Raw genomic sequence first — 72089 nt, 5'->3', positions numbered from 1 at the left:
CTACGGCCAGGGCTTGGCGCCCGGCCGGAGCCAGCCGCCCCTCGGCAGGCTCAGAATCCGCGGCAACACCCTTGCCGGTGGCCCCTGGGGGCTCGGCGGGAAAGTACTTGCCGGGGCCTGACTTCCTTTGCTTGTTCTGCTCTGCTGATGGTTCGACGGATGGTTGAGTTAACCGATGCAAAAAGGTACCTGGTTTCACAGGTAGCTTGAATGCAGCGCGCTTTGACAGGTATTCAGCTATGTCGTTCTCCGCTCGGAGAACGTGCTCCGCTTGTATACTGTCGAAGCGCTCCTCCAGCTTCCTCACCTCATCTATGTAGGCCTCCATCAACAGACTCTGATAATCTTTGTTGACTTGTCTGACGACAAGCTGCGAATCACCCCTGACGATGAGCTTCTTCACCCCGAGGTCAGCCGCGATCCTGAGACCGGCAAGCATCCCCTCGTACTCAGCAGTGTTGTTTGTGGACATCTCCCTAGGAAAGTGCATCTGGATCACATACTTGAGGTGCTCTCCGGTGGGTGCGACAAGTAGTACACCGGCACCGGCGCCTTGCAGCGAGAAAGCCCCATCAAAGTACATGACCCAGTCGCGGCTTGCTTCCTTGCCGGGGAGAGCGGTCTCCTAGATTTCTTCGTCGGGCGTTGAGCTCCATTCTGCAATGAACTCTGCCAAGACTCTGCTCTGGATTGTCGAGGTACTTTCAAACTCCAACCCAAAGCTTGACAACTCTAAGGCCCATTCCACAATCCTTCCAGTCACATCTGGGTTGTGCAGTATCCGTTGCAACGGGAGGCGGGTGACGACAGTGATCTCGTGGGCTTGGAAGTAATGACGCAGCTTCCTCGAGGCCATAAGGAGGCCGAAGAGCAATTTCTGCACACCGGAGTACCTTGACCTAGCCCCCTGCAAGAGGGAGCTGACAAAGTACACCGGCTGCCGCATCATCTTCTTCTTCTGCACCACTTCATATGGCTGCACGGGCCCTGCCCCGATGGCGTCAGACTCTGCCGGGGGCCTTGCCTCGTCGGCACCAGGCCCTGCCAGGGGAATTTATGACGTGCCATCTGCCAGTCATGCCGTTGCCACTGCCTCTTTGTCGACTTCCCTCTGCGCCACCAGCACGGCGCTAACCACTTGATTCGTCGCCGCCAGGTACAGCAGCAACGGCTCTTGCGGTTTAGGCGCCACCAGTACTGGTGTAGAAGAGAGGTACTTCTTCATATCCTCCAGTGCTGCTTTGGCCTCTTGGGTCCACTCCATGGGGCCCGCCTTTCTCAAAATCTTGAAAAAGGGAAGGGAGCGCTCGACAGACTTGGAGATGAATCGGCTCATGGCGGCAAAGCAGCCAGTGAGCCGACGCACATCCTTGATCCGCTTGGGCGCCTCAATCTGCTCAATAGCCTTGATCTTGTCTGGGTTTGCCTCGATCCCGCGCTGCGACACAAAGAACCCGAGAAGTTTGCCGGACGGAACGCCGAAGACACACTTCTCAGGGTTCAGCTTGAGGTTGATCTTGCGCAGGTTGGCAAACGTCTCTTCCAGGTCTTGCACAAGAGTTGCCTTGTCCTTGGTTTTGACCACTATGTCATCCATGTATGCTTCCATATTTCTATGTAGCTGGGGTTCAAAACCAATTTGGACTGCTCTTGCAAATGTTGAGCCAGCACTCTTCAACCCGAAAGGCATCCGTAAAAAGCAATACGTGCCACATGGGGTGATGAATGCTGTCTTCTCTTCGTCTTCTCTCGTCATGAAGATCTGGTGGTAGCCCGAGTAGGCGTCGAGGAATGACAACAGATCACACCCGGCCATGGAATCAACAATCTGGTCGATGCGCGGCAACAGGAAGGGGTCCTTAGGACAAGCCTTATTGATATCTGTGTAGTCAATACACAGTCTCCATTTCCCGTTCGCCTTGCGCACCACCACCCGATTGGCCAACCACGTTGGATGGAGTATTCCCCTCACCAAGCCTGCTGCTTCCAACTTCCTGATCTCTTCCGTGATAAACTCTTGCCTTTCCAGAGCCTGCTTCCTGACCTTCTGCTTGACGGGCCGCACATGAGGACAGACAGCTAGGTGGTGCTCAATCACCTCCCTGGGAACACCGGGGATGTCGGATGCTTGCCATGCAAACACGTCGACATTCGCCCGCAGGAAGGTGACGAGCGCGCCTTCCTATTTGCTATCGAGGGTGGAGCTTATGGTGAAAGCCCCTCCAGTGCCATCCTCCCTAACGGACACCTTCTTGGTCTGCGGTGTCGCAGCTCTGGATTTCTTGCTCTTGCCGGTGGAGCTCTCTGGCACGTCCTCGACGATAGCACAACACTCCGAGGAGGTACGCTTGCCGGAGTGGGTGCGAGAGGTCTTGCCGGGCTTCTTCTTCCCTCCCGGGGCTTCAGCGGCAGGAGCAAGTGCCTTGGCGGCAACTGCTGCAACTGCTTCCCGATAGAGTAGGTCGGCGCAGATCAGCGCATCCTTCTTATCGGAGGGGACGGTGATCATGGTCAACGTCCCAAGCATCTTCAGCGTGTTGTAGGCGTAGTGCGACGCCGCCATGAACTTGGCCAGTGTCGGGCGGCCGAGGATCCCGTTGTAAGGCAAGGGGATCTCGGCCACATCGAAGACGATCCTCTCCGTCGTGTAGTTCAACTCACCTCCAAACGTCACGGGTAATGTGAGCTTCCCTTTCGGCTAGCTCCTTCCCGGATTGACCGCTTGAAACGTACCCGTTTCCTCGAGGTCTCCATCCGGAATTTGCAGCCTTTTGATCACGACGGGCGAGATCAAGTTCAGGCCGGCCCCGCCGTCAACCAACATCTTGTTCACCGTGAGGTTGCGTATTGTTGGCGAGACCAACAACGGCAAACACCCGACCACTGTTGTGCGGTCAGGGTGGTCCTCGGCGTCGAAGATGAGGGGCGTGCTGGACCACTTCAGTGGCTTCTGAGCGTCGAACGACGGCTCTGCTGCTGTAATCTCACGCGCCCACTGCTTGAGCTGGCGGTGAGAAGTATGTAGCGAGGCGCCACCATCGACGCACATGGCCTCCGTAGCCTTCTGGAACTCTTGCTCGCCGGACTCGTCGTCCTCGTCATGATCATTGTCTTCTTATTTCTTGTCACGGCCCCGGGCGGGCCTCTCTTGCTGGTTCTCCTTGCCACGGTGGCCTCCTTGGCCGCCACGCTTCTTGCCGGATCCTTCGGCACCGTCTTGACCCTTCTCCTTGTCCCGCCTCTCATACTCGGCCCTTTGCTTTTCGGCCAGCAGCTCGACCTGTCGGTAGTTCTGGAGGTCGTGGCCCTTGGTGCGATGGATCTTGCAATACTGCTTGTCAGAGCCCCCCGACTTGTCGGCAGCCGCCAAGGCCTGGCAAGCGGCGCACCCAGCAATTTCCTTGCCAGGGTCGTCTGCCTTGGCCTTCTTGGCGGCGCCGGTGCTGTCGGATCCCTCAACGGCAAGCACGGTCTTGCCCTTGCGTTTCTTGTTGCGACACCGGCCCTTCTTCGTCGGGGCGGCGGTGTCTTCATCAGTAGAGTCGGTTTCCACGCCGGCGTCCTTGCTGGGGTACTTCCTTCCCTCTTCAGCCCGGGCGCACCTATCGGCCAGAACATAAAGTTCGACCACATCCTTAACCTTGTTCATCGCCAGCTCTTCGCGCATCTTGTGGTTGCACACGTTCTGATGGAACACGCTAATCACGGCGGCGGGATGAACATCGGGGATGTTGTACTACACCTGGCTGAATCTCTGGATGTACTTGCGCAAGGTTTCCCCTTCCTTCTGGGGAATGATATGCAAATCACTGGCCTGGCCATGAGCTTGGTGGCCTCCGGTAAAGGCACCAACGAACTCATGGCACAGATCTGACCAAGAAGAAATGGAATCCGCCGACAAGTGCATCAACCAAGACAAGACATTGGGCTTCAGTGCCAGCGGGAAGTAATTGGCAAGCACCTTATCGTCGCGAGCTCCGACAGCTTGCATCGCGATGGTGTAGATGCTGAGGAACTCGGACGGATGGGTCTTTCCGTTGTACTTCTCGCTGACGTCGGGCTTGAACGTGCGGTGGGACGGCCACTGGAACTGCCGCAGCTCACGGGTAAAGGCTGGGCAACCCACCTCGTAAGGTAGGCCGCCGGAGCCCCCCGGTGTCGGGTGGTCCATAGCGGGCCCCGCCTGCTTATCTGACTGGTGGCGCCTATCACGCCGGCGCTCGATAGTGGTTTGAGCATCTTCGTGGGCTCGTTCTCGAAGAACTTGGCGCTGGTCACGGTAGGTCCGTTGGTCGGACGACGCTATGGAAATGTTATCACATGCGTCGTCATGACGGATCGACACCGGTGGCGGCTGGTGCGGGGGAGGAGAGTGTACTGTGGCTGCAGCTCCCCCGGTCCTCCCACCGCTGGCATGTGGTGGCTCGACGCAGTGCCGGCCCGAGGGCCCCGCCGGTCATGGATCATCTTTATTGGCGATGGCGACGAGGCTCCGGATGGTGGCTCTCCACTTGTCGAGCTTCTTCGCAGCAGGAGGAAAGTCGAGGAGCAGCTGCGTGCGCGCCAAGGCCTCTGCTGGCGTGGGTGGTGGCGACAGCTGCGTGAACCGTGGCGCGCTTCGACTTCTAACCATGTTAGAAGGAGCTCTATCATGGCCTAGTGGCTGTGTGCCATTTTCGCCAGCACTTCGGCGGGCATGCTGGACTCCTTCGTCCCGTGGATGATGCACAGGGCTCTTCCCATGGTGGTGTCCAGGGTCACCGGCGTGGTGATGCTGCTCGTCTCGCACACCATGGGAAGAGCGCACCGTGGGTGCCGGGGTGGGCGTCTTGGAGGTTGCTGTGCCGCCCGTAGGGGGTACAGCGACGCCCCTGGAGGGCCCCACGCTGCCTGCGGGGGCCCCAGCCCCGTCTTTGGACCTGGTGGCGCGCGGCTCGTCGTCCGGCGCACGAACGACACCGCTCGCCAGGCTCTGACTGCCGGGGCGATGCTGGTGCTCGCGGGCCGCGGCTCGGGTTCTGTCCGCGACCGGCCCGCTGTTCGCCCGCACTCGCGTGGGCCGCTCGGCTCTTGACGAGTCGATCGCTGTGATCGTCTTCTCTTGGGAGCCATGGCGACGAAGAACTGCTAGGCTAACCGCTAGACCAGATTCTCACAACTGCGTCCCCTACCTGGTGCGCCAAAGATGTCGGTGGGAACGACACCTATGGGATCACTAGAATACCTACTACGGTCGACGGGCGCGGGGTTGTGAGAAGAGCAGGTCCAGCAGCCAGCACAAGGATCGTTTACCCAGGTTCGGGCCGCGAGGATGTGTAAAACCCTAGTCCTGCTTTGGTGGATATATTGAGTGTTCTTGAGCTTCTGAACTAGCTACGGTGGCTGCGTAGTTCCAAAAAGTTGAATCCCTCTCCTGGTCGCCTTGGGCCTCCTTTTATAGGCAAAAGGGGTTGCCACAGTGGCACACAGGAGGTGGAAAGGTCTATAGTGCGCGAGCTTGTCGCACGTATTACAAGACAAGACGCATTTAATGTGTTGCTCAGGTGTCCCTTTGCTTTATTGGGGACGGGAGTGAGGCCCGTCCCGACCGTTGCCGCCTCACCTTGCTTCGACACGCGCCCAGGCCAGCGATGCATGCAGCACCATGTAAACAGGCAGGCAGCTGAGGTGGCGCGGTGGTAGGGTCTTCACGAAGATCTGCATGCCACCACGCAGGTGCTTGCCGAGTTGGCGTAGAGGCCGCCTGTCGCCACGCAGGTGCCTGCCCAGCTAGTTGAGCTTGCAGCTGCTTGGGGACGGCGATGGAGTCTTGGTCGACGTGGGCCTGGCTGTGGCCCCATTGACGCCCTTGGCAAGGGCCTTGCCAGGGGGCCCGGCAAGGGTCTTGCCGTGGCGTTGCAGCGTCCCCGGCAAGGCGCTTGCTGGGGTTTTGTGGATCTCCTCGGCAAGGATCCCGCCGAGGGTCGCCGTCTTCTGGTTCTCACCTGATCTCATATATCTATGGTCTTGACAAAGATCTGCATGCCACCACGGAGGTGCCTCCCGAGCCCTGGTCCCAACGTAGTTGTTTACGGCGTTCGAAACTTTTGGGCTCAAAGGTGGATCGCTCTGCGGGTGTTCGGCAAGTTGCCCCGGCAAGGCTCTTGCCGGGGCCGCGGAGGCCGTTGTCGGTGTCAAACTGTGCCTCTAGGATCGATGGTAACAGGAGACGGGAGACACAATGTTTACCCATGTTCGGGCCCTCTCTATGGAGGTAATACCCTACTTCCTGCTTGATTGATCTTGATGAATATGAGTGTTACAAGAGTTGATCTACCATGAGATCGTAATGGCTAAAACCTAGAAGTCTAGCCTATGAGTATGTGGTAATGAATCTGTCCTATCCGGACTATGCTCTCCGGTTTATATAGACACTGGAGAGATCTAGGGTTACATGAGGTCGGTTACATAGGAGGGAATCTTCACAATAGGTCGCCTAGCTTGCCTTCCACGCCAAGTAGAGTCCAATCCGGACACGGGTATAGTCTTCGGCCTTCATGTCTTCATAGCCCATCAGTCCGGCCCAACAGAAAACAGACCGGGCGCCCGAGGACCCCTTAGTCCAGGACTCCCTCAGCCGCCCCGGCAAGGGTCTTGCCGGGGGAGTCCACCTTGCCCCCTTTGCTCTTTGTGTTTCTGGTCTTGGCATTGCCTTGGGCTTCGGCTTCTCTCCGGCTCCCCTCCTCTGCCCTGCTTAGTGTGGCCGCATCGCGTGGCTCCGACTGCCCGTGCATAAGGAAAGGGGTACAAAGGAGTGCCCCTACTTTTGTACACCGACACAATCACGGCAGGCCGAGGTTGCCGGGGGCTACGACATCAGATAAGTCTTTCTCCCCCACTCCGTGCCTCCATATGAAACTTGAACGTACGAGACTTCGCCCGCTCTCATACCATCTTGCTCCCTCCGTCCTGTGTCCGAAAACCTTACTTTGGACCGGAACTTGGTTGTAGTGCGGTGGGAAGGAGACGAGCGAAGGGCCTAATCCTACTCAGCCCCTACCTCCGCCAAGGGCGTGAGTGCAGCCAAGCTACAGAGCAGGAAGATGGCAAGGCCTGTTGCTAGGGTACTGTGTTTATCTTAAGATAACGAGGACTCGCTCCTTGGTGTGGCCCTTGCCCACGCGCAAACAAAACCCGGCAAACATCCTTCTTTCCATTCATACGTTGTGAACAAGTACAATTCATACGGAATGAGTACACGAGCGAGGGGATTACAAGGTCTAAATTCTACTAAGGCCCGTAGGCTTACAAGCTAAAAAAAGATAAGTGCCCCGTGACCCCCGTTCTTGCCCTTTTCCTCCCAGGTGCGGTAGGTGAAGGCAAAAAAGGGCGACGGGGAACGCGCCGATGGAGAGCTTGACGAGGAAGGCCCTCGGCAGGGCACGTGGCCAAGGGAGGGGCGACGCGGTCAGTCGGAGCCGGCGTTCCCCCGCTCGACACCCTCATCGTCGCTGTCGCTGTCCTTCTCATCACTCCCGCTTGAGGAAGAGTCTTCGTCATCGGAGGAGCTCTGCAGGCAGCACTTTAGGCGAGTTCCAAAATCTCCAAAGACCATGAAGAGAGCAGGCCGTTCTCCATTAATTTGAAATAGAGAACGAGCTCCGCCGTCAGGCTGTGGATATGAGCGAAGCTCTTCCATCCGTGACGAAGATACATGACGTGAGGGGCGGGAAAATCGACATCAACCCACGTGCCACCATTCCCGCAGCCCCTCATATGATATCTCAGAGTCTGTGGCGGGTCGAGCTCCATCTCCCGAGCGAATGGAGTAGGGAGGCGAAGACGACGGCAGGCTGGCCGGTGCAGCCTGATGAAGAACTCACGGGGCTGGTCCCCGACGTGGCCCTCCATCGGGGGAGGGACCGCCGTCGGAGGCGAGGCTGGTGCGCCGCCCCGTCCTCCTCTTCCTCGAGCGCCACAGCGGCCTCGGCCTCGCCCCTCCCCCTTACCCTCGTGGCCGGCTCCGCCGCCACGAGCTCTTGGGAAGGAGGGGCGCGCTGTCGAGCGGAGACCCTTGTCGCCACCGTCGAAGCACCGGCGCACGCTCTCGCCATAGCAGAAGAAAGAAAGAAGCCAAGGTGGAAGGAGGCAGATGGTTAAAGATTGAGGGGTGCCATCCCCCTCCCCTTCTTATAAAGGGGCGGGGTCGGTGCTCGGCCGCCCCGCTCAACCAATCTGGCCATCAGGAGCGCAGGGAATCAAGACTGACCCGCTGCTCCAATCAGCAGCGGCCCGGTTTCCTGCCTCGTCATTCAAGGCCCGCACCCGCCGCCTGCCATCTTCAAAGCATGGGGGACACGTGGCGAGCAAACAGAAATCAAGGGGACGAGTGAGGCGACCGTTTTCCACCCTCGTAGGGCATGGGCGCCTCGAAGGCCATGGCCTAAGTCCACTCAGTAAATGAGCCGCGCCCCTGCGTCTTCCTATTTTTATGGGGAAGGCGCGAGCCGCCTCTTTACCATGATGTGATGCATGAGGGCAGGGACCGCCCCACACATGACCCCCACGTCACGCACATCCCTCCATGTTGCGCATTCAACGCGGGTCGTGGGCCTAGCCCAACAACACGTTGCCCTTATGTGTGGCCCAGGCCCGGGGGCTCCTGTCGGTGTACAAAAGAAGGGGCTCTACTCTTGACCCCTCTACTTGTGCACGGGGAGTCAGAGCCGCGCCTGCGGCCAAACTTAGGAGGGCAAAGGGAGGGAGCAGAAGTGCAAGAATACCAGAGCAGCGCTCCAGCCAAAAGCACAAGACGGGTAAAGCAACGCCAAGACCAGAGACACAAAGAGCAAGAGGGCGAGGTGGACTCCCCCGGCAAGGCCCTTGCCGGGGCGGCCTTCGCGGCCCCAGCAAGAGCCTAGCCGGGGCAACTTGCCCAACGCCAGCAGAGTGCGCCACCCTTGAGCCCAAGGGTTCCAACGACATCATCCACATTGGAACCAAGGCTCGGGAGGCACCTCCATGGTGGCATGCAGATCTTTGTGAAGATCATAAAGACACGAGATCAGATGAGGACCAGAAGACGACGATCCTCGCGAGATCCTCACCGAGGCAATCCACGAGACATCCGGCAAGATCATTGTTGTCGGCGTTCTGGGAACGGGGGTCCCCAGACTTGCCTGCCTGCGGCCCACGGCGTGGCTATGCTAGAAGGCCATACGGCCCATCTTCATCGACAAGGCATTCAAGACCCTCGCGAGGGGCCAAGCCTCGCGGGACGGACGACGCAGGACCTCCTCCGGAGCGGCCTCGCTAGGCAGGCTCGCGAGGAGCGGAGATATCAAGGCAGGGAAAACCTCGCGAGGCTCTCGTGACGTGAGCCATGACGATCGAACCCAGGCGGGCGCCAGCGCGCGCAGCGTCCTTGTTTCCTCTTTGGTGCTAAGGAGGCAGGCGCAGGCGCGGAGTACCGAGGCATCAAGCAAAGGTTTCCATATCGGTGCAACGAGACCGAAGACTAGCAGGACGACAAGACGGAGGTCACCATGGAGCCCAAGACGGTGTCACCACCAGAGCCTTTCGCAGGCGAAGACAACTTTTGTCAGGATAGCTTGTACTAGCTGTCCCCCTTCAAAATTGCTCCCCGTTGTTGGCTCCCTTCCCGCTCAATATTTGGGGAGAAGACCAGGGCATGTATAAGTAGAGCTAGCCACCACTGTAGTGAACAACTGATTTCAGAGAGAACTCATTCAGAGGCATCTCGCCCACACAAGTTCGTCGAGCACAAGAACACCTCAACCTCAGGAGGTTGTTCTTCCCCTTGTACTGTTCATCATCAGCCCAAGAGGCAATCCACCACCACCACACTGGAGTAGGGTATTACACCACAACGGTGGCCCGAACCAGTATAAATCTCGTGTCTTTCTGTGTTGCGAGTTCGTCGAGTTCGTCCGCGAGATCAGTAGGAGGGAAAGAACTTCGCGCGCACCCCAGAGTTCGAACCTTAAGGGTTTTGCCGGAACCCGAGATCCGACATTTGGCGCGCCAGGTAGGGGTGCGCCGTAGCTTCCCTTCCATCGATCGGTGCCCCATCGCTCCGTCGTCTCCATGGTAGACGCTCGTCGCGCTCGAGCTAAGAGCTGGGCTGCCCTCACCGCCCGCGTTGCTCAGACGGCTCCCGTCGGTGGGCCACCTCGGTGTTCTCCGTCTCCTGCCGCCAACGGCGCCACCGGCCCGGCGGGGAACGAGCAGCAAGCATCCTCGCGGCACCCATCGGTGCGGCAGGACGGCCGCACCGCCACTCCATCGCTGACCCCGGTCGGTTCCTCGTCCCATGCACGTCGCGCACCCATGGACGCGCGGGCTGCGCTCCTCATGGCGAACGAGCTCCTGCGCTACCGCCCGATCGACGACCTCTACGAGGACTGGCTCGACCGCGTCGCCGAGCTCGTCCGCGCCGCAGGGGGCTCCCCGGCGCCGTCCCTCTCTCTGCCTCACCCTCCGCCAGCCACGGGCGACGTGGCTCATGGAGTGCCTCCACCACCTCTACCCCAAGACGGTGCCTTGGCGCCAAGGCGCGCGGACCCAGGGCGTGACCCACCGTGCCTGGTGCCCGCGCGCGAAGAGAGAAGTTGCCAAGAAATTCCTCGGCCGCGAGCAGCTGCACCTGCGCTCCCCGCGCCGCCTCGCTCGGACCGCGTGATACCTGCGGTGGCGGCGTGTGAACCTCATCAAGACCAAGCTCCACCTCTGAGACGGGCCCCGGCAACCACGGCCGGCTGCCGCGCCTTCACCCCCGAGCTGCGTAGCATCACCTGGTCGGGCAAGTTCAAGCCAGATCTGCCCCCTCGCTACGACGGCACCCCCGACCCCGCGGAGTTCCTGTAGCTCTAGGAGCTGAGCATCGAAGCTGCCAACGGCGACGAGAAAGTCATGGCGAACTGGTTTCCCATGGCTCTCAAGGACGATGCCCGCTCCTGGCTCTTGAACCTGCCGCCGGGCTCGATCTCCTCCTGGGACGAGATGCGCGACCGCTTCGTCGCCAACTTCCAGGGCACCCGCGACCGCCCGCCGGCCGCGGGCGACCTGCGCTGCATCAAGCAACGACTAGGAGAGACCCTCCAGAAGTACATCCAGCGCTTCAACAACACTCGTCTCAAGATCCCCAAGGTCACGGGCGAGGCCATCATCTCCGCTTTCTCCGCCGGCGTCCGCGACGTCAAAATGAAGGAGGAGCTAGCTATCCACAAGGAGCTGTGCATGTCTCAGGAGCTGTTCAACCTGGCGACCAAGTGCGCAAGGGCTGAGGAGGGTCGCCTCTCCCTCCTCGAGCTGCCAGCTGCGGGCGCAGAGGAGAAGAATGCCAAGGCCAAGGACGTAAAGCGCAAGGAAGCAGCTGTGCTCGCAGAGGAGCCCGACACCAAGCGAGGCAGAGATCAGCCCAAGTCATCCAAGAACAGCCGGCTGTTCTGCGCCTTCCACAACCTGAACACCCACAACACCGGTGACTGTCAAGAGCTCAGAGCCATTCGCGAAGGACGCTTCGGTCAACGCCCCGAGCGCAGCGACCGGAGCTACGGCCGAGGAGGAGGACATGGTGGCGGACGTTGGGACAACCGCGGCCCGCGCCAGGAGTGGCGCGACCGGCCTCGTGAGGACTGCTAGTAGGATCATCCTCACGAGGGCGCCTGGAGAGACCAGACTCGCGAGGATCGCCCCCAGGGCAACGCCGGTCTTCCCTCGCTGCCGCCACCGCCAAGAAGCAACGACGACCACCATCAAGACGAGGGGGTTGGGGGCTTCCAAGAGCCACGTGCTATCGCCTGCATCTTGGGCGGAGCCCAAGCCCCAGCCTCATAGCATATCTTCAAGCAGTTTGCCCGTGCAGTGAATGTGGTCCTCCCCAAGCTCGAGGCCACGCGCCCACTCAAATGGTCCCAGTGCCCCATCACGTTCAGCTCGGCAGATCAGCTCAAGTGTGCGGCTACCGCTGGCGCCCTCCCGATGCTGTGCTCCCCAGTCATCAGCAATGTGCAAGTTACCAAGACCCTCATCGACGGCGGTGCAGGGCTCAACGTCCTGTCCGTCGATATGTTCGACAACCTCCAAGTCCCATATGACCAGCTTCAGCCTACAAAGCCTTTCTCAAGAGTGACCGACGGTTCCACCATGCCGATAGGGCAGGTCCGCCTCCCTGTCACCTTCGGAGAACGCAAGAATTACCGCACCAAGCTCATCGACTTCGACGTCGCGCACATCCGCCTGCCGTACAACACCATCCTCGGGTATCCAGCCCTGGCCAAATTCAAGGCCGTCACCCACCACGGTTACAACATCCTCAAGATGTCGGGAAGCGGCGGAATCATCACGGCCCCATGTGAAGACAGAGATGCGGTGTGCTCCCTCGAGCGCGCCTTCCAAGCTGCAGCAATCGACGACCCCGACAACAAAAGTGAGGGCCCTCCAGAGGCCATCCCCAAGAAGAAGGAGCTGCGACGTGCCGAACCTCAGGAGGGTGGCGTCGCGGCTGGAGCCTCGTCAGGATCAGCGTTTGCTCCAGGGGCGCCTCCCTCCATCGCATAGGAAGGCGCGCCCAGCGCCCTTCTCGGGCAGGGCTCGGGGGATTTCTTCTGGAAGGCCTCAGACCTTGCCCACATCACAAGGGAGGTGCTTGGGCACCACTTGGAGGCGTGCTTCGCGGCATATTTTCCTCAGGAGGGCACACGGTAAGGATCACCCACCGTTCAGGAGTTCATCACCACGACCACCCAGGAATTGCAAGACGCAAGGGCCATGCGCGGCAACCGCCGCTCACGATGTGCAGCTCCCCATCCAGGCGAGGATGCCGGGCTGCGCATCTGCATTGACGTTCCAGGGCTCAACAGGGCCGCTTCTCAGGAGCTCTTCTGGCCTTCGCGCGTGGGACGCTGCGAGGGTCCACCGCACAACTATGTTTGCATGCCCTTCAGCCTGCCGAGCATGTCGTCAGCCTATCAGCGCAACATGCGGCATATCCTGGCAGCTCAGGAGGACAGGCACCACGCCATCTTCGCGGAGATGGAGACGGTCCTCCAGGAACCGCCCGAGCCCCCAGAGCCTCCCGAGGCTCAGGGCCCCGGTGGTTCATGAGGAGCTACCCCTTCGTTGCACGCCTTTAGCTGCCTCAACTCTCCTTCGTCGACAGAACCAGGTGACATTTTCCAAGTTCATTTAGCTGGGAGCGCCCCTCGGGCTGCATTATTCCCAGGCCGCGTGGGTCCGTCCCTGTGGCGTGTATCCTTTTCTTATGTCTTTAGCTTACCTGGCTGGGGGCGCCCCTTGGGTTGCATTATCCCGAAGCCGCTCGGGCCTGACCCAGTGGCACGTATCTCCCATGCATTCGCTTAAGCCTGCTGCTCTCGTGTTTCATCCATCTATGATTACCGCCTACTCGATTGCCGCTTACCATGGGTCTGCCCCTCCTTCATGCGATTCGCTTGCGCGTTAAAAGGGGGCTCCTGAGCATCGCGACTCAGAAGCTCTTACTGGCTCTCCAGCCCTCACCCCCTGGCCTCGGCCACGGCATCGCGACCTGGCATACCAGAGGCGGCTGAGCTCACTCGAGGGCCGGGACCTGAGGACGTAGAGCGCTTGTACCTAATCATCTCGCAGGAACACACAGCTATCAAAGACCCAAGACCAGGCGCAACCTGCCTTGAGGTAGGGCCTCATGAGTCCCGCGCTAGCTCTCGAGTGCCCATATACACCTCGCAGCCCTACCGTGCAAGCCACGTGTCAGGGCGGCGCTATACACGCCCCGGGGGCTCTCCTCAGAGGGAGCCCCCTCCCACACACAAGTGGAAGCACCATGCTCCGCGCTAGCCGTCGACACTGCCGAAGAGCGGCTATGCCCGTGCACAAGTAGAAGCACTATGCTCCGTGTTGGTGATAAACAACTGAGGGCGGCCTCACGCACGTACCAACCTCAGGGAGCCCCAGAGCTCAGCGTCCGGCCTCACCGCAACGCCTCCCCTCGGGAGAGCCGCGCGAGGGGGCTGGGCACGGGGGCTGCGCTCAGGCCACGCCCAAGCGCACGCCACCTAACCAGGTCTCCCAGACCTGGTCGTCACACGGCCCTCCCGAGGCCTCGGCGAGGGCAGGTATGGAGATTGTTTGCGCGTCAAGGGGGACTCCTAAGCATCACGACTCAGGAGCCTAACTGCTCACGTAGCCCCTCACTCCTTGGTCCGTCCTGGTCTCTGGTCGGTTCAATGTCGGTTGAGGTATGCGCGGGGCCGGGCTCTACCGACGTAGAAAATTTACCTATCCTCGTGTCTCCCCCTATTAGCTATTTGCGCGTCAAGGGGGACTCCCGAGCATCGCGACTCAGGAGCCTAACTGGTAACGTAGCCCCTCACTCCTTGGTCCATCCTGGTCTCCGGTCGGCTCAACGGCGGTTGAGGTATGCGCGGGGGCCGGGCTCTGCCGACGCAGAACACAAAGCAAATAGGAAGAAAATCGCAAAATCTCGAAGCAAATATTACAAAACATATTGTCCTCACAATATCAAATGAAAGTTTAACGCCTCCACGAGGCCTGATGCATATTACAGGAGCGAAACTGGAGAGTAGCCGCAGGTCACCCCTGGTCACCGCCATCACCTGCAGAAGGCGCTCCTCCTCGGGTAACGTCGCCTTCACCTGCGCCACCAGCCGCAGGATCAGCGGCATCACCGGACAAGGGTGCGGAGGCAAAGCCGCGGAACTTCTTCAGCAGGGCCTCCACCTGACCTTGCACGGTCGTGGAGGCGGCTGCGCAGTAATCATCAGCCACAGGCTCCAGCAGCTCGTCAAGACAAGTGTCGGGGTCGCGAAGGTGCAGATGGCTGAAGACGCGGGTCAATGCAGCTGAAGACAGGACGCAAGCCTCTACCTCTGCCATGGGACCGATACCATCCGCGGCTTCCTCGAGCGCCTTCACCAAGAGGGGAAGCACCAGGGCAGGGCCGTCCTCGTTGGTGGTCAGCGGCCTCTCCAGGCCGTGCTCGTATAGCGTCTTCAATGCCACGCGAGACCTCTCCTCGAGATCGGCAAAGGCCACACGGTCTTCGTCCAGGACCCGCGCCTTCGCATCAAGATCGGCCTCCCTTGCCTTCACCTTCCACTCTAGCTCTTCCAGCCGGCTGCGCTCGGCGGCCTGCGTCTTCCCCAACTCCTCCAGCTCAGCATCACGGTTCTTGACAGCGTCCTCTCGGGCCTTCATCTCCTCATCCTTCACCAGACGGCCGCGTGCTTCTTCGGCGTGCTTGTCGCGCAGGCTCTTCAGCTCGTCCTCCAGCTCTTGGCAGCGGTCGCGGGCGGCCTTGGCGTCTTTCAGTGCCGCCTCGAGATTGGCTGCAGCATTGGCAGCGCTCTAGTTCTCCTTCTCGGAAGACGCCGCGGCCTGGCTCAGCATCGCGCGAACCGCCGAGTCGGAGTGAAGCCAGCCGGAGGCCAACTCCAGGCGCCCGGCCACCAGGCGCGGGTCCGCGCTCAGGAAATCTGCCTGCAGCTGGGTCATCTCCAAAAGAGCACGTTCCAGGACGGCAGCAGAGGCAGAAGAACCTGGGAGTGGAGGTGCAGCAGTGGGGGGAGATGACGCCGTCACCAGGGCCTGGGAGACTGCGGGTTCCGGAGCAGTCGGGACCTCTTCAGCCGAGCCAGACGCTGGCACCTCAGGAGCCAGAGGGGCCATGGGGGCTGACTCCTCCCGGCGATGCTCTCCTTGGCCTCGAGAAGACGACCGGGCTGGGGAGGTGTGAGCGCCGACGTCTCCTTTCTCAGCAGAAGGGGGCTCAGCTGTCGTACCCTCCTTCCTCCTCTTCGCCGCAGACAGCGGCCTGGACAACCAAAGACGAAGGTCAGGAAGCAGTGACATGAGCAAAAACAAGACGGAGATCAAGCACATACTGGTCCACCGTGGTGTACTCCACCCTCCCTTGAGAAACTTGAGGCCTGAGAGCGTCGGGGCCTGAGAAGTGGGCGCGCGGGCCCCGACGGCAGAAGGCGGCGTGGCAGAAGGGTCGGAGCCGGCCCCGGGAGGCGTCAAGACGGAGGCAGCATCTCGAGGAACCAACGAGGACCTACCCCTTGTCGGGATAAGGGGCTACTCCCTCTCCTCCTGGTGAGCGTTGGTCTCGGCGTCGTCTGGCAGGGCGCGGAGGATCTCGGCCTTGCTCAGAGAAGGAGTCTCCCCCACCTCTTCAAGAGTCTTCTCCGAGTCCACCTCCTCTTCCTCTTCTCCACGAGACTCGTCAGAGGACACCTCCACCGGCTTCGGTGCTGCAGAGGCTCCTGTGGGCGCCGGCGGCACCAGCCCGCACGCGTCAAAGGTCGGCCTAGAGGCGACAAATTCCTCCCAGTCCTTGTGGTGGAACAAAGGAACGAAGGCGCTCGGCGGGTACTCCTGGTTGTCCCCAACCAGGAGGCGCAAGACAGCAGCCAGTTTGTCGTCAGGCAGGGCCCCCAGACTCAGGCGGGTCTTGTCTCCTTCATCTCCAAGCTTCCACAGGGGGCACGCGCGCCTGATGTGGATCAATTCACAGCATCAAGAACTCCCTCAGGAGCATGACTCCCGTCACCTTGGCCGCCTTCGCGTTGCCCGGCTTCAAGTCGGTCGTCATCTGCCCCAACACAGACGACGCCCGCTCATCAGTGAGCTCTGCGCGGGGCCACCCCTTGTTAAACTGGGGGGGCTCCATTGGCAGCGCCAAACGCGGATGGGTGCGCTTGGCGTCCATCATGACCCATTTGGCCCGGATGTTGTCGGCCCTCTTCCCGGTGCTCGAGATTGAGTTGGCCTTGCCAGATGCGATGAAATTGGCGCACCCGGAGATGTGTCCATCGCTGGTGCGAAGGAAGAAGAATTGGCGTAGAAGCGCCATGGACAGCATCACGCCCAGGTACGCCTCGCGGTAGTAGGTGAAGATGGACAGGAGGAGGATAGAGTTGGGATGGAGGTGCAACGCCTGCAGCTCGTAGTGGTCAAGGACCTCATAAAAGAAATCGGAGAAGGGGGAACCAACACAGTGGCGATGCTGCTCGAGAAGAAGGTGAAGAAGGTGCTTCCCTCAGGCTCCGGCATGTCGGAGGCAAGCCGGAGCTCTGTCTTCCCCTATTCATTGCTCTCCCCCGCTGTCGGCAGGCGCGCGGAGGCAAGGCTCTTCTCTGTGACGTTGGGCACTTCAAGAGCTGGCTCATACCAAGCCGGCGCCGAGGAGGGCTTGGCCTTGCGTAGCGCCATGGGTTGCAGAGGCGGAGCAAGATTCTAGCAGATCTGGAGGTATCGGTGGCGAGGAGCGAGAAAGGGGATCTGGAGCGAGGCGAGGAAGAAGCAATGAAGGCAAGTACTGTCTGCGCCAGCCTTTTGTCAAGTCGAGCAGTTGCCGAGGCAGCGTGGGGAAGCGGAGACGCCCACGTCCAATCAACCGCCACGCATCAACCGAGGCCGCATGCTTTTGGGGCCCGCGGCGCTCCGTACTTGACCTTTGGCTTCGCCTCGAAGCCAAGCCCGAGCGCACCTTTGGACCGGGGGCTACTGTCGGCGTTCTGGGAATGGGGGTCCCCAGACTTGCCTGCCTGCGGCCCACGGCGTGGCTATGCTAGCAGGCCGTACGGCCCATCTTCATCGACAAGGCATTCAAGACCCTCGCGAGGGGCCAAGCCTTGTGGGGCGGACGATGCAGGACCTCCTGCGGAGCGGCCTCGCCAGGCAGGCTCGCGAGGAGCGGAGATATCAAGGCGGGGGAAACCTCGCGAGGCTCTCGTGACGTGAGCCATGACGATCGAACCCAGGCGGGCGCCAGCGCGCGCAGCGTCCTTGTTTCCTCTTTGGTGCTAAGGAGGCAGATGCAGGCGCGGAGTACTGAGGCATCAAGCAAAGGTTTCCATATCGGTGCAACGAGACCGAAGACTAGCAGGACGACAAGACGGAGGTCACCATGGAGCCCAAGACGGTGTCACCACCAGAGCCTTTCGCAGGCGAAGACAACTTTTGTCAGGATAGCTTGTACTAGCTGTCCCCCTTCAAAATTGCTCCCCGTTGTTGGCTCCCTTCCCGCTCAATATTTGGGGAGAAGACCAGGGCATGTATAAGTAGAGCTAGCCACCACTGTAGTGAACAACTGATTTCAGAGAGAACTCATTCAGAGGCATCTCGCCCACACAAGTTCGTCGAGCATAAGAACACCTCAACCTCAGGAGGCTGTTCTTCCCCTTGTACTGTTCATCATCAGCCCAAGAGGCAATCCACCACCACCACACTGGAGTAGGGTATTACACCACTACGGTGGCCCGAACCAGTATAAATCTCGTGTCTTTCTGTGTTGCGAGTTCGTCGAGTTCGTTCGCGAGATCTTAGCGAGCTAGTGCGCAGATCGGTAGGAGGGAAAGAACTTCGCGCGCACCGCAGAGTTCGAACCTTAAGGGTTTTGCCGGAACCCGAGATCCGACACTTGCCGGGACGACCGCGATGTCACGGCAAGACCCTTGCCGAGGACACCACCTGCGGGGCCGCAACCAGGCCCACGTCTGCCAAGACTCCACTGCCATTCCCATACAGCTGCTAGCCCAACCAGCTGGGCAGGCACCTGCGTGGCAACGTGCGGCTTCCAGGCCAACTCAGCAAGCACATGCGTGGTGGCATGCAGATCTTCATGAAGACCCTACCACCACGCCATCTCAGCAGCCTGCGAGCCTACGTGGCGCTGCATGCATCGTTGGCCTGGACGTGTGTCGGAGCGAGGCGGGGCGGCGACGGACGGGATGGGCCTCGTTACCGTCCCCAATAAAGAAATGGGACACCTAAGGGGCACATTTAATGCGCCTTGTCGCATAATAACAGGCGATAATCTTGTACACTCTATACCTTTCCACCTCCTGTGTGCCACTGTGGCAACCCCTTTGGCCTATAAAAGGAGGCCCGAGGCGCACTGGAGAAGGATTCAGATCTTTTGGACTATGCATGCCTCGTAGCTAGTTCGAGAGCTCAAGAACACTCAAATATACTCCAAAGCAGGACTAGGGTATTACGCATCTTCGCGGCCCGAACCTGGGTAAACGATCCTTGTGCTGATTACCAGACCCGCTCTTTGCACAACCCCGCACCTGCTAACCGTAGAAGGGATCCCAGTGATTCCATAGGTGTCATTCCCACCGATAATTTCCTTTCTCATTAAAGGGTGATGCTAAAGCTTGGTACAATACTCTTGCTCCTGGTTGTGTGCGTAGTCCCCAGGATATGATTTATTACTTCTCTGAAAAGTATTTTCCTGCTCATAAGAAACAAGCTGCCTTACAGGAAATATTTAACTTTGTGCAAACTAAAGAACAGAGTCTCCCACAAGCTTGGGGAGGCTTTGCTAGTTTCTTAATGCTTTGCCTGATCATCCTCTTAAGAAAAATGAAATACTTGATATCTTCTATCATGGACTAACTGATGCTTCTAGGGACTTCCTAGATAGTTGTGCTGGTTGTGTTTTCAGGGAACGTACTGTTGGACAAGCTGAAGAATTATTGAATAATATATTGAAAAACTATGATGATTAGACTATTCCTGCACCACCTCCTAAACCCACTCCGAAGAAGAGGGCATATTATATCTCAGTCCTGAAGATATGCAAGAGGCAAAGAAATCTATTAAGGAAAAAGATATTAAAGCTGAGGATGTTCAAAATGTACCTCCTATTGAAGAAATACATGGGCTTAACACACCACCATTGCCTAAGGCGGTAGAGGTAAATTCTCTTATGAAGTTCAATAATAATGATAATCCTCACAATTGCATCTTAGTCATTGCCTTTGTGAGTTTGAAAACTACATTAGAAAATAAGATCACTTCAATGCAAAGGTTAAGAAACAATTGAAGCATAATTCTGATATGATTGCTCACTTGAGTGACTTGTTATTTAGAATATCAAATGATGTTATAGGTGTGGGAAAACATGCTTCTATGGTTTATACTCAATTATAACAAGTTTCTAAATCACAAAGAGAATTGCTTGATGAAATGAATCGTAATATGCATGACTTTGCTGTTAGAGTCGCAACTAGAGGAGTTAAAATGACTCAGGAACCACTTTATCCTGAGGGACACCCGAAAAGAATTGAACAAGACTCACAAAGAAATAACACTAATGCACCTAGTCCTTCTAGAAAGAAAAAGAAAAAGAAAAATGATAGGACTTTGCATACTTCTAGTGAACCTGAAATAGAAAAACCTCCTGATAATGATAATGAAACTTCTATCTCTGATGCTGAAACTCAATCTGTTAATGAACACTCACCTAGTTATAATGAAAAAGATAATGATGAGGTTCATGAAGACTCTCAACCAACCAATGATAAAGAACCAGACAATGATGTTGAGATAGAACCACCTGTTGATCTTGATAACCCACAACCTAAGAATAAAAGATATGACAAAAGAGACTTTGTTGCTAGAAAACACGGTAAAGAAAGAGAACCGTGGGTTCAAAAACCTATGCCTTTCCACCCAAGTTAACTAAAAAGAAAGATGATGAAGAATTTGAACGCTTTGCTGAAATACTGAGGCCAGTCTTTTTGCGTACTCGCTTAACTGATATCTTGATAATGCCTCCTTATGCAAAGTATATGAAAGACATCATCACAAATAAGATAAAAATACCAGAAGCTGAAATCTCCACTATGCTTGCTAATTACACTTTTAAAGATGGAGTACCTAAAAAACTTGGAGATCCAGGAATACCAACTATACCTTGCTCTATCAAAAAGAATTATGTGAAAACTGCTTTGTGTGAATTAGGAGCTGGTGTTAGTGTTATGCCTTTCTCTTTATATAAAAGACTTTAATTGAATAAACTCACACCTACTGACATATCTTTGCAAATGGCTAACAAATCAGCTGCCATACCGATCGGTATCTGTGAGGATGTGCCCGTTGTTGTTGCTAATGTTACTATTTTGACTGACTTTGTTATACTTGAGATGCCCGAGGACAACAACATGTCGATTATCGTTGGTAGACCCTTCTTGAACACTGCAAGGCTGTTATTGATTGCAATAAAAGCAAGGTCACTTTTCATATTAATGGAAATGAGCATACAGTGCACTTTCCGAAGAAACAATTCCAAGTGAATGGTATTAAATGTTATTGAAAAATCTTCGACAATCACTATTGGAAGTTTTCAAATACCTCTACCTACTGTCAAAAAGAAATATGAAATACATATTGTTGGGGAAATGCATATCCCCATTGAGGTAACTTAGTGTTTACGAAAGTTCTTCGGTTTCATGCTAATCAAAAGTGGTTGTTAATAAGACCTGATCAACCTTATTAATGGATCATTTTTGAGCAGTATGAAGTTGATGCATTTAGTAAGCACTACATTTTGTCCTTACCTTTTGTTTTCTGTTTTTATTAGTTAAATAAAATAAAATGCCATGTTTTGTCTGTTTTTTGAATTTCCCGTGCAATAAAAAATGACCCAAAAATAAAAGTTCTCAGAATGCCCTAAAAAATTTACATGATTTTTTTTTTGAATATTTCTAAATTTCTGGTGCAAATAATACCAGAGGGAGGTGCACCAGGTGGGCACACCCCACCTGGGCGCGCTAGGACCCCCAGGCGCGCCGTGGTGGGTTGTGGTCCCGACGTGGCCCCCCTCACTTACCTCTTCATCCCACATCATCACTTACCTCCAGAAAAAAATCCCCATTGCTCTCTCTCCCGTGTTCTTGAGCTCAAACCCGCGGATTTCGATCTCTTTGCTCGAAGCCGGGGGATTGTTGCTTGGTATGTGGCTCCACCGTTTGTCCAATTAGTTTTTGCTTTAGTGGTTTATATTTTGAATAATTAGCTACCCTTGGTGCTGCTGTAGATGTGCTTGCATACTAAATTCTTAGTGTTCTAAGTAGTTTGAATGTTTGCTATGGCTTCTATGCATCCCTATGAGTAGTTGCTATCAATTTCATAAAGTTTTGTTGAAATTTTTTTGTCACCCCCAAATTTTTATTTTCAGAAAATTGTACGTGGACATGAATATCTTCAGGAAGTTCGGCTCTAAGAAGAACTCCAAGGGTGTTATTGGGGAGTCTTCTGACAGTGATCTCCACCCTCGGAGGGTGGCGGAGGTACGACCGTGCGAATGGCCGCACACCCCGTTCCTGGAAGAGGCTGGAATTCTTCAGGAGTTCATGCAATATGTTGCAAATGCCGGCCTCACCGACTTCATCGCAGATGAGTGTGACCAGCACCAAATCCTCACAAATATCTTTGTTCAGAGTTTTACTTTCCTGCCTAGGAATAATCCTCTTGAAGTGAGCTTCGATTTATATGCTAAAAACCATCAGATACCACTTACTGAATTTTATGATATATGCTTGATCCCTTCTGATGGGAGCTTAGCCGAGCCTAGGCCAGCTGGGTTTGAGGACTTTTATCGCACTTTGACAGTCGGAGATGAGAGAGGGGTGTCGGCCACCATGGCTGCTAGCATATACTTTCATGTCGTACATTATTTTGCTTTATTTGTTGCTAAGTGCTTGCTTTCTAGAAAGAAAGTAGGTGCGCTCAGCGCACCAGACTTTGCTGTTTTACGCCGATCACTAGAGGGCGACAACACTCATAGCTTGGGAGCTATTGTGGCTCGTCACCTCCATCTTAGTAAATCCTAGGGTGAAATACCTGGTGGGATTTTTGCTACTCGTTTGGTGGCTCACTTCGAGGTTGAGATACGCCCTCATGATTACCCTCTAACCAAGGTTTACCTAGACCAGGCAGCCATGGAACACCACCATTTTCACATGAGATTATCCTAACATTCCCATTCCTTATAACCTGGTTTTTAGCGTTAAAACTCGTGATATTATTCCACTTCCTGCACCCGCTTTGTATGATTCTTTTGCCAAGGGCGGATATAGGATTATGCCTGCGGACATTATCGCCTACCGGAATGCTCAGGCTGCTGCGGAAGCGGCACATGAGGAGCCTCAGCAGTGGGACGAGTGGATGCCCGCTCCTCAGCACCCCTGCTACCCTCCAGGCTACTGATCGACAACCAAGTTAGGCCAAAATCCTAAGCTTGGGGGAGTACGTGTTTCCACCGACTTTACATTCATGCCCACTTATTCCATTTGTCAGTGTCCACACTTTTTCACTGTATCGTCCATGCTTAGATTTAGTTTCTTGCTTTCTTCTTGTGTGTTTGAAAAACTTTAGAAAAACCAAAAAAATTAGTTGTAGTTAATTTACTTTCTATGCATGCTTAGTAGTAATATTAAAAAGAAAGCCCAAAAAGATTTCCTTATTCTTCTTTTGCTTGTTCGGAGCTTTCCCGTGTAAATAGTTTTTCTTGTTTTGCTTTTCTCTTTCATTTGCTTGATTCAAGAAAACCAAAAACTCCAAAAATATTTTAGTATGTCTGAATTTCTTTTCTTTTTATTCGAGTTGTACCAAGGAGAAGACCACGATGAAAATGTTGAGTGGCTCTCATTTGAATAAATTGTTGAACTAATAAAGAGCACATTTTACCTTGTCTTCTCCTGTTGAATAAAATGTCTTGCAGATTCCAGCTTAGTCCACGACACTCTTGCACCATTATTATTTTCATATCGTTCGGTCATGCAAGTGAAAGGCAATAATGACGACATTCGATGAACTGGCCATGGCAGAGAGAAACTGGTATGAACTCGACTTGTTCTGTCTGTGTAAATATGTTTAACCTAGTATCCATGATTCAGCCCATTATGATTAAACATGTTTACAACGACAATTAGAGATTATAGTTTCTCATGCCATGCATAAGTAGCTGGGAGTTGATAATGATTTATCTTGGATATCAACATTGTGTTGAAATGATTGTGATGTAGTATGATGATATGGTATCCTCCTCTGAATGTTCGAGTAGCTTGACTTGGTACATGTTCATGCATGTAGTTGAATCAAAACCAACATAGCCTCTATGATATTTATGTTCATGGTGTTCATATCCTACTCATGCTAGTGTCCAATGTTACTTATGCATAATGCATGGTTATGATCACTGTTGCTCTCTAGCTGGCCGCTTCTCAATCTAATTGCTAGCCTTCGCCTGTACTAAGTGGGAATTATGCTTGTACATCAAAAACCTTGAACCCAAAGTTATTCCAGATGACTCCACCATACCTACCTATATGCGGTATTACCCTGCCTTCCTAAGTAAATTTGCATGTGCCACCTCTAAAAACTTCTAAAAATATCCGTTTTGTGTGCCTGGATCATTCATGGAACGACAGGAGGTAGTCGGTATCTTCCATGCTAAGCGGGTTATTCTCAAGTCGAGTGTTTATTCACTCGCCATCGCACGAGAAAAGGGCGGTATTAGGGATGCCCAGTCCCAAACTGCAAAATACAAAAAGAGTTAATCGCATGAATAATCAAACAAAAACTCCCAATGGAGTCAAAACCTTTACTTTTATCGCTTGGGAACCGCCACTAGCTGTTTAGCATGGGAGATATTGATAACTAATAGTCGTGAAGTAAATGAGAAGGATGCATGTCCCAAAATAATCATTTACCTCTGTTTTAAAAAAATGAGCTCTGGCACCTCTGCAAATCACTGCTTCCCACTACGAAGGGACTATCTATTTACTTTTATGTTGTGTCACCACCTTCTAAAACAAGCGCCAGAAACTGAATAGAGCATAGCTGTCATGATTTATGCATTGTGTGTACCTAATGTTGGGTGCATCATGACTGGATCTTTTCTACCATGAATTACAATGTTTAGTCGCTGCTTGAACTTTGGAGGTGCTCTGCATTTATGTTTTGCGGTCTCAGAAAGGGCTAGCGAGATACCACTATTGTCATATTATATCATGGTTGTTTTGACAACGTGTTGCCGTTTGAGATATCTTATTATTGCTCGCTAGCTGATTATGTCATTGATATGAGTCATTATAATCTTTAAGAGTTATTGACGACATGGTTAGTTATAATGTTGGCTGAAAACCTGGGTGTTGTTTAAGCTTATTTAGGCAAACAAGAGCAAAAGAGTTCATAAAAGTTTTTCTTTTTCACTTCAGTTTATCAACTGAATTGCTTGAGGACAAGCAAAGGTTTAAGCTTGGGGGAGTTGATACGTCTCAAACATATCTACTTTTCCTAACGCTTTTCCTCTTATTTTGGACTCTAATTTGCATGATTTGAATGAAACTAACCTCGGACTGACGCTGTTTCAGCAGAACTACCATGGTGTTGTTTTTGTGCAGAAATAAAAGTTCTCGGAATGGAACGAAACTTTGCGAGGATTTTTTATATAATAAAAGAGAATTTCTGGAGCTAAGATCCATCGGGGAGGGGCCCTGGGTGGGCACAACCCACCAGGGCGCGCCCCCCTCTCCTGGCGTGCCCAAGTGGGTTGTCCCCACCCGGTGGCCCCGCAGACGTCAACCCTGATACTATAAAATCACAGATTTCCAGAAAAAATTAGGGAGAAAGAATTATCATGATCCACGAGATGGAGCCGCCGCCAAGCCATGTTCTTCCTCGGGAGGGCGGATCTGCAGTTCGTTTGGGGCTCCGGAGAGGGGGGTCTTCATTCTTCATCATCACCAACCCTTCTCCATCGCCAATTACATGAGGCTCCCCACCGGGAGTGAGTAATTCCTTTGTAGGCTCGCTAGTCGGCAAGGAGTTGGATGAGATTCATCATGTAATCGAGTTAGTTTTGTTAGGGCTTGATCCCTAGTATCCACTATGTTCTTAGATTGATGTTGCTATGACTTTGCCATGCTTAATGCTTGTCACTTTGGGCCCGGGTGCCATGATTTCAGATCTGAACCGTTTATGTTATGATCATTATATCCATGTTCTAGATCCGATCTTGCAAGTTATAGTCACCTACTATGTGTTATGATCCGGCAACCCCGGAGTGACAACAACCGGGCCCACTCCTGGTGATGACCGAAGTTTGAGGAGTTCATGTATTCACAATGTGTTAATGCTTTGTTCCAGTTCTCTATTAAAAGGAGGCCTTAATATCCCTTAGTTTCCAATATGGACCCCGCTGCCACGGGATGGTAGGACAAGAGATGTCATGCTAGTTCTTTTCATAAAGCACGTATGACTATTTACGGAATACATGCCTGCATTATATCGATGAACTGGAGCTAGTGCCGAATCACCCTAGGTTATAACTGTCACATGATGAATATCATCCAAAAAGTCATTGATCCAATGCCTACGAACTTTTCCATATTGTTTCTGCTAAGTTAGTACTGTTATCTCACTGTTACACATGCTACAAAATTACTGCCATCACTGTTACTGTTACTATTGCTGCTATCACTACTATCAAAACTATCAAACTACTTTGCTACTGATCACTTTGTTGCAGATAATTAATCCCCAGGTGTGGTTGAATTGACAACTCAGCTGCTAATACCTTCAAATATTCTTTGGCTCCCCTTGTATCGAATCTATAAATTTGGGTTGAATACTCTACCCTCAAAAACTGTTGTGATCCCCTATACTTGTGGGTTATCATCTCCCAACAAGCACTTTTCTTTTATGCCTTTTTAGCCAGGCATGATGATTTCTATGATGCTCGCATAAAAGATAAGAATTGAAACACAAAGAGAGCATCATGAAGCATATGACTAGCACATTTAAGTCTACCCCACTTCCTATGCATAGGGATTTTGTGAGCAAACAACTTATGGGAACAAGAATCAACTAGCATAGGAAGGCAAAACAAGCATAACTTCAAAATTTTCAACACATAGAGAGGAAACTTGATGTTATTGCAATTCCTACAAGCATAAGTTCCTCCCTCATAATAATTTTCAGCGGCATCATGAAGAAATTCAACAATATAACTATCACATAAAGCATTCTTTTCATGACACAAAAGCATAGAAAACTTATTACTCTCCACATAAGCAAATTTCTTCTCATCAATATGTCGGGGTTCAAGAACGACACCTATGGGATCACAGGGAATCCCTACTACGGTTGCCGGGGCGCGGGGCTGTAAAAAGAGCGGGTTTAGAAGATCAATGCGGGGGAATTTTATCCAGGTTTGGGCCGCAGGTGATGCGTAATACCCTAGTCCAGCTTTGGTGTATATTTGGTGTTCTTGAGATCTTGAACTAGCTGCGGTGCATGCCTAGCCCAAAAAGTCTGAATCCTTCCTCAGTACGCCTCGGGCCTCCATTTATACATCAAAGGGGCTGCCACAACGGCACACAGGAGGTGGAAAGCATGTACATTGTACAAGTTTATCTCTGACATCGTGGGACAAAACATATTTAATGCGCTGCCGACATGTCCCCTCGCTCTATCGGGGACGGCAAGGAGCTCATCTCGTCTGTCGCCGCCTCGCCTCGCTTCGACGCGCGTCCAAGCTGACGAGGCATGTAGCGCCACGCTGGCTGCTGCGCTGGTGCGGTGGTAGGGTCTTCATGAAGATCTGCATGCCACTACGCAGGTGCTTTCCTGGCTGGCCTAGAAGCTGCATGCTGCCATGTAGGTGCATGCCTAGTTGGCAGGCTGACTGCTGCGTCAGAATGGCCATGGGGCGGCGAAGCCTTGGTAAGTGCAGGCATGGTTGTGGCCCCACAGACGTCCCTGGCAAGGGTCTTGCCGGGGTCTTGTGGGCGTCTCCGGCAAGGGCCTTGCCGGGGGCCTTATCCTTCTGGTTCTCATCTAGTCTTGCAGGCCTTCAGTCTTCACAAAGATCTGCATACCACCATGCAGGCGCCTCTTGAGCCTTCGTTCCAATGTCGTCGATGGTGTCGGAACTCTCCGGCTCAAGGGTGGCGGCCTTGCTGGTGTTGGGTAAGTTGCCTCGGCAAGGCTCTTGCCGGGGCAGCGTTGGTCGTCCCCGGCAAGGCTCTTGCCGGGGGAAATCCACCTTGCCTCTCACTCTTCTCGCCTCTGGTTTCAACGCTGCTCTGGTAGTCTTGTTCCTTGCTTCTTCTGCCCCGCCAAGCGTGGCCGCAGGTGTGGCTACAACTGCCCGTGCACAAGTAAAGGGGTACAGAAGGCCCCTACTTTTGTACACCAACAGGAGCCCCCGGCCTGGGCCACACATAAGCACGGAGCGTTGTTGGGCCGGGCCCAGAACGGTGCGCGGGCATGCGTGGCAGAGTTTTACTGTGGTAACTCCTTCGCCAGTTGCGCTTCCCCATGACCCGTGTTGAATGCGTGACGTGGGGGTCGTGCGTGGGACGGTTGCTGCACGCCTGCATCACGTCATGTTAAATGGTAAAGAGGCGGCCCACGCCTTCCCCATAAAAAGGAAAAACTGCAGGTGCACTGCTCATTTACCCTCTGTACCTTTTGCAATCCCGGAACCGCCGTTCCCCCCTTCTTCTTCCTCATGTGCGCACTGAAGCTTTCGCCTCCGCTCGCCGCCGCCGCGCCCCCATTGCCTTCAATCCCTCATCCCTTCTAAACCGCCATGGCTCCCAAGACGAGCAAGGGCAAGGGAGTGGCCAAGGACGACAGGGGGAAGGAGGCGTCGGGGGTTGACCTGGCGGAGCTGCGGACGTAGTTCGCCCTCTTCACCTTGTCGGTCGACGTGCTCGTCCTCAGGGAGGAGTTCAGGCCTCTATGGGGGAGGGAGACGACGGGGCACCCCGCCACGCACATCGTCCCATCGGACATCGCCAAGGCTGGTCCGAATCGTTACCCCTTCTTCGTCGATTACTTCTCCTGCGGGCTTTGCCCCCCTTTTTGTGATTTCTTCAACAACGTCATGCACACCTACGCACTACAAAAAAATTACGTGTTTGTCACAGTAGGTCACGTTTTCTGTCATGCATGTACATCCATGAAAAATTTATGACATAATCAAGATAGTCATACCTTTGTTGTCGTAGAAGTGTTTCATGACATTACCAAAATTATCATCACGGAAGTGTCCACTTCCATGACGATAAATCGCGTGTCACAGAAGTGCTTTCGTCAAGGGTGGCCGACACGTGGCATCCACCGTAACGGAACGCCGTTAAGCTATCGGGTCCGGTTTTGGATTCGATAACCCGTTAACAGCCCCGACCAATGGGGATTTTCCACGTGTGAATCATCATTGGCTGGAGGAAACACGTGTCAGCTCCGTGTTGGCACAGGTGTCACTCATCCAATGGGCGAGATGCGCCTATGATATGTTAACACGTGGACCGGCCCAAAAGTGGCCCATAAAGTTTAAATGGGCCGGCCCAACTAAAGGCCCACAAGATTTTGCGGACCATAATGGGACGGCCCAGCTAAAGGCCCACAAGATTTTGCGGGCCATAATGGGCCAGCCCAGGTAAAGGCCCACAAGATTTTTGCGGGCCATAATGGGCCGGCCCAGGTGAAGGCCCACAAGATTTTTGTGGACCATAATGGGCCGGCCCAGCTAAAGGCCCACGAGATTTCACCGACATTAATGGGCCGGCCCAGCTGTAGGCCCACAAGATTTTGAGGACCCTAGTAGGTCGGCCCATTAACTGGCTGCCATGTTTTGGGCCAAATGTCGGCCCATATTTGATCCGGTCCATTAATGGCCTGCCACGTTCTGGGCCTAATAATGGCCCATATGAGATCCGGCCCATTAAAAGCCTACCACGTTCTGGGCCAAATTACGACCCAGATCAGGTCTGTCCCTTTAAGAGGCTTTGGGCTAAATTATGGCCCATATCAGATTCGGCCCGTCAACTGGACGCTACGCTTTTGGGCCCATTTGCTAAAGGCCCATTTAGTAATTCCGCCTGATATTAGTTTTGGCCTATTAAGGGCCCGTTTAACATTTCGGCCCTATATTAATTTGGTCCTGTTAAAAGCCCGTCATATAGTTCGGCCTAACTTCGGCCCGGTTTGCATCCGGCCTGCTCGCAGCCGATAATCTGATTGGGCCAAACAAGGACCGAGACAATTTTGGCCTGTTATAAGCCCATGATTTGATTGGCACATTCATGGGCCGGGGTCTATTTTGTCCTGCTGCCGACTCGTGAGCTGTTCGGCACGTTTCAGGCCCAACCTACTTTTCAGCCTCCTAAAGGCCCATTGAGTTTTCTTGGGAAAATAGGGCCGGCGGTTTACTCGGCCTATTAAAGGCCCGAATCTACTAGTGGGCCAGTTTACATTTAGGCCTGTTAACAGACCAAGATGACAAGATGACGGGGCCCATGATGCGGATCATAGATGGTGATTTGCACGACGGCCCGATTATGTAACGTAATTTTACGGTTTGGCTGGTTTACTGCGAAGACAGGATATATATACATTAAAATAACTGCAGCATCGTGAATAAGAAAAAAACCTAGACTATACAATAAAGAAATTACGACATATTACATCCATTGGGCATCAAAGTTTGCCACTATGATAATAAAGCACAAGCAGACAGCAGATTACATACACTGGGCATCAAAGATCGCCACCAGTGCAACTAAACACGCCGACAAAATAATATACAAAACTGACAGCACTTCAATAGAGTTCAAGAAAGGTTAGCCCTGCTCGGGAGCTGCAGCGCAAGCAGCTGAGCAAGCTGGTGAGACTGCACTTGTTTGACACTTATATCCTCCTAACTCTGAAAGATAAACAAGTAGACAGATGACAGGTTTTGCACATATAAGTATCAGTGCTAACAATTCATCACATTTCTTACTGACGAATAAAGTGACACTGTTTAAAATAGCATTAACACAATATGGTATTGTTCAGGTCAAGACATGGCAGGAAATGACATTGTGAAGGAGTTGGCAGCTTCACGACACCACTGGATTACAGATCAAGAACTCATAAGTATCAATGGTTAGTGTGCTGTCAATTTATCCCATTTCAGATTGGCAAAATAAGATCACTTGCTCATTATAGTTTAATTTACATGGTATGAAGAAGGAACTTGGTTGTACAACTGAAATGTTAAATTGAGAAAGACAAACTTTTGTTTATGAACTGGAGTACATAATAAACTTTAAACATGCAATTTGATGCAAACACCAAAAATAAACAGCTGTGGTAGTCATGCCTAACCAAATATACACAACAAAGTTTGAAGGCTTGAGAAGGACAAACTTACATTATTAGTGAAGGCAGGCTCTATAAAGCCCTTGTCCATGCTGATGGGGGGGCAATTCAAGAAGTTTACCACAGAATCTTCTTCATAAGCATTGCCTTTATTCTACATTTTGTTAAGAGTAAATATAGATGTGACAAAATAAGAAAAAATGGAGAATATTTAACATAAGATGAAGAGTGATGCTACATAACCAAGTAGCTATAAATGTAAGTACAGCGATACAGGCAAAAGGTACAGCCAAGAGCAATGCAGAGCTAAACTTCTTTAGTACCATCGGTGTTATCAAACCTTATGGTAAGAGGAAATATAGATCTTATGTGTAGAAAATGGAGGGCAAAGGAAAATAAGTTGCAGAGTGATGGTACATGAACAACTACCTGTCAATATAAGTACACTGATAAAGGACAGTAGGTACTTAAAAGAACAATGCAGAGCTAAAAAATTTCATTGGCATTGGATATATTCTACACTAATGTAACCATTCATATAGATCAGATAATTTGGAGCGAACAATTGATAAGCAAGCTATCATGCATACTGCTGTCACATAATGAACCAGGTATGTATGCAAGTACAGTGATACAGGACAACAGGTACTAACAAGAGCAAAGCAGCGGGCAGCATATTTGCGATATCCTGTCGTTCTTTTCAAACCGGAATTTTTTTCGAGCAGATTTCCTGCAAAAAAGATCCGTAAGGCACATGCAGAAAAGTAGAAGTTCAAATTGTCATGCGATATCATAGACAGTACCTCATCCTCGGAACGAGACCAGTGCATAATAAGGTTTTTCCATTCAATGTCTTCTAAATTTAGCACAGGAGACTTCACCAGAAATTCGTTTATAGACTTGCCATCAAAGTGTGATTTCCTCAGGTAACACCGATACTGCTGCAATGCTTCCTTGAAAAGCGCAAGCAAGCTTTGCTCGTCATGACTATCCAGATTGACCCTCGCCTACTTACAACAATGTAATGTAAATCATTGATGTGTTCAATCAGCAGAAAACAGGAAAATAATCACCATGAATAATAGCACTTACACGTAAGTGGGACAGGAAGATGTGAAAATGGTGTTTTTCTTCACTATAATCTTCCCATGATGGGAATATATGCACATAGTCCCTAACAACATTGAAAGCATTGTCTTTTAAACTGGGAATAACTAGAATGGGGTTCCAATCTGCAGGAATTGGCCGTCTCTACAGTTGGGATAGGTCTTCGGCCGGTGGACTTGCTGTACTTTTTGCTGGAGTGGGATTTTTCTATGGTACGGCTGGTGCTATGGCAACTGAAATTGGCATACCTTTTGCTGGAGTGCAGGTCCTGTGTGGTGCGGCTAGTGGTGTGGCCAGTGAAGTATGGGTACAGTCTGCTGGAGTCGGTCCTACGTTTTGTGTCACTGGTTGTACAGCCAATATAAGTGGGGTGTTGTCTGATTTCTCCGGCACAACCACGTTTTTCAAGGACTTTGCTGGCGCTCCTTCAGGTTCGGCAATCACCCTCTTCCTTTTTGATGTCTGATGCACAAGAACAGCATTTGAGTGGAAAAACATGGTATGATGACAGATGGAATATGTATTGATAATGGATGGGCATGGCATCTCGACATATATGATGAGTAAGCTAAGCAGATGGCGGTGCAACAAAGTAGAAGAAATGCAGGACAACATATGCAAGATACGCGCAATCAATAAAACCTTGCCAAATTAGAACAAGCACCTTGATGGGTGAACAGGACAGGCCATCTGCCTTTTGACTCCTCGAGGTTAGAATAGTCATTAGGATCATATTCTGAACAAGAATCAACAGGTGGTGAGCGCATGAGTTTCATTGCGTCCAGAATGGCACTCAATGCCTTGGTGCCAATTTTGTAAGTCATTGCGGTGTTTAGCTTCAAGAGTGGACTGCTGCTAGTGCGACACAAAGCAGCTACACATATCATAGTGTAGATATAACGGGAAAACCGTAAGCATCAGAGTAAAATCAGCAAAGTGGAACTTGCTAGAATATATGTGCTAGTATTGCCGGTACGGCTAGAAAGCCTTCGCATACCAGCTCTCTTCAACTGAAGGTGCGGTACTGTTAATATCAGTGTAACTCTCAAAGGCGACACAGCTCCCCGCATTTCCTTGCTATTCTTATAGGATTCAAGTGGGCAGGCCACTACAAATCCTATTCCCATGTTTACAAAATCCTACGAATCAAAGAGGCGCGACGAGTTCAAAGTGTCCATACCAACTGACCGTATAGACCTCTACACTGCAAATGTCCCTGCTCATATTCACTACAAGGAACATACTGTACTACTGTCATACTCCCTCCATTCCAAAATATAAGTCTTGGTAGAGATTTCCACTATGGATCACATACAGATGTATCCAGATACATTTTAGAGTGTAGATTCACTCATTTTGCTCCATATGTAGTCCATGGTGGAATCTGTACAAAGACTTGTATTTAGGAACGGAGAGAGTACTTATTAAAGAAGAACGGAAGATGAACATGCTAAAGAAGAGCAAGCAGATTTTGGATAATAAAATGTTCGTTGCGCAGTGCCCACACATGATGAACCAGAGCGCATTAGGAAAGCAACTCCCTGCTGTCTCTCTATATGTGGTGCACGTGCTTTTTTGAAAGTAAAGTAGGAACATTAGCTGACCAATTAAATGTTATCTGTTTCAGTAATATCAGCATCATATCAGATTCGTACTTGAGCAACAAGTTTGGAATTATGAGTGGCACGTTGTTTAGCTTGATGGATTCAGGAGCGTGCTAAGCAGGTACGATGATGGTACTGAATATAAAGGCATGTCTGCATTTGGGTCAGTCGACCATTTCAGGCGGTTGGATGAAGATCCTACGTCTCCTAACCCTTCTTCTTCCTCGTCTCTGATTCTTTCCATACAGAACACCGCACGGGCCGCCCGCCGGACTATCGCCCCCCACCGCCTGTGTTCGTCTGCCACCCCCACCCCCCCCGGCCCCACCCGCGTTGAGTTTTCTTCGTTCGGCGAGGCCCCACCACTGCACCCCCCAACAACCGAAGTCCCACCCAAGCCCCTTCGTTCGCACCGGCGAACTCCGGCGAGCTCTGAAAAATCGACTGACCCAATTTTGAAATCTAGTCTACTGTGATTTAACTAGTGTGGAATATAAAAGGCGAAAACCATAAGCATTGGGAGTATAGTGTTGAGCGTGCCATGGCGGATCTGAAGGTGCAAACCGGAGAAAGGCAACTTTGCAACCAATGTTTCCTCTCAACTAGCAAGTAAGTGATGGACAAGAAATCAGAGTAAAGCAGTGGCGATCTATTTTCTTGCTGCGATAAATAAGTTGAGCAGATACGAAAGAGTACCGCCTCTGGTGCGGCGCCGTGTATGCATCTGCTGAGAATTTGACGGTGCTGCGGTAGCGATGGCTGTCGGCAGTGTGGAAGCAGATCTAGGAGGGTAGACGGTGGCGGCGGGGCGCGGTGGACGAGACGGTCGTAGGAGCGGCGCCGGCAAGGTGGACGACGGCGGGGATGAAGCGAGAGGACGGGATGCAAGGATTCCGGTCCGAAGCCGTGGATGAGAGAGGTCGATCTCTTGTAATGGACGGCAGCGTCGGGGTATCAGCTCCGGCATGGTGGAGGAGGACGGCGGTGGATGGGGTGGCGGACGGAGGAGGCTGGGGTGGAGAGGGTGTTTTGGCGCCCACGGAGTACGAATTGGGAAATGGAGGTGGAGAGGAAGGGGGGAACCATGTCTTCAGGGCGCGCTTGTCTCAAATGCGAGGAAATTTACAAACTTAGCCCCTGTTTCAAATTTCCTACATCACAGCAATATTAGTCGGTTGGGGATAGGACGGTAATCTCGCATACACCGAATATTTGCCGATGAGAGTTTGTTTTTGGCGCCCACCGTGTATGAATCGGGGAGGGAGTCGATTTCGGCCGAGGACACACTGTGTTTTGGAACCACCGTGTATGAATCCGGGTGAGAGGCGGTTATGTCACGTTCGGGTGAAATTACAAACCTACCCCTATCGAAACCTTTAGAAATCGAGCAGATAGGCTTTGCGTGGCAGGGATAGGCAGTAGTAATTTCCATCTCGCAGATTTTGGTTTCGGGCGGTTACTGCGACTTTCCCCGCTTCGTTCAAATTTTGCATAGTGCACGTTTATCGTGATAACTCAATTCGAATCCCGTTTGTATTCTATATTTTCGGGCGGGATCCATTTTCGATTGGAATAAAATTCTATATACATCACTTTTTAATTTATACTTTCAAAAGCACAACAAATAATTCTACTCCTTTATATGTATAATATGATTTACAAATACAATGATCTCAAAATCATAAGGTTGAACTCAAAAAATTAAAACAAATTATGTTCTACTAAAATGTATGGATCAGTAATATCTACGTATTAAATAACATAGATGCGCGTGAATTCATATGAGTATGCATGTTTGATAGATTAATTTTGGTTCGAGTATGGATTACATGTATCATCATCTCGAATTCAAATATTTGAATCCCTTTTATGTTCACTCCTTTCATGCCCATCGCTCTCGCATGCATGCTCTTTCATGTAGCTATCACTCTCTTTTCTCCATCTCACCTGCACGCTCACTTCATGTTTCTCCTATCCTCGCAAACATGGTCTCTCGATGTCTCCCTTGAGAAGTGTCACACTCTCCCTATCATTATACATTACACGGTTTTCATTATCTCTCACGTCTCTACCGTTCCCTCGTATCACTAGGTACCTAAGCTTTCCTTTTCACCGCCACACACACAGTCTCCACTCGTCTTTCACTTTGTCTTTATCTCTATGGGATTCTCTCACACACCCTATATGTCTCTAGATATGAATCATACCACTAAAATTACTCTCTCTCTCTCTCCTGTAGACACAACATTTGTTGCGGTCTCCTTTTCGTCTCCATCCCAGACTGACATTATTCATTTGTTTACCGATCAGACAAACTCCCCCCCTCTCTCTCTCACACACACAACTCCTGCTTCCACTCCCCTTCCCGACTACCATCTCTCTCTCACACAAAACTCTCACTTTCGCACCCCCGTCTCATATTTCTCTCACAAACATTTATCGACTAGCCTCTAGATAGGTTTATACACCCGCACACTCGTGCTTCCACTATCGCATACATGTCTCTCTCCCGCTCCTTGTATCAATGTAGATTTTTCTTCCCTTCTTGAGACACGCCCTCTCGATCGTGCACGCACACACTATCGCCTCATTTTAAGCTGATACCTCTCGCACACACACTCTTTGTGTCTTTGTCACACATGCACTCCGTCCTCCTCCTCTCTCCCTCTCTCTCACACACTTGGGATTTTTGCAACAACTAGCAAGATGCCCATGCGTTGCACGGAACATGAAGATGCATTTGTATGAGTAGTTTATCTTGTGGGAGAAAAGGATGAACAAGGGAAGGCCTTATTTGCAAGTGTTGAGAGGGGTGTGGGTATCTTTTTGCAAAATTGACATAGTTTCCTTCCTATCCGTCAGATATAGATCGGACGGCCTATATTGCAGGATGGCAGACACATGATCATCACCGACTATGCTTTTAATAAGAGTAGGGATAAAAAACAGAGTTGGTGATGATGGTGGGCCTGCCATCCTGCAATATAGGCCGTCCGATTTATATCTGACGGATAGGAACGAAACTATGGCAATTTACCCGCACTCCTCTCCACATTTGCAGATAAGGCCTTCCCTCGTTCATCCTTTTCTCCCACAAGATCTTGATGTTCCGTGAAACGCACGGGCATCTTGCTAGTAAGAGTAGAAATTAGACATATACCACTTCTCGAATCTTGAAACCAGCAAAATTCCTCCTGAGGGAGTCCTGGATTAGGGGGTCCTCGGACAGCCAGACTATATCCTTTGGCCGGACTGTTGGACTACGAAGATACAAGATTGAAGACTTTGTCCCGTGTCCGGATGGGACTCTCCTTGGCGTGGAAGGCAAGCTTGGCAATACGGATATGTAGATCTCCTCCCTTGTAACCGACTCTGTGTAACCCTAGCCCCCTCCGGTGTCTATATAAACCGGAGGGTTTAGTCCATAGGACAACAACAATCATACCATAGGCTAGCTTCTAGGGTTTAGCCTCTACGATCTCGTGGTAGATCAACTCTTGTAATACTCATATCATCAAGATCAATCAAGCAGGAAGTAGGGTATTACCTCCATCGAGAGGGCCCGAACCTGGGTAAACATCGTGTCCCCCGCCTCCTGTTACCATCCGCCTTAGACGCACAGTTCGGGACCCCCTACCCGAGATCCACCGGTTTTGACACCGACATTGGTGCTTTCATTGAGAGTTCCACTGTGCCGTCATCATAAGCAGGGATGGCTCATCTCGTTGTCATGGACAACATCACCTCTGGGGGAGCCCTGGCTGTAGGCCAAACTCTCCGACTAGGCGGATTCGTCATGACCGCCCGTTCGGCCGCTGCGCCGACGGTGACTTCTCGGGTCATCAAAAACAGTCTCCACATGGGCTCAAAATTCGCCGAGCAGATGGATCCAATGGAGCTCTCTTCTTTGAATGAGATCTTGGATCGCATGGCCGCCTTGGGAGTCGCTACAGACTATGATCGGATTGGGCTTACACCCGACCAAAGGGAGATTAACTCTCCGCTGATCACCCATCAGATAGCGGTGGTGCAGGAGCAACGCAGCGATTCTTCCTCTATCTTGAGGACAAGCTATGTCCAGATTCCTGAGCTCTCTAAGCCGGATACCCGTCTACGGGAGGACATGGCCCAAGCTCTGAACCTAGAATCAGACAGCGGGCCAGACCTATTGGGCAACAAACCGGAGCCCAAACTTTCAAAATTGGAAACTCCGCCGCTCCCGGGTCTCAGATCGGGTCAGGGTTTGGACCTAACTCTACCCACCCAGCCAGATATAAGTGATCTTTACCACATTAGACAAGAGCCCCAAGAAACTGTACATCACTATTGGGCCAGATTCCTCCTTGTAATGAGCAAGGTCAGGGACTGTCGCGAGGAAGACGCAATTTCATTCTTTTGCAAAAATTGCACGGACAAGGGAATCCTGAACGCCATAAGTCGCCGTGACATAGCACACTTCGCTGACTTGGTAGCCATAGTACAGAAGTACTGTGCGATGGAAAGCGCCTGGAAAACCCAAACAAAATTCTGGGATCCTCCGGCTCTCACTAAAACCCCCGTCCGCATTAAAAGGGTGTACTCTCATAAATCACCTGATCCAATTACAAAGAAACAAAAGCCCACTATAGGGCGTGGAACCGTACTGGAGAGATAGCTCAACGGGCCATGCAAAATTCACAGTACAGTGGATACCATACCAACACACAGCCTTAGAGCATGTTGGGTACTCCGGCAGGTGGCCGAGAGCGGTGAGGATATCCTCATCAACAATACCGCAGAGCACCATCCCGTGGATAATAACAATACAGTATTGACAGTCTTCGAGACCTTCGCCTCAAATAATAGGCGTAAGCGAGCACTCCGCGGCCTTGCCGAAGTCTGCCACGTAGCAGCAATAAATCCATGGAGCGACACGGCTATCACCTTCAATGCTAGTGACGAACCTAAATTCCGAACAGCCCGAGCACCAGGCGCCTTGGTCCTTAGTCCAATTGTGGACGGCTGCTAGCTTACTAAAGTGCTCATGGACGGCGGCAGCGGATTAAACCTCATCTATGAGGAGACCCTTCGAAAAATGGAAATAGACAGAAGCCGCATTGAGCAAAGCAGCACGACCTTCAGAGGAATCATCCCTAGTCGGGAGGCATGATGTGCTGGCAAAATCACACTAGATGTGGTATTCGGCACGCCAGAGAATTATAGGTCCGAAGAAATCACATTCCAAGTGGCCTCGTTCAATAGCGGATACCACGCCCTTCTAGGGCAGGAGGCATTCACGATCTTCCAAGCTATACCCCATTACGGGTACATGAAGCTCAAAATGCCCGGACCCAATGGAACCATCACTCTAGCTAGTGATCCGGACATAGCACTCCGCGCTGAAAATAAAACAGCCGCACTGGCCCTCAAGGCGTTATCAGCCCTCGCGGCCGAGGAATTAACTGCGCTGCGCTCCACAGTGGACAGGGACGATGTGATACTCGATAAAAGATCCAAGTCCACCTCTTTTAAACCAGCGGATGAAATAGTCAAATTCCAAGTCCATCCAACGAACCGTACAAAAACAGCATCCATCGGGGCACAGTTAAACCAAATAGTAGACGCTGCACTACGGGAGTTCTTGCTCGAGAATTGGGACATCTTCGCCTGGCATCCTTCAGACATGCCAGGAATCCCACGCAGGCTAGCCGAGCATAGCCTTAACATCCTAAAGGGATTCAAGCCGGTCAAGCAAACTCTTCGGCGCTTTTCTGAGCCTAAGCGACAAGCCATGGGAGAGGAGCTAGCCAAGTTACTGGAGGCCGGATTCATTCGAGAAATAAAACATCCAGACTGGCTAGCAAACCTGGTGATGGTACCAAAGAAGGACAAATCCTGGCGCCTATGCGTCGACTTCAAGGACCTTAATAAGGCTTGCCCAAAGGATCCCTTCCCCCTCCCTCGCATCGATCAAATTATCGACGCTACCGCAGGACACGACTCATTGTGTTTCCTCGACGCATACTACGGATACCACCAAATTAAGATGGTGGAGTCCGATCAAGCCGCAACGGCATTTATAACTCCATACGGCCCCTTCTGTTTTAACACCATGCCTTTCAGGCTCAAAAACGCCAGTGCAACCTATCAACGCATGATTCACACATGCTTGGAGACACAGATTGGCAAAACAGTGGAGGCATACGTAGACGATGTGGTCATTAAAACCAGACATGTCGAATCCTTAATAGACGACTTGAGGCTCACGTTCGATAATCTCCGAACATATGACATCAAGCTCAATCCGGAAAAATGCGTCTTCGGCGTGCCCGCTGGAAAGCTCTTAGGCTTCATCGTCTCTAACAAAGGAATCAAAGCAAACCCGGCTAAAATCCGAGCTCTGTCACAGTTGGCTATCCCAACAGACCTCAAGGAAATCCAGAAACTAACTGGATGCGTGGCTGCTTTAAGCCGCTTTATCTCCCGATTAGCAGAAAAGGCACTACCCCTTTATCGCCTCCTGCGACGCACCGAACACTTCGAGTGGACGGATGCGGTCACGGCCGGATTAGAAGAAATAAAAGCCGTTTTGGCCACGAACCCAATCTTGGCCGCACCTAACGTCGGCGAACCAATGCTGCTATATATAGCGGCAACACACCAAGTTGTAAGCGCAGTGCTCGTCGTCAAACGAGAGATGGACGGACATAAGTTCCTGCTTCAAAAGCCGGTATACTATGTATCCGCTGTCCTCACTCCATGCAAATCACGGTACCCACATTATCAAAAGATAGCATATGCAGTCTTCATGGCACCCCGGAAACTACGACACTACTTTCAAGAGTGTTCAATTACGGTGGCCTCTGAAGTGCCACTCAACGACATAATAAACAACCGCAAGGCCACGGGTCGGATTGCTAAATGGGCTATTGAGCTCCTCCCGTTCGACATAATATACAAACCACGGCGAGCCATTAAGTCACAAGTCCTGGCTGATTTCGTCGCCGAATGGACAGAAGCCGAACTCCCTAAAGAGTACGGCGCTTACTCCAACTAGATTATGCACTTTGACGGCTCTAAAATTCTGGCTGGTCTGGGGGCCGGCGTCGTCCTGACGTCCCCCGCCGGAGATACGGTCCAATACGTACTCCAAATACTATACACAGACTCCAACAACGTGGCAGAATACGAGGCCCTGTTACATGGTCTCCGGATGGCAGTCTCCATGGGCATTCAACGCGTGGAGGTGCGTGGGGACTTGAACCTTACAATATCTCAAATAAATGGAGACTTCGACGCCAAGGATCCAAAATGGCGGCTTAACGCAACGCCGTCCTCAAAATGTCAGCTTGATTTGAGGGGCTCGAATTCCACCATGTGGCTCGGGAAAACAATCAGGCAGCGGATGTCCTCGCCCGCATCGGTGCTAAGCGCGACCCCGTCCCACCTAATATCTTCTTGGAAAGGCTGTTTAAGCCATCCGTGGTATGGGAAGGGGAGACCGGTAATAATAGTCCGGACCCAGCCACAACGATAGATACCGAACACTCTGACATAATTGGAGGCTCTGCCACCGAAATACCACCTTCCACCCACGTAATAATGGTTGTCATCGCCGCGTGGACAGAACCATTCCTGGCCTACCTAAATAGGCAGGAACTACCCGAAGACCCAAACGAGGCGCGCTGCATTGTGCGGTGGTGTAAAGCCTATAAGGTCCACGAGGGAGAGCTTTATAAGAAAAGCGCTACCGGAGTCCTTCAAAGGTGCATCTCCGAAGAAGAAGGGCGGCAACTTTTGGCAGAAATTCATGCTGGACTTGGCGGCCACCACGCCGCAGCTCGGGCCCTTGTAAGCAAGGTCTTCCGTATAGGTTTCTACTGGCCGACGGCCCGAGCAGACGCACAGGACCTTGTTCAACGTTGCGTCGGTTGCCAGCTTTTTGCAAACCAAAGCCATATGCCGCCTACCGCTCTCCAAACAATCCCCATTACTTGGCCCTTTGCGGTCTGGGGGCTTGATATGGTTGGACCCCTCAAAGGGGGAAGCCATAAGAAAAAATACTTATTGGTCATGGTGGATAAATTCACCAAATGGATAGAAGCCAAACCAGTTAAAACGGCCGAATCCGGACCAGTGATAGACTTTATATCCGGGGTCGTACACCGTTATGGCGTCCCCCACAGCATCATCACCGATAACGGCTCAACTTTACAGCCGACGAGGTAAAACTTTGGTGCAGCAACATGGGCATCAAGCTCGATTATGCTTTTGTCTATCACCCGCAAACTAACGGTCAAGTCGAACGAGCAAACGGTCTTATCATGAGCGGCATTAAACCTAGATTAGTGCGATCCTTGAAGGAATCCAATGCGCACTGGGTAGAGGAGCTCGACTCCGTACTATAGGGGCTGCGGACCATGCCGAATCGCACTACCGGATACACACCGTTTTTTATGGTGTACGGCGCAGAGGCGGTACTGCCCTGCGACATAATTCATGACTCACCTCGAGTGCGCATGTATGAAGAGAAAGAAGCCGAGCTTGATCGGCAAGACAGTTTGGACGCCCTTGAGGAGGAGCGTGACGTGGCAAAAGCCCATTCCGCATTCTATCAGCAACAGGCTCAAAGATATCGAAGCAGAGAAGTACGGGCGAAAACTTATAATGTTGGCGAACTCCTTCTACACCTACCGGAGAAGAAAAAGAACAAGCTCAATCCCAAATGGGAAGGTCCCTTCATTATTGACCAAGTTCTGACCGGTGGAGCGTACCGTCTGCGTGATGGATCGGACAATCGACTCTAGCCAAACCCATGGAACGCAGCCAGGCTCCGAAGGTTCTACGCCTAGCACCGGACTCGGTGTTCGTCTCCTTACCTCTGTCAATTTTTTGTATATGCGTTATCTGTCTTTTCTTTCTTTCTTCCCCTTTTTTCTTCAAGGCCTTAAAAGGCTAAAATGTGTCTTGACTACACAATCTTGACGCGCTAGCTGCGCTCATGATACCTGGGGGCTTCTTATACAGAAGCTTAATATAACTATCTTCCGGGCTCTATGCCCCACACATGTGTTATTCTTCCGCATGGACCTTTTTTCGCCAATATATGCATCGATATGACTTAAGTTTTGGCCCAGCTGGGTTGCCTGGCTCTTGTGTTTATGCCCTACATTCCCGTTAATTCGGCTAGGGCATAAGGGGAGCACCTCTGCGATTGTTACTGCCGGGTCAACCGGATGTGTACCTCAGACTGGGTGAAGCCGAAAGCTAGCGTTCTTAAGGGAATACTCGGTCGGTGAACAAAAGATGACCTTTACTTATTGTAAATACGTGCCCCCAGATGTTTATATCTTGCGTCTCATTTCGCAGCTCGAACATGCACATTAGGGCATGCGTACCCAGGGAAAGGAACCCTTAACGGAACTATCCATGTAATATAACATAGCTAGTTGGGTACTTGTCTGTTCAAGCACTTATGACCCCTACGCCTGGTTTCCACGCATACCTCGGTTTCTACATAACTGAGCGGGTATTCGGATACACTCCAGCCTGTCCGGTCCAGAGGTTGAAGCGAAAAGGTCCGCCATGACAAACGATTTACAATCCGGCTAGGGACAATACATGTCACTTGAAGTACACAGTCACTTAGACTGACTAAATTCTTCTTCTATACCATCCAACAGGCTGTCTAGCCTACAATCATGTTGGGAATACTTTGCGGCTAATTCTACTTGGTCATACACCAAACTGACGGGGATCTCTTTCCCATCAGGCCCCAGAGGTCCGACCTCCGCCATGTGGTTCGGGTCACCCTTGGTATATCGCGTCTTCACCATGGCCCAGGCTTCCCTCGCACCTTGTCGGCAGGCCGATATCTTCCATAATCGTAAGCGCCGCCGCGCTCCCTTGAGCTTCTCTATAAGCTCCCCCATGCCACCTGGCGGGGAGGCGAACGGCCACAAGGCTTGGGCAATACCCTGCATCACCTGCCGAACTTGTTCGTGCAGTTGGGAGAGCTCTGGCAGAAGATCACCCGCAGACCCGGGCATCTCCTCCGCGGGACGACCCGTCAGCATACCTGCAGACATAACTCTGTTAGCCGGCTTCTTCGCCGAACTCTCTAAAAGTTCGTTCAAGCACTTACTGAAAATGCCGCGTCGAAGCCGCTTATTCTCCTTCACGGAGTCAGCAAGCTGGGCTCAAATATCTTTCAGTTCCACGCCCAGCTGGATATTGGCGTCTTGGAAATCGTTTTTGTCCCGCCTAACTTGCGTAAGCACGCGCTCGCCAGCCTTTAGTTGTCGTAGAGCATGTTGCTCGTGCGGATTCACTCCGGGACCATCTGCACAATCTATTGTTAGATTTGCACGCATGTCGCATACTACCTGATACATGACATTCTTTGCAATGAAAACAAGCGTTACCAGATGGGGCCTTCTCGGACTCCTTCACCGCGGCAACTGCGGCCTGAAGCCGGGCTTTGCACTCCTCCAGCTCTAGAGACAACTGGGTATTCTTCTCCGTAAGAACCTATGCAAACAATGATCCTTAAATCAGTTGTACCAACTGCTTCAAGTCTCAGGGGCTACTGATATACATAATTATTAGATTTCCTTTCTCGTATATCTTTCACATACTGGTCCGTGGCTCTGGCAAGACCATTTTGAGCAGCTTGGATGTACGCGTCTCCTGAGTTGAAGGCATCGAACGCCTCTTGGGAGAAACAAGCGTCACGGAGTACGGCCCGGCGACGCCTGTGATTCATGGCGCTCTCCACTTCGGAATTTGTAGCGGATAGCCTATCCGCATCCTCTGTAGGAGGAACATCCGGCGTTGGCCCCATGTTAGCGTCCGCCTCTATGTCCGGCTCTGGAGCTCGACTGGTGGAGGCGTGACCTGCAACCTCTCCGGATATAGTCCGGCGAGCGTTTTTCCTACTAGGAAACATGGGCGTTATTATATTTTAAAAGACGACCACCACGGAGCGGGGTTCTCTTTCATACCTCTGCGACGGCGTCTTAGTCCTGACCGCCTTCCTTTTAAGCCTACCCGGCTTCGGTGCCCCTTGTTGGCGAGTCACTACGGGTTCGGCATGGCGTCCCGAGGGCCTTCCCTGCAGAACACCATATGTGTGCGGTAGGTGAAGTGCAGAAAAAGGGATCCCTCTTGGAAGTTAGGGCTCCGGTTTTACTTACATGCGATGCGGGGAGCAGCCCAGGATAATCGGCTATGATAGCCACCAAGGTACCGTCACAGTTCAACTGATAGAACGTTCTGTCGAAGAGCTCCACAAATGTGTCCGGATCTTCTTCGAGTCCGGGGTCGAGGGCCCGGTCAGGGTCCTCTGGTTGTGGAGATGGGCTGTGGGCCTCCCTCACGGCTTTTCGCAGTTCCTGTTATGAAATAACAAGGTAAATACTTATGACAAAGAATGCGGAAAGGACTGGAGTAGAAAGTAGCAGCTGACCCAGCTTGGGGGGTTGTACATGGAGAATCCATCCCGTGGCTTGATACGGGCGAACTCATCTTCTTCTCCTTTATACAAATCGGACAGTATCTTCGCTAGGGCAGTGACGGAGTTCGGACCTTTACGACCGCAGCGGGTGGCGTCGTCTTCCCCATTGAAGTGCCACATGGGTTGTCCCCGATATTGAAGTGGCTGCACCCCCCGCATTATACATATGGACATAACCTCGGTTATTGTCAATCCTGATTTGGCCAGCATATCTGTCCGACCCATCTGGTAAAGGACTTCCCCGTTATCTTCCTCCTGGGGGCTCCGAGGGCACCAGCTGCGGCGTTTCTTCAAAGGGGCGTTGTCGAACTCAGGAAGGCCCATCCGAATAGGATCTGGAAGGGGGACATCCTCCATATAAAACCACTCTGAAGGCCAGTCTTCGGACGTCTTCTTCGGTGTACCGGACAGGTATCCGGTACCGGCGATGCGCCATATTTTGGCTCCGCCCACTTGATATAGTGACCCCTTCTGTGTACGGGGCACGAGGCAGAATAGCCTCCGCCATAGCTCAAAATGAGCTTCGCAGCCCAGAAACAGCTCGCAAAGGGCGACGTAGCCAGCGATGTGTAGGATGGAAGCGGGGGGTAAAGTTATGCAACTGGAGGCCGTAGAACTCCAGGAGCCCGCGGAGGAACAGATGGATTGGGAATCCAAGTCCCCTTAGTAAATAAGGGACAAGGCATACCCGCTCCCCCTTGGATGGGTTGGGGGAGCTCTCCGCTTGCTCCCCGCCATTATAGGTGGCGAGCCCGGCTCGAACAGGAACCATATACGCTGGAGGGAGAAATCCCTGGGTCTGTAACTCTACTAATTGGCTGTGAGGGACGGAACACCTCTTCCAATCGCCGGGCTTAGAGCTACGGGAGCGAGAGGAGGAGCTGCGATGGCCGGCCATGTTGGAATGGATTCTGCCAGGCGCGCTCCGATGGATACTCGTTGTGGTAGGATGGTGTGATCTGGATCTAAGAATACCCGTCTCTTTAATAGATGGTTTACTCACATGGTTAGGGAGGCAAATGTAAAATGCCCTGGCTCCTCGCATTCGCTCGACACGTGGAAGATAGCCATTATTAGGCACGGAAGCCAAGGAGTGCCACATTTATGGGAAGCCGGACACTACTCAACAGGTACTCAGAATTTGGAGAAGAACCCGCCTTACAATGCCAAAGACAATCTGCGTGCCGGACTCATCGTCATTGAAGCCTGGTTCAGGGGCTACTGAGGGAGTCCTGGATTAGGGGGTCCTCGGACAGCCGGACTAATCCTTTGGCCGGACTGTTGGACTATGAAGATACAAGATTGAAGACTTTGTCCCGTGTCCGGATGGGACTCTCCTTGGCGTGGAAGGCAAGCTTGGCAATACGGATATGTAGATCTCCTCCCTTGTAACTGACTCTGTGTAACCCTAGCCCCCTCCGGTGTCTATATAAACCGGAGGGTTTAGTCCGTAGGACAACAACAATCATACCATAGGCTAGCTTCTAGGGTTTAGCCTCTACGATCTCGTGGTAGATCAACTCTTGTAATACTCATATCATCAAGATCAATCAAGCAGGAAGTAGGGTATTACCTCCATCGAGAGGGCCCGAACCTGGGTAAACATCGTGTCCCCCGCCTCCTGTTACCATCCGCCTTAGACACACAGTTCGGGACCCCCTACCCGAAATCCGCCGGTTTTGACATCGACACCTCCCTTATCTCATCAAAACCGCCAAAGGAATATATTTTGAGTGAAACATAACATTTTTTTAGTGATATACTTATTTGAAAACTAGACTTTTTTTCTATCAAATTGGTGAATATGTATTAATCTACTCAGATCGTGTGGCAACGCATTGGCACATTGCTAGTAGTTATTATAATTATGTGGGCACCAGACAAACGGTCGAGTACATATACGAAGTGAAGAGGCGCACGCACGCAGTCGGTCTCTCGCTGTCTCGCACACATGAGTGTTACGTAAATGCAACGTTAACAAATAAACGCTAAAACCCTGGTGCACGATTGCTGCATTCACGGGTACCGGGTACGTGGTGGAGCGCACCTTTGTAGGAATAGTCAGCTCGCGTGATAATTTGATCCGTAGGAGTTGATGGTCGGGACCACAGGTGAACGACTTGGAGGCGGTGGCTCGCCAGTTGCCACAGATCGAGTAGCCACGTTTAAAATATCATTTTTTATCGGGGTTAAGAGTTCCGATTTTCAATGGCGCGGTATAAGTACTAAGTAATTTTTAGAACGATTGGTATGGAGCGAAAATGGAATTCATAGTACTACCTACTACGTACCTCCTTAGCGTATGGTTGTATGGGTTTATGTTGCGAGATGTTGAACCTGGTAGTTCAAGGGCAAATACTATGTTTAGATTTAGATGTTGGTTTTCAGTAATGAAAATCGGAAGGGGGAAACCCTTCTTTGATTAAAAAAAACTACTACCTCCGTTCTGGTTTACTAGTCCCCATCGTTTTTTGGGTCAAAGTTTGTCCAAGAATTTTACTTGTAAAATGTGAATGGAAAACGAGATTTTGTTATACGCAAACAAAAAAGGACTGGAGGGAGTGATTGCTCTGACACAGACGCGACCTCTCATAGCGCAGGCATTGAACCGGCACGCCATCCAAGAGGGCCCCACTCGCTGCAGGCCCGGCTGAACACGCCTCCTCGCCGCATGCAACCGGCTTCAGACTGCCCCGCCTGCCTTCATTGAATCCGCGCGTGTGCCGGCAACACGTTCTTCCGCAAGCCGGCCGGCATTTTAGAACACAAAAATTGACCAAAATATAATTAATTACGCATGGTCTTGACTTGTTGTGCTCGCACTGGTAGCAGGACCTAGAGGTTTTTCTTTATTCATAACTCTCCTCAATTTTTTTTGGCTTTGAAGTGAATCATGGTTGTGGACATTATGTATGAATGTGGAGATATCTATGAACATGAGTTTGATGTGGAAGTTGAACTTGGAATGTCGGGCTTGCGCGTGAACTATACCATGTCCAATGCTTCATCTGTTATTGTTTGGAAAGTAATTGCTGTTATTACATGACCCGAAAAAAAATTTGTGCCACATTAGTAGATGCACGGACATCACAACAGGCATGTTGACTGGATAAACATTTGAACCTAGCTACTATGAAGGAAATTTTGTATTGACAACAGTTTTAGATAGCAGGAGATGCCTAGCCTGCTCTGCCTCTGCTAGCATATTTCTGGCTTCTTCCATCTCTTCTTTGGCACGGGTGAACAGAGCATCTGATTGCTCTTTTCGCTTCTTCAGGAACTCAGCTACATTCTCAAGGGCTGATGCACGCTTTCTTTCAGCCTTTACTAGAGCCACGAGGACACGAACAGCTGAGGACTCCACCTGGCTTGTATGTAATCCAGCATCATCTGGGAATTTGCACCTTGTGTCTAATCCAGCATCATTAGGGAACTGGCACCTTGTGTGTAATCGAGCCTCATTCTGGAAACATGATCTCGAGGTTGACCATACTTCCCTCCTCGCAGGAACTGCATCCTGACATGAAGTTACTTCTTTTTTAGATAATTACTTAGAGCAACCCAGATCCATTTAGTAGAAGCCAGATAAACAGAACTGGGAGAAGTAAATTCAAAAGGAAAAAACATAAAAATAGACTACAAGGTGAGAACACCCTGTTCCTACAACAAGCTAAAAAAAGCATTAGGACGATTAAGACTCTTCTTATGACACATCGAAGAACACGAGGCTTAAGAGAAACAGAAACTACAACATAACGAAAGTAATTGAAAGGGTGTTACTTACCAAAGCTCGTTTTACAGGTTCGGTGCAGCTCCTCTTTAACTTGCCACGCTCCTTGAAGATGTCCCCAATATCCCGTGTTTGGTCTTCATTGCTCCTCTGCATGTTCGCACTCATGGTTTTAAAATCTCAACATGGCAAGAAAAATATACTACTAGTAATACTCGCGAATCTTGTGGGCAACATTAAAGCACTCGTCTGCCATGTTAGAGCATCTCCAACAGAATCGCAACGCGTGGCGCTTTAAAAAAGTGTTTACAATGTTGAGAGCAAGAAGTAGAGATAGAGAGTAGAGGATAGTTCTCAGCATAGATAGATAAAAAAATAGATTATTCAACTACTCCTCGTCGTCCGACTCCTCCTCGGTGATGTCCTCCTCCGACGACTGACTGTAGGCGTGAACATACCGATCGTCGTCGGATTCCCAGGGCGACGCTGCTCCTAGCCTCATGTTGAATTGAGGATCCGCTTTTCGCCTACGCTTGTCCTCGCGATAGTGTGCTCGCTCCGCCCTCCTCTTATCCCTCTCCGCCCTCCTCTTATCCCTCTCCGCCCTCCTTTGCTCGTACAACTCGCGCTCGTTGATGATGTCCTGCAGGAAGCGTTGGCGCCACAGTGCCATGGCTTGCTCGTCCATCTCGGCGATGCCGAGACGGTGTCCCTGTTGGGAATCGTAGCATAATTTAAAATTTTCTTACGCTCACCAAGATGCATCTATGGAGTCTACTAGCAACGAGGGGAAAGGAGTGCATCTACATACCCTTGTAGATCGCGAGCAGAAGCGTTCCAATGAACGTGGATGACGGAGTCGTACTCGCCGTGATCCAAATCACCGATGACCGAGTGCCGAACGGACGGCACCTCCGCGTTCAACACACGTACGGTACAGCAACGTCTCCTCCTTCTTGATCCAGCAAGGGGGAAGGAGAGGTTGATGGAGATCCAGCAGCACGACGGCGTGGTGGTGGATGTAGCGGGTCTCGGTAGGGCTTCGCCGAGCTTCTGCGAGAGGGAGAGGTGTTGCAGGGGAGGAGGGAGGCGCCCAAGGCTGTTGTGTTGCTGCCCTCCCCCCCTTTATATAGGCCCCCTGGGGGGGCGCCGGCCCTGGAGATGGGATCTCAAGGGGGGGCGGCGGCCAAAGGGGGGAAGGAGTTGCCTTGCCCCCCAAGGCAAGTGGGAAGCCCCCCCACCCTAGGGTTCCCAACCCTAGGCGCATGGGGGGAGGCCCATGGGGGGGCGCCCAGCCCACTAGGGGCTGGTTCCCTTCCCACTTCAGCCCATGGGGCCCTCCGGGATAGGTGGCCCCACCCGGTGGACCCCCGGGACCCTTCCGGTGGTCCCGGTACAATACCGGTAACCCCCGAAACTTTCCCGGTAGCCGAAACTTGACTTCCTATATATAATTCTTCACCTCCGGACCATTCCGGAACCTCTCGTGACGTCCGGGATCTCATCCGGGACTCCGAACAACTTTTGGGTTTCCGCATACACATATCTCTACAATCCTAGCGTCACCGAACCTTAAGTGTGTAGACCCTACGGGTCCGGGAGACATGCAGACATGACCGAGACGCCTCTCCGGTCAATAACCAACAGCGGGATCTGGATACCCATGTTGGCTCCCACATGTTCCACGATGATCTCCTCGGATGAACCACGGTGTCGAGGATTCAATCAATTCCGTATGCAATTCCCTTTGTCAATCGGTATGTTACTTGCCCGAGATTCGATCGTCGGTATCCCAATACCTTGTTCAATCTCGTTACCGGCAAGTCTCTTTACTCGTACCGCAATGCATGATCCCGTGACTAACGCCTTAGTCACATTGAGCTCATTATGATGATGCATTACCGAGTGGGCCCAGAGATACCTCTCCGTCACACGGAGTGACAAATCCCAGTCTCGATCCGTGCCAACCCAACAGACACTTTCGGAGATACCCGTAGTGCACCTTTATAGTCACCCAGTTACGTTGTGACGTTTGGCACACCCAAAGCACTCCTACGGTATCCGGGAGTTGCACGATCTCATGGTCTAAGGAAAAGATACTTGACATTGGAAAAGCTCTAGCAAACGAAACTACACGATCTTTTATGCTATGCTTAGGATTGGGTCTTGTCCATCACATCATTCTCCTAATGATGTGATCCCGTTATCAATGACATCCAATGTCCATAGTCAGGAAACCATGACTATCTGTTGATTAACGAGCTAGTTAACTAGAGGCTTACTAGGGACACGTTGTGGTCTATGTATTCACACATGTATTACGATTTCCGGACAATACAATTATAGCATGAATAATAGACGATTATCATGAACAAAGAAATATAATAATAACCATTTATTATTGCCTCTAGGGCATATTTCCAACACTCCCGCCTCCGGTTGTCGCGACGATCCTCATCGGTGATAAGCCGCGGCAGAGGCGCCAGCTCCTGTGCCCGCTCCCGCATCGGCACGTTGGGGAAGTTCAATGTTCTATGAGGCCACCGGAGGCGCCACGCTGTCGTGTCGTACGCACGGGCAGCCTCATTGGCGGTGTCGAAATTGCCGAGGCCGAGGCGCATCCCGCGGAACCGGATCTCGACGGAGAAGCCACCGGAGGGGCGCGCGCGGACGCCGCGGTATCCCCAAGTTTCTCGACGACGCGGCAGCATGGTGGCGCAGCGGCGGCGAGGCGAGAGAGAGCGGGGAGAGAGCGGTGGCGAGGCACAGAGCGGGGAGAGAGCGGTGGGAGGGCGTTGGATTTTATAAAGCGCGCCGGACGCCGCACGCCAAAACTAGCGCACGCCCGGCCGCTTTTTCCCGCACGCGCGCAATCCTTTCCCGATGTCTCTGCTATCTCTACTCTCTTCTCTACTGTTATATTTATTTTATATTTAATATTTATCTCTACTTCTCTACTCTCTATTTTTTCTCTACTTTTTCCCTACTCTTATAAATAACAGAGGTTGTGATGATGGTGTTCCTGCCATCCTGCAATATAGGCCATCCGATTTATATCCGACGGATAGGAAGGAAACTGTGGCAATTTTGCAAAAATATACCCACACCCCTCTCCGCATTTGCAAATAAGGCATTCCCTCGTTCATCCTTTTCTCCCACAAGATAAACTACTCATACAAATGCATCTTGATGCGTGCAACGCATGGGCATCTTGCTAGTTCTAAAAAACTATCCATCATTTGCCACACTACTGGTTGCAGATGAAATACCTACCCAAGCACAGCGCGATACAGGAGCGACGCACAATTACAAGCTGATATTCTGTTGGACAATGGAGGCTATAAGCAATTACTTTTACGGGAACAATAGCACCCAGGAAATTTGAAGGGTAGGTATGAACAAAATTGGAACTGCACATGTACTGCTAAGTGATTCAATACACACATTACCAATCGAGGAGGAGAACGATGGTTGCGGCGGCCTCTGTGAGTCATGGTCGGCAATGGGAGTCAGTTCATTGTCCACAACGGTGGTGCTTCTGCGCTTGGCATCAGCTTCCGGGAAGCAGATCCGAGACCGTGGAAGACGCTCCGTGTACGACAACAACGGTGGACCGGCTCCAGTGCGGCGTACGAGGTCGTCGATGAGGCAGATGCACTGCGGTGAACGAGTGCGCCGATGTAGAAGGGGGGAGCACAAAGGCTGTGGTGCCATGGAGAAGTCTATTTTGCGTTGGGGATAGAAAATGGGGAGTATTCAGGTGTACTACTCTGGGTGCCGGGGTGGGGTTGGCTGGGTAGGGTGAACTTGAAGTTACGAAAACAGCCCCCTACCAACCGTCAGCTGTAGGCCTGTTCCGAAGGCTATGATGGTAACTTCCCACTGCTCGAATCAGGGTCGCGGGAGATTTTCCCGCCGACCTCACAATTTTGTGACACTGAACTCCCCGTGTGGCGTGTTGGGTGATTCGGCTAAGCAACTAGCGAGTAGTACTAGTAAACTCTGCATATTAGGTTTGACCGAAGTCAAACTTCCTAAAGTTTGACCAAGTTTATAGAAAAATATAAACATTTACCATAACAGATATGTATGATGTGAAAGTACATTCAATAATGAATCTAATGGTATTTATTTGCTATTGTATATGTTAATATTTTTTGTTATAAACTTTCTGAGAGTTTACAAAACTTGACTTTGACCAATGCTAATACGCAGACTTAAATAAAAACGGAGGGTGTACACATTTGTTTTCTTAGTATGTAGTGAATTAATAATTTGTTGAAATTGTGAAATAAATATATTAGGCTACTAACTTCGAATGTAATGGTCTATACAATTCAACAGTTACAATCATTGTCGAATTCCAAGATGTATACGAGGTCTATAGTACTTCACAACATGCTCAAACTCGCATAATCCCAGTCAAATGACAATCAAAATGCATTTCATAGTTATTACTTTGTAGGATGCAACAAAACCAACAATAACTCTACATCAGCCATTATAAAAGCAACATTTTGAACATATCCCAATGTGTGAATGAAACATGCAGAGAGAGCTTGCAAAGATGGAGCAGATAGGGCGGGAAAGATTGCATGTATGTGGACGAGAGAGTAGGAGACAAACCTAACGAAACAGAAAGAGGGAGATAGAGAGAGAAAGAGAGACGAAGAAGTTAGGTCTGTGAGAAAGATGGAGACATGTAATATACATGAGATGAGTGTCCATCCGGATTCTGTACACGTGGAAGGAGAAGAGACAACAGGTTTGATGAGAGAGCTAGAAAAACATGGACAAGAGGGGAAGGATCTCGTGGGTTGAGGGATTGATAAATTTGTGCGGGGGAGAGAGGGATTGGTAATTTTGTGCGAGAGAGAGAGGGTGGGGGGAGGAGTCAGTCAGCCGTCGTCACATCATCCTGCTTCCAAATGGCTCCGCATTCTCTAGCGCAGTGTGGTCGCCGTCTTTGATCTCCTCGATGCCCTCTTTGAAGATTGAGGTGTTGTGCATGCTGGGGTGCGAAGAAGCACAGGCGAGAGTGGTTGCCATATAACCTTGGATGGGGATGAATTGTGTGCTCGGGGGAGGGGGGGTGTGTGTGTGTGATGTGTGCTATGTGTGTGTGTCAGATATTGAGAGAAAACAAACCTAAGGGGAGAAATGGGTGTGTATGTGACGGAAAGCTACTTGCTAAACAGGGTATTCACGAAGAGATTGTGCGTGCGAGATAGAGAGCGATGTGCAGGCCTTGAGGTGGGCAGGGGCCGGGTTAGGGTGTCAAAATGTGCGTGTTGATGCATGTGTTACATGCGATCGTGCGAGGGACGGACGAATCGAGAGATATGGTTGCTGTGTTACGGATGCTCCTCTCTCTCTCTCACACACACACACACACACACACACAAGTAAAATAGAAGACCATTCTCTCATGTATACACAACATATCGGCATCTGTCTATGTCTCACTCATGCATGATCATTTGCACATTCACACCTCTCTATGTCTCTATCACACGCACACCGTCTCCACATTGCCCTTCCGCCACAACACACATATGAACACATACACACGTTCTCTCTCAGTCACACACACAAGGGCTGTTTGGTTTGAGACTAAGTTTGCCTAAGGTTGCCACACCTAAGGTTAGGCAAGTTTGACAAACTTAGGTGGGTGTTTGGTTCAAGCCACACCTTAGGCAAGCCACATTAGGGTCCCACATTACATACACTCAAAAAGTGTGGCAAGATTCCCTTAGGCTTGCCAACTTGTGGCTCTCATTTTGAAGAACTAACCTTAGGCAAGTGTGGCAACATTGTCTCTATAATAAGTGGGCCATAGGGGCAATAAAGTGTGGCAAAAACCAAACACATGCCAACTAAACTGTGGCTGCCAAATTTTGGCTTGGCAAACGGTGGCTGGTAACCAAACAGCTCGAAAATTAGTATTAAAAAAAACTAGGGCGCACCTAAAACGTCCAAATCGAGATAAACACGAACTGGAGCTAAATTCAAATATATGGAAATATTGTAGCGTCAAGAACTTTTCCCGAAAAAAAAGTTGAGTAATATTTGGGGATTGTTTTCACACACACAAAAAGGTTCGGTGGATGTCCTTCGAGCGCGACACGGTGACGCACCGTTCGATCGATCGCGCAGCCGTGGTTCACGCGCTTGCACAGGATTCCGTATCATGGCTGTGGTAACTAATAAAAGCGCTGCCTAAGTCTAATGTTTACATGTACTAGTACGGTTTTCTTTTAAGTTTGACCAACCCTATATAAAACTAAACTAAGCTCCCATACACGCACTCATCAATATGCCGCCGCCGCCGTTGCGCATGCCGGCGGCCGCCTGCTCCGGCCAACAATTTCTCGCCCTTCACCGCCGTGTCGCCGCCAAGCCGAAGGCTCGCCCGCTCACGTCGTCTGCAGTCCCTCCTCGCGATGCCACCGCGCTGCCAAGCACGCGAGCAGCTGGTGGAGCCGCGTCTATGCACGCAGCGTACGAAGAGGAGGATGAGCGCGTGCTCTAGCACGCCGGCGAGGAAGAACTAGCGTGTCATTGTCGTCTCCGCCCGCGCGGAGGAGGCGCGCATGGTGGCTGTCGCGGCGGAAGCCGGTCGCGCGCGCGTCGAGCCCGCAAACCGGGTGCGGACGCGGAATCTACCTTCGAGACCTTGAATGCCACGTGGATCCTGCAATCTGAAGGAGCAATTTGGGGGTAGACTCTTGTGAGTCGTTTGATGCAACCTGGATGGCTAGAAGGGCTTCTTCAACCTCCGAAATAGATGCACGGTTCATCTTCTCAGCCCGCCACACGCCTAACCGCCTGCCGCCGCCGCCGCGCCCTCCCCTGAACCGCCTGCCACCGCCATGCTCCCCCCACCCCCGCCATCCATTTAACCCCGTGCATGATCCATTTTTTTCCGGCGAACTGCACTCCACACCCAACACTCATAAGATAGATCATGGGCACCCTGCCGTCTTCTTCCTTCACTCCGTCAAACTTCTTTCACAAATCAACTGACCCAAATTATACTATTAGTACGAATGTATTAACTACAGTAGGAACACGAAGATACGAGCAGTAGTACCAACTGCAAGAAGAACAGTAGTAAGACATAGTACTAGTACTACTGTACGTACTAATGAGTTCAAATAACGAGAAAGAACATAAGCATAGTTCTGCTGGGGCCTTAGCACAACACACCCTTGAAAATAAACTAAGCAACTAGTCCGCTTGACACTGCAGTAGAACCAGCATGAGCGACGGCACTGCCACCTACTCGAAGTCCGAGTCCACGTCCTCGACTTCGTCCTCGTCGCTCTTCCTCTTCGCCGACGCTTCTTTGCTTGAACCGGACACTGGGCTCTGCTTCTTCATCCAATCCTTGTAGATATTTAAACAAAGGTAGGCATCCATTGCTGCGTACAGGATGTGATCTTCATCTAATGTCTTCGACTCCCATGCATGATGAAACTCGTGATGAGGTTTCTTCAGTTTAGCGTACGAACGATCAATCATGGCTGCTGCCAGGGTTAGCATTGAAGGCTGAGAGGAGGACACCAGCCCTTCCTTCTGCAGGTCGAAGGGGTCGCCTACAACGAGGCCTATCCGACCCAGGATTTCCTTTTCATTCCTAAAGTCTATAGTAACGAATTTGACTCGGCCGCCCTTGAGTAACTTCTTAAATTCCTCGCACTCAACGTCGGCATGGCATATGTGGTAGACCAAATATAAGTCATGCACGCAAACCTGAATCACAGCGGGCTTCTTCTTCTCTGCCTCCTTTAGTTTCTTCTCGCTTCCCAGGACTGGGGTGTACTCAACATCTAGCCCAGCGACCCACTCATCATTTGAGTTTGAGTTTTAGAACATGCGTTTGAAGCGAGCAAGGCATTCTTTCACCGTTGCGGAAGAACAGGTGTAGAACTCATCGCCGGTGTAACGCCCACGATGCGGCTATATCTCCCACGTGTCGAGGCACGACTTAGAGGCATAACCGCATAGTGGTTTTGTCGCAAGAAGGGTCATCTTCACACAATCCCATGTAATGAACAAGAATGGGATAAAGAGTTGGCTTACAATCGCCACTTCACACAATACATAAATATAATTCATACATCATCCAAAATACATACATATAGACCGACTACGGTCAAGATCCAGGTGAAAATAAGACAACCCCAAATGCTAGATCCCCGATCGTCCCAACTGGGCTCCACTACTGATCCTCAGGAAAAGACACATAGTAACGACCACGTTCCTCGTCGAACTCCCACTTGAGATCGACCCCATCATCTGCACTGGCATCGTCGGCACCTGCAACTGTTTTGGTAGAATCTATGAGTCACGAGGACTCAGCAATCTCACACCCCCGAGATCATAACTATTTAAGCTTATAGGAAAGGATGGAGTAATGAGGTGGAGCTGCAGCGGCAAAAGCATATATGGTGGCTAACATACGCAAAGAGAGCGAGAAGAGAAGCAACGGAACGGTCGTCATCTAGTAATGACCAAGAAGTGATCCTGAACTCCTACTTATGTCATACATAACTCAGACCGTGTTCACTTCCCGGACTCCGCCGAGAAGAGACCATCACGGCTACACACGCGGTTGATGTATTTTAATTGGGTCAAGTGACAAATTCTCTACAACCGGACATTAACAAATTCCCATCTGCCTCATAACCGCGGGCACGGCTTTCGAAAGATAATACCCTGCAGGGGTGTCCCAACTTAGCCCATCATAAGCTCTCACGGTCAACGAAGGATAAACCTTCTCCCGGAAAGACCCGATCTCTCTCGGAATCCCGGTTTACAAGACATTTCGACAATGGTAAAACAAGACCAGCAAAGCCGCCCGAATGTGCCAACAAATCCCGATAGGAGCTGCACATATCTCGTTCTCAGGGCACACCGGATGAGCAGTCCGTAAATCCTCGAGTTACCCCAAGGTGGCGCTGCAAAGGGCTCTAGTTTGGACCAGCACTCAGAGGAACACTGGCCCGGGGGTTTAAAATAAAGATGACCCTCGGGCTCGCGAAAACCCGGGGAAAAAGACTTAGGCGGCAAATGGTAAAACCAAGGTTGGGCCTTGCTGGAGGAGTTTTATTCAAGGCGAACTGTCAAGGGGGTCCCATAAATCACCCGACCGCGTAAGGACGCAAACTCAAGGAACATAATCCCGGTATATCAGAAACTAGGGGCGGCAAGAGTGGAACAAAACACCAGGCATAAGGCCGAGCCTTCCACCCTTTACCAAAATATATAAATGCATTAATTAAATAAGAGATATTGTGATATCTCAGCATATCCATGTTCCGACATGGAACAAACTTCAACTTCACCTGCAACTAGCAACGCTATAAGAAGGGCTGAGCAAAAGCGGTAACATAGCCAAACAAAGGTTTGCTAGGAAAGGATGGTTAGGGGCTGACATGGAAAAATGGGAGACATGATATAGCAAGTGATAGGTAGCGTAGCATGACAATAGAGCGAACAACTAGCAAAGCAAAGATAGAAGTGATTTCGAGGGGTGGTCATCTTGCGTGCAAGGTTCTCAGAGTTGTCGACAGCTTGATCCTCGTAAGCGTACTCAACAGGTTCCTCGTTCACGAACTCGTCTCCCGGCTCTACCCAAGACAAGAACACAAACAAACGGAACCACAATCAACCACGAGAAATGCACAAGCAACATGATGCAAAACATGTATGATATGCAAGATATGATATGCGATGCATATGCATGCTCCGGAAGGAAAATGATGAACAAGGCAGTAACTTGGCAAACCAAGCATGCCACTGGAAAGATGAGATGATTTCGGTCGAAATCGATATAAAGATCACCGGAAACGGATGCACGGTTTGCAAATGCCGAGGAAAACAAGAATGACACGAATCTGTGACTAACAGCATGATAACACTTAAAATGCAACAAGTAACAATGCTACAGCACTCCAACATAGCGAAAAAGCATATGAAAGTAATCTACAGGAGATGCTTGAAAAACGATGAACACTGAGCTACGGCTAGTTCACAACATAACAAGCTCAAACAAGCATGGCAAAAGTGCAAAAGATAACAGGATCACAGACGGTGAAAAACTGGACATGGCAGAAAACAGCATCAGGTAGCAATGTTCAGAGCACGAAATCAACATGCTACAGGAACTTAACGTGGCAAAACAAGGCATGGCGGTATTCTACTAAATGCATATGACAAAAGTCCCTTACTGACCATAAGCCAAAAAGGACCAGAAGATTTGATGGCAAGCATGTAAACATAGCAAGTTTCGTTATCAGGTTTCAGACTTAGCAGAAAATAGAGCATGGCAGAAACAATAATATGAGGACATGTTGGTGAGCTTGATGCACTCACCACAAAGCAATGCATGACAAAAAAGCATACCTAAAGAAAGATGGCATGTTTATGAAGCTATCCATGGCAAGAACAAAAGCATAGCATGTATGAATCAACTACAACAAGCTTGGCAATAATGAATATCATGTTAAGAATCTGCCAGAAATATTTTATAGCAAAAATAGAGCAAACTTGAGTCATGCTATGGTACTCCATAATTGCAAACAAGGGCAGGAATGGATCAATTACAACTATAGCTACAAAACATCCTTACCGAACATCACCAAAATATGCATGGATCTCTCTGTAGCATCAAGTTTACATGGCAACAAAATAACAGCAGATAAGGACTTGGAGAAATCACTAAGTCCCTGAAATCAGAAACATTACGGAGCCTACTTTGCATGCTTGTGATAGTCACCACAGAGATCACAAAAATACATGGCATACACCACTGGAAAGATGGCATGGCATAAAACAAAACACATGTAGAGCTCATGCCCATAAGATGCACAGTTTAAATGATACAAAAATGACAAATCTCCAAGTTCTGCTAAGAACCAGAAGATATCAGCAACTAGCCCTCTTGCAACAGAGATTTGGGCATCAAGATGACCTCTAATGAACATGGTGCAACTGAACTAAATGTAGAGCATCACGAGGCGAACAATTTGACATATTACATGCACGAAACGGAGCTATGTACAAGGAGTTATGCACTGATGAACATAGGTACTTGCTGTAACAGGAAAAAAACTTAGAGGAAAATCGGGCTTCGGGAAAGTCAACGCTCACAGTAACTGCTCAGATCGGATCGAGGGAGAGGGCGGCTCGGGCTCCCGTGGCCGGCGATGGCGACCGACGCCGGAGGAAGGAGTGGAGGCCGGAGGGCGCGTCGGTGGAGGAGTCGGCGCCGGCGCCGGCGAGGCACGGCAGCGCCGGGCGGCGGCATGGAGGCAGACGGCGGCGGCGAGGCGAGCGGCCGGCGGACGGGGCGGCGGCGGCGCGGTGCGGGCGCGGAGGCCGGGCGGCGGCGGGCGAGCGTGGGCTCGGGCGGGCCCCGCGTGGGCCGAACGGGCCGGCGGCGGAGGGAGGTGGCCGGGTGCCACGTGGCGCGCGCCGAGTGGACGGGGCGGCGGCGCAGCTGTCCGGCCGGGCGCGAGGGAATTTTTTAGGGTTCGTGTGCGTTTCGTTTTCGGGAGGGGATGCTCTTTTATAGCTAGAGGGAGCTAGGAGGCTCCAAATGAGGTGCGGTTTTCGCCCACACGATCGTGATCGAACGACCTAGAGCATGGAAGAGGGTTTGGTGGGTTTTGGGCTGGTTTTGAGGGGGGGTTTTGCTGGACACATAAATGGACTTTGCGGATGCCCGGTTAACCGTTGGAGTACCAAACGACCTCCAAATGGACGAAACTTGACCGGTGGTCTCCGGGTGGTATATTAAGGCCACTTGACAAGCCTTGGTCCATTCCGAGAATGTTTGACACCCGCACACGAAAGGAAACAAGAGGGGTGCACCGGAGGAGATAGGAGCACCGGATTGCAAAACAGACAACGGGGAAAATGTTCGGATGCAAGAGACGAACACGTATGCAAATGCAATGCACATGATGACATGATATGAAAATGCATGACATGAAAAAATGCACAACGAAAGACAAAACCCGACCACGGAGGGAATATCATAACACAAAGCCGAAAATGGCAAGAGTCGGAGTTACAAATATGGCAAGTTACATGCGGGGTGTTACAGCCGGTGATGGTTCTAACGTTGTACTCACCGCCGATCATGGAGATTTGGGACGCCATGGATTTGGGAGGAGGGTTAGGATTAGTGGAAGTGCCGTAATGTGAAAGTACGAGATGACTGGGAGCGAACTGTTGTAAGGTACTGTACTAGTAGAAGACGGGGACGAGTAGGGCGTGCGAACGGCGTGGGGTTGCTGGCTTGCCCGATGGATAAACGGCTGCAAGCCCCCAAAGAGTTCTCGAGAACTATGCGGGACCCACTAGATGTCATGTCTACTAGACCCATATCGTAGCCCTGATGGTATAGCTTATGCCTGTTCGCACGCCATTCCGGCTTGTGTGTAACTTCAATTAATTCCGTCAACCGTCGCGCCTCCCACGACCTTTGCCTCCCTCGTGCGGTCGCGCCCTTTGAGACTTCGACCGGCTATAAATGAGCAATTTTTTTGCCTACTCCGCATGCATGATACTCCCTCTGGTCCTTTTTACTTCCGTCAACCGTTTATACTAAAAATATCAATATCTACAATATTGATTATAATGAGTATAAAGCACCTCTTGGGTGGGTTAGATTTTTTTGGGTTAGTTGAGTTCAAACTAACCCAAACTAACTCTAACACATGGATCCAAACAGGGCCAAGGTTAGCTATTAGAGTACTACTACCTCCCTTCTAGTTTAAAGGGCTCGATTCAAAATTTTGACCTACCCTTAGCAAGATAGAGGCGGTGGAATAGTTTTTGTAGTTCTTCACAAAAAAATGTGTTTACCAATGCATGCATGAACACTAGTTACTCTAACCCCCCTTTAATTCTTTGCCACATCAGCATGTTTGCTATTCCCGTGTGCATGATACCAGCTAAGATACCACCATTATGGCCAGCCTTAATCATCGCATGCAATAATTTAGTGCACCTTGAAATATGAACATGTGTGGGGCGTGTATGTTTTGAATGACTTGAGACTATACCTAGCCCGGCATGCAAGATAAGACTTATTATGCACCATTCCCCATACCTGCAGGAAGCCCGTTCGTCTCCAAATCTTTTCCTCTCCAGTTGTGGAAACAATATGCCTGCCAGACTCTCCTTCTCCCTCCGGCGGTCCCACCACTCCACCCCGTGTGGAAAAAATCTGCAAGCATGACTCTCCTCCCCCCGCGCTCGTCCAATCCGTTGTGACCAGCAATATTTCCACCCCTTCCCTCCCCCGTAATTTACTCCAACAAATATGCCCACGTAGCTGTTACTTAACTGCAGGTGCATTGGGTCACTGACATATGGGCCCAACAGGGGTCTGGCCCACATGTCAGTGACGCAACTGGACCTGCAGTTAAGTCAGTTCAGCTCAGTCCATATCTTACGTAGGTGTGCCATTGATCGCTATAAATATTGCGCCTCCCACGACATCGCTATCTCCTCCCCCTCACGTTCATGTACATCGCTATCTCCTCCCCCTCCCTGGCTCCCTCTCACGTCGACCACCATGGCATCGCCCCTCCCAAGCCCTAGGCGCCCTCGCTGCACCGCGCGGACGGTCACGCGTCGCCGTTCTGTTCCTCTCCACTGTGAAATGTTAGTGCATGTCACATGCACTAACATTTTATCAGTTAAATCTTTGGTCAAAATTTAGCACAAATTAAAATGGTGAGGAATAAACCAGGACGAAGGTACTACTAGTAGTAGTTTAGAAGCCCAAATAAATGAGTGAGGCGCCTTAATGTTACTCTCCACTGTGATAGTCTTACGGGAAAAGCTGGGGAAGCCGCCAAAAGAACTGGCCCTAGGAGTAGTAGCTAGGGATACTAGGAGTAGTAGCTAGGGATCGAGTGTGCGAGATGAACCGGAGAAAGTAAATGCAGAGATATGAAATGCAAAAAAGACGGAGGGATGTGATGGTTGCTTGTCCGTTTATTTTACCAGGCCACTTATTACTGGGAGTGGTTGGGTTTTGTGATATGACGGCTTTACTGCCGCGCCACGAGTGGGGTGAGACTCCCGTGCAACACCGCCCTCTACACTAGTACTACTACATCAGTTGTGGTTTATCCCCCATTGAATTTGACTGAAGATTTAATTGACAAAATGTTAGTGCATGTCAACAAAAACAATATCGTTTGATTCGTATTTGAACATAGTTTTCAATGATATAATTTTAGGTGACATGCATCATCATTTATCGTACTATATATAATGTTAGTTCAATTTTTGGTCGTACTAATCTATAGTAAGGTGCCCGTGCATTGCACGGAAGAGTGAAATGCATTGATCGGGGAGTTGTTTATTTTGACAAAGGATGTGGGGGTCATCTCATGTGTAACGGGTATCGATAGGTTTGTTCGGATATTATCTCATCTCTAGAGCTCACAAACATCCGGGTGAAATAGATAAAAAAGTATCTTTTGCAAACAAAAGCGTTCAATTGTTCAACCTGCATCCAAAACTTGTGAATAAATAACTCCTATTGTGCTTTGCAGGAAATGATCTTCAAGAATTAGTTTTTGAGTATCCATTGTTATACATGTTGGCTACAGATGACATGGCACTTTCTTATAGTCAACAGTTGGCTATACTATTTAAGTATTAACCATGCCCTTATACACCTAGACAGAGGGATTAAATCAGGATGACTTGGAAGGGGGCAGAGGATATGTAAGAAATGGTTCATCATAAGTCTTTCACCAGTACTGTAGTAAAAATTCATACATGCAAGATTCTAGACTAAACCATAAATGGATACACTTTTATTCATGCGCGATACTCCAACAGAGCAAGATCATGCATGGAAGTCTCCACATGCTTAGACAGCGGATTACATTGAGCGAAGACTAATGATCAACATTTAACTTAGTAATGCAGATGTCCAGGTGAACCTCCTTGGAGTCCCCATGCACATTGTTGGGGGTCAAATAATACCATGCGTCTTCCATGTCCACATCGGCAGTAAGGTCCCAGCTCGACAGAGTCCAAGTCAGCTTGACGTAGATAGTGTCGCCGCCCATGTACCTCCGAGGGGTAGTAATAGTGAGCACGCACCCGTACATCAGCCTCGTGTCAATGTCAGCATCAGCGGCGTCGCTGTCGGTGTCAAAACCGGCGGATCTTGGGTAGGGGGTCCCGAACTGTGTGTCTAAGGCGGATGCTAACAGGAGGAGGGGGACACGATGTTTACCCAGGTTCGGGCCCTCTCGATGGAGGTAATACCCTACTTCCTGCTTGATTGATCTTGATGATATGAGTATTACAAGAGTTGATCTACCACGAGATCGTAGAGGCTAAACCCTAGAAGCTAGCCTATGGTATGATTGTTGTTGTCCTACGGACTAAACCCTCCGGTTTATATAGACACCGGAGGGGGTTAGGGTTACACAGAGTCGGTTACAAGGGAGGAGATCTACATATCCGTATTGCCAAGCTTGCCTTCCACGCCAAGGAGAGTCCCATCCGGACACGGGACGAAGTCTTCAATCTTGTATCTTCATAGTCCAACAGTCCGGCTGTCCGAGGACCCCCTAATCCAGGACTCCCTCGTTAGCCCCTGAACCAGGCTTCAATGACGATGAGTCCGGCACGCAAATTGTCTTCGGCATTGCAAGGCGGGTTCTTCTCCAAATTCTGAGTACCTGTTGAGTAGTGTCCGGCTTCCCATAAATGTTGCACTCCCTGGCTTCCGTGCCTAATAATGGCTATCTTCCACGTGTCGAGCGAATGCGAGGAGCCAGGGCATTTTACATTTGCCTCCCTAGCCATGTGAGTAAACCATCTATTAAAGAGACGGGGATTCTTAGATCCAGATCACACCATCCTCCCACAGTGAGTATCCATCGGAGCGCGCCTCGTAGAATCCATTCCAACATGGCCAGCCATCGCAGCTCCTCCTCTCACTCCCGTAGCTCTAAGCCTGGCGATTGGAAGAGGTGTTCCGTCCCTCACAGCCAATTAGTAGAGTTACAGACCCAGGGATTTCTCCCTCCAGCGTATATGGTTCCCGTTCGAGCTGGGCTCGCCACCTATAATGGCGGGGAGCAAGCGGAGAGCTCCCCCAACCCATCCAAGGGGGAGCGGGTATGCCTTGTCCCTTATTTACTAAGGGGACTTGGATTCCCAATCCATCCGTTCCTCCGTGGGCTCCTGGAGTTCTACGGCCTCCAGTTGCATAACTTTACCCCCCGCTTCCATCCTACACATCGCTGGCTACGTCGCCCTTTGCGAGCTGTTTCTGGGCTGCGAAGCTCATTTTGAGCTATGGCGGAGGCTATTCTGCCTCGTGCCCCGTACACAGAAGGGGTCACTATATCAAGTGGGCGGAGCCGAAATATGGCGCATCGCCGGTACCGGATACCTGTCCGGTACACCGAAGAAGACATCCGAAGACTGGCCTTCGGAGTGGTTTTATATGGAGGATGTCCCCCTTCCAGATCCTATTCGGATGGGCCTTCCTGAGTTCGACAATGCCCCTTTGAAGAAATGCCGCAGCTGGCGCCCTTGGAGCCCCCAGGAGGAAGATAACGGGGAAGTCCTTTACCTGATGGGTCGGACAGATATGCTGGCCAAATGAGGATTGACAATAACCGAGGTTATGTCCATATGTATAATGCGGGTGGTGCAGCCACTTTAATAGCAGGGACAACCCATGTGGCACTTCAATGGGGAAGACGATGCCACCCGCTGTGGTCGTAAAGGTCCGAACTCCGTCGCTGCCCTAGCAAAGATACTGTCTGATTTGTATAAAGGAGAAGAAGAGGAGTTCGCCCGTATCAAGCCACGGGATGGATTCTCCATGTACAACCCCCCAAGTTGGGTGAGCTGCTACTTTCTACTCCAGTCCTTTCCGCATTCTTTGTCATAAGTATTTACCTTGTTATTTCATAACAGGAACTGAGAAAAGCCGTGAGGGAGGCCTATAGCCCATCTCCACAACTAGAGGACCCTGACCGGGACCTCGACCCCAGACTCGAAGAAGATCCGGACACATTTGTGGAGCTCATCGACAGAACGTTCTATCAGTTGAGCTGTGAAGGTACCTTGGTGGCTATCATAGCCGATTATCCTGGACTGCTCCCCGCATCGCATGTATGTAAAACCAGAGCCCTAACTTCCAAGAAGGATCCCTTTTTCTACACTTCACCTACCGCACACATATGGTGTTTTACAGGGAAGGCCCTCGGGACGCCATGCCGAACCCGAAGTGACTCGCCAACAAGGGGCACTGAAGGCGGGTAGGCTTAAAAGCAAGGCGGTCAGGACTGAGACACCGTCGCAGAGGTACGAAAGAGAACCCCGCTCCGTGGTGGTCGTCTTTTAAAATATAATAACGCCCATGTTTCCTGGTAGGAAAAACGCTAGCCGGACTATATTCGGAGAGGTTGCCGGTCACGCCTCCACCAGTCGAGCTCCAGAGCCGGACATAGAGGCGGACGCTAACATGGGACCAACGCCGGATGTTCCTCCTACAGAGTATGCGGATAGGCTATCCGCTACAAATTCCGAAGTGGAGAGTGCCATGAATCACAGGCGTCGCCGGGCCATACTCCGTGACGCTTGTTTCTCCCAAGAGGCGTTCGATGCCTTCAACTCAGGAGACGCGTACATCTGAGCTGCTCAAATGGTCTTGCCAGAGCCACGGACCAGTATGTGAAAGATATACGGGTAAGGAAATCTAATAATTATGTATATCAGTAGCCCCTGAGACTTGAAGCAGTTGGTACAACTGATTTAAGGATCATTGTTTGCATATGTTCTTATGGAAAAGAATACCCAGTTGTCTCTAGAGCTGGAGGAGTGCAAAGCCCAGCTTCAGGCCGCAGTTGCCGCGGTGAAGGAGTCCGAGAAGGCCCCATCTGGTAACACTTGTTTTCATTGCAAAGAATGTCATGTAGCAGGTAGTATGCGACATGCGTGCAAATCTAACAATAGATTGTGCAGATGGTCCCGGAGTGAATCCGGACGAGCAACATGCTCTACGACAGCTAAAGGGTGGCGAGCGCGTGCTTACACAAGTTAGGCAGGACAAAAACGATCTCCAAGACGCCAATATCCAGCTGGGCGTGGAACTGAAAGATGTTCGAGCCCAGCTTGCTGACTCCGTGAAGGAGAATAAGCGGCTTTGACGCGGCATTTTCAGTAAGTGCTTGAACGAACTTTTAGAGAGTTCGGCGAAGAAGCCGGCTAACAGAGTTATGTCTGCAGGTATGCTGACGGGTCGTCCCGCGAAGGAGGTGCCCGGGTCTGCGGGTGATCTTCTGCCAGAGCTCTCCCAACTGCACGAACAAGTTCGGCAAGTGATGCAGGGTATTGCCCAAGCCTTGTGGTCGTCCGCCTCCCCGCCAGGTGGCATGCGGGAGCTTATAGAGAAGCTCAAGGGAGCGCGGCGGCGCTTCCGATTATGGAAGATATCAGCCTGCCGACAAGGTGCGAGGGAAGCCTGGGCCATGGTGAAGACGCGATATACCAAGGCCGACCCGAACCACATGGCCAAGGTCGGACCTGTGGGGCCTGATGGGAAAGAGATCCCCGTCAGTTTGGTCTATGACCAAGTAGAATTAGCTGCAAAGTATTCCCAACATGATTGTAGGCTAGACAGCCTGTTGGATGGTATAGAAGAAGAATTTAGTCAGTCTAATTGACTGTGTACTTCAAGTGACATGTATTGTCCCTAGCCGGATTGTAAATCATTTGTCATGGCGGACCTTTTCGCTTCGACCTCTGGACCCGACAGGCCGGAGTGTATCCGAATACCTGCTCAGTTATGTAGAAACCGGGGTATGCGTGGAAACCAGGCGTAGGGGTCATAAGTGCTCGAATAGACAAGTACCCAACAAGCTATGTTATATTACATGGATAGTAAGAAACATCTTCCAGGAAGAATAGTTCTGTTAAGGGTTCCTTTCCCTGGGTACGCATGCCCTAATGTGCATGTCCGAGCTGCGAAATGAGACGCAGGATATAAACATCTGGGGGCATGTATTTATAATAAGTAAAGGTCATCTTTTGTTCACCGACCGAGTATTCCCTTAAGAACGCTAGCTTTCGGCTTCACCCAGTCTGAGGTACACATCCGGCTGACCCGGCAGTAACAATCGCAGAGGTGCTCCCCTTATGCCCTAGCCGAATTAACGGGAATGTAGGGCATAAACACAAGAGCCAGGCAACCCAGCTTGGCCAAAACTTTAAGTCATATCGATGCATATAATGGCTAAAAAAGGTCCATGCGGAAGTATAACACATGTGTGGGGCATAGAGCCCGGAAGATAGTTATATTAAGCTTTTCTATAAGAAGCCCCCAGGTATCATGAGCGTAGCTAGCGCGTCAAGATTGTGTAGTCAAGACACATTTTAGCCTTTTAAGGCCTTGAAGAAAAAAGGGGAAGAAAGAAAGAAAAGACAGAAATGCATATACAAAAAATTGATAGAGGTAAGGAGACGAACACCGAGTCCGGCGCTAGGCGTAGAACCTTCGGAGCCTGGCTGCGTTCCATGGGTTTGGCTCGAGTCGATTGTCCGATGCATCCCGTAGACGGTACGCTCCACCAGTTAGAACTTGGTCAATAACGAAGGGACCTTCCCATTTGGGCTTGAGCTTGTTCTATTTCTTCTCCGGTAGGCGTAGAACGAGTTCGCCAACATTATAAGTTTTGGCGCGTACTTCTCTGCTTTGATATCTTCGAGCCTGTTGCTGATAGAATGCGGAACGGGCTTTTGCCACGTCACGCTCCTCCTCCAGGGCATCCAAACTGTCTTGCCGATCAAGCTCGGCTTCTTTCTCTTGATACATGCGCACTCGAGGTGAGTCATGAATCATGTCGCAGGGCAGTACCGCCTCTGCGCCGTACACCATAAAAAACGGTGTGTATCTGGTAGTGCAATTCGGCATGGTCCGCGGCCCCCATAGTACGGAGTCGAGCTCCTCTACCTAGTGTGTATTGGATTCCTTCAAGGATCGCACTAATCTGGGTTTAATGCCGCTCATGATAAGACCGTTTGCTCGTTCGACTTGACCGTTATTTTGCGGGTGATAGACAGAAGCATAATCGAGCTTGATGCCCATGTTGCTGCACCAAAGTTTTACCTTGTCGGCTGTAAAGTTCGAGCCGTTATCAGTGATGATGCTGTGGGGGACGCCATAACGGTGTACGACCCCGGATATAAAGTCTATCACTGGTCCGGATTCGACTGTTTTAACTAGTTTGACTTCTATCCATTTGGTGAATTTATCCACCATGACCAATAAGTATTTTTTCTTATGGCTTCCCCCTTTGAGGGGTCCAACCATATCAAGCCCCCAGACCACAAAGGGCCAAGTAATGGGGATTGTTTGGAGAGCGGTAGGCGGCATATGGCTTTGGTTTGCAAAAAGCTGGCAACCGACGCAACGTTGAACGAGGTCCTGTGCGTCTGCTCGGGCCGTCGGCCAGTAGAAACCTATACAGAAGGCCTTGCTTACAAGGGCCCGAGCTGCGGCGTGGTGGCCGCCAAGTCCAGCATGAATTTCTGCCAAAAGTTGCCGCCCTTCTTCTTCGGAGATGCACCTTTGAAGGACTCCGGTAGCGCTTTTCTTATAAAGCTCTCCCTCGTGGACCTTATAGGCTTTAGACCACCGCACAATACAGCGCGCCTCGTTTGGGTCTTCGGGTAGTTCCTGCCTATTTAGGTAGGCCAGGAATGGTTCTGTCCACGGGGCGATGACAACCATTATTACGTGGGCGAAAGGTGTTATTTCGGTGGCAGAGCCTCCAATTATGTCTGAGTGTTCGGTATCTGTCATTGTGGCCGGGTCCGGACTATTATTACCGGTCTCCCCTTCCCATACCACGGATGGCTTAAACAACCTTTCCAAGAAGATATTAGGTGGGACGGGGTCGCGCTTAGCGCCGATGCGGGCGAGGACATCCGCTGCCTGATTGTTTTCCCGAGCCACATGGTGGAATTTGAGCCCCTCGAATCGAGCTGACATTTTGAGGACGGCGTTGCAGTAAGCCGCCATTTTTGGATCCTTGGCGTCGAAGTATCCATTTATTTGAGATATTGCAAGGTTCAAGTCCCCACGCACCTCCACGCATTGAATGCCCATGGAGACTGCCATCCGGAGACCATGTAATAGGGCCTCGTATTCTGCCGCGTTGTTGGAGTCTGTGTATAGTATTTGGAGTACGTATTGGACCGTATCTCCGGTGGGGGATGTCAGGACTACGCCGGCCCCCAGACCAGCCAGCATTTTAGAGCCGTCAAAGTGCATAATCCAGTTGGAGTACGCGCCGTACTCTTTAGGGAGTTCGACTTCTGTCCATTCGGCAACGAAATCAGCCAGGACTTGTGACTTAATGGCTCGCCGTGGTTTGTATATTATGTCGAACGGGAGGAGCTCAATAGCCCATTTAGCAATCAGGCACGTGGCCTCGCGGTTGTTTATTATGTCGTTGAGTGGCACTTCAGAGGCCACCGTAATTGAACACTCTTGAAAGTAGTGTCGTAGTTTCCGGGATGCCATGAAGACCGCATATGCTATCTTTTGATAATGTGGGTACCGTGATTTGCATGGAGTGAGGACAGTGGATACATAGTATACCGGCTTTTGAAGCGGTAACTTATGCCCGTCCATCTCTCGTTCGACAACGAGCACTGTGCTTACAACTTGGTGTGTTGCCGCTATATATAGCAGCATTGGTTCGCCGACGTTAGGTGCGGCCAAGATTGGGTTCGTGGCCAAAACGGCTTTTATTTCTTCTAATCCGTCCGTGGCCGCATCAGTCCACTCGAAGTGTTCGGTGCATCGCAGGAGGCGATAAAGGGGTAGTGCCTTTTCTCCTAATCGGGAGATAAAGCGGCTTAAAGCAGCCACGCATCCAGTTAGTTTCTGGATTTGCTTGAGGTCTGTTGGGATAGCCAACTGTGACAGAGCTCGGATTTTAGCCGGGTTTGCTTCAATTCCTCTGTTAGAGACGATGAAGCCTAAGAGCTTTCCCGCGGGCACGCCGAAGATGCATTTTTCCGGATTGATCTTGATGTCATATGTTCGGAGATTATCGAACGTGAGCCTCAAGTCGTCTATTAAGGATTCGACGTGTCTGGTTTTAATGACCACATCGTCTACGTATGCCTCCACTGTTTTGCCAATTTGTGTCTCCAAGCATGTCTGAATCATGCGTTGATAGGTTGCACCGGCGTTTTTGAGCCCGAAAGGCATGGTGTTAAAACAGAAGGGGCCGTATGGAGTGATAAATGCTGTTGCGGCTTGATCGGACTCCGCCATCTTAATTTGGTGGTATCCGGAATATGCGTCGAGGAAAGACAATGAGTCGTGTCCTGCGGTAGTGTCGATAATTTGATCGATGTGAGGGAGGGGGAAGGGATCCTTTGGGCAAGCCTTATTAAGGTCCTTGAAGTCGACGCATAGGCGCCAGGATTTGTCCTTCTTTGGTACCATCACCAGGTTTGCTAGCCAGTCCGGATGTTTTATTTCTCGAATGAATCCGGCCTCTAGTAACTTGGCTAGCTCCTCTCCCATGGCTTGTCGCTTAGGCTCAGAAAAGCGCCGAAGAGTTTGCTTGACCGGCTTGAATCCCTTTAGGATGTTAAGGCTATGCTCGGCCAGCCTGCGTTGGATTCCTGGCATGTCTGAACGATGCCAGGCGAAGATGTCCCAATTCTCGCGCAAGAACTCCCGTAGTGCAGTGTCTACTGTGGGGTTTAACTGTGCCCCGATAGATGTTGTTTTTGTAGGGTCCGTTGGATGGACTTGGAATTTGAATATTTCATCCGCTGGTTTAAAAGAGGTGGACTTGGATCTTTTATCGAGTATCACGTCATCCCTGTCCACTATGGAGCACAGCGTAGTTAATTCCTCGGCCGCGAGGGCTTAGGATAACGCCTCGAGGGCCAGTGCGACTGTTTTATTTTCAGCGCGGAGTGCTATGTCAGATCACTAGCTAGAGTGATGATTCCATTAGGTCCGGGCATTTTGAGCTTCATGTACCCGTAATGGGGTATAGCTTGGAAGATCGTGAATGCCTCCCGCCCTAGAAGGGCGTGGCATCAGCTATTGAACGGGGCCACTTGGAATGTGATTTCTTCG

This window comes from Aegilops tauschii, chromosome 3 (genome assembly GCF_002575655.3).
Source record: "Aegilops tauschii subsp. strangulata cultivar AL8/78 chromosome 3, Aet v6.0, whole genome shotgun sequence".
In the NCBI taxonomy this organism is placed as follows: domain Eukaryota; kingdom Viridiplantae; phylum Streptophyta; class Magnoliopsida; order Poales; family Poaceae; genus Aegilops; species Aegilops tauschii.
Note: the sequence above shows the minus strand (reverse complement) of the source record.